General features: G+C 41.4%; 1 protein-coding gene and 1 pseudogene across 1 annotated transcript; both read right to left on the reverse strand.

Annotated features, from left to right (window-relative positions):
• Nucleotides 1–18,538: 18,538 nt before the first annotated feature.
• On the reverse strand, nucleotides 18,539–50,797 carry LOC139444574 (galactoside alpha-(1,2)-fucosyltransferase 2-like). Its single transcript, XM_071225457.1, has 5 exons — nucleotides 50,780–50,797; nucleotides 32,516–32,562; nucleotides 32,344–32,477; nucleotides 23,565–24,157; nucleotides 18,539–19,200 (listed from the first exon to the last, which is right to left on the reverse strand). The coding sequence occupies exons 1-5, from the start codon at nucleotides 50,795–50,797 to the stop codon at nucleotides 18,727–18,729; spliced, it is 1,266 nt and encodes a 421-aa protein (XP_071081558.1). The 3' UTR covers nucleotides 18,539–18,726.
• Nucleotides 50,798–53,094: 2,297 nt separating this feature from the next.
• Nucleotides 53,095–55,182, reverse strand: LOC139444575 (putative nuclease HARBI1; annotated as a pseudogene).
• Between the last annotated feature and the right edge of the window lie 16,907 nt (nucleotides 55,183–72,089).

Raw genomic sequence — 72,089 nt, forward strand, 5'->3', positions numbered from 1 at the left:
GTGGAAGGCACAATAAAAGAAACAGTGTTTTTAAATGGACCGCATAAGGAAAACCAAGTCAAGATAACACATAACTGGGCCTGTCAGGCAGAACTTGGTAAAATCCACTATTAGTACCAATGAGAGGAAAAAATAATTGATAACAAGTCCTACATAGATAACACAACAAATGTCTTTCTTAAACATGCTTTGGCAGCAAATATCAATCTTTCTGGTCAAAATGTTGGCTGGGTTAAACGAAAACAACTTTTGAAATTACAAACACAAATAAATGTAATGAATCCACTGTAAATAAACTTCACTCCAAATGTAAAAATATGTTCACACAATCATTAAGGGATTCCCATATATCCAACAGCAAGTTAAGAACATACAGGTTGGTAAAGTCATTTATAAATATTGAGAATTATCTTACCTAGTGTGAAAACAAAGCTCATAGGTCACATTTCTCAAAACTTCGTTTATGTAATCACAAACTAAAAATTGAAACTGGTGGATATACAAAAACACCAACCCCTCTGTGAAACATGTCTCACACGATGAACAACATTACGCACTGTCTTGTATAAAGTACAACCAACAAAGAGAATCACAAATAATCCTAAATCATGAAAAAGAATCCTGTACACACTCTTAAAAAGAACCATTCTTAAGGATTTTTAACAACAGTTATCCAGAAACAAATTCCAAGATCTGTTATCATATCAACAATTATAAACAAATTATTTGTATGTACAACATTACAAATAGTTTTGCTCAATTCTCATATTTGCACTTATTGTGCATATATATTGTAGTTTGTGATATTGCCACTGTTTCCTCGTGGAATGTTGCGCAATACATATTTCATCTAAAACATCTTTGTTGTATGATAGTTTGTTACAGTTGTGTACGGGGGCATGGTCGGCCAAAGTCGCCTTATGCGCTGCAATTCGCTATGCAGAGTGGTGTCCCTTGGGCACGCCAGAACCCTATGACAGTGTGTTCGAATCCCGGTTCGCTCCGATTATGTAGTCAGCACCATACCCCTGCTCGTGAGCGTCACCGAAATGGTAAACGTCTGAGATCTGCATCACATCGGGCTTTGCTTCCATCCAGCTGACACGCCGTGATATAAGAGAAACACTATTCAAAGAAGCAAATAACATATACGGGTGTATAATCTCAGACGGAAGTTTAAAAAACGGTCGAAACAATAAACCATGCAGAACTGTAAACCGCCGCATGAAACGGTATGAATCATATATGTGAAACTAATTACAAGTTTCTCATATCAAACCCGTTGTTTTACATGTGTTGTTTATTGAACAAAGTCATACTTTATTGAAGCCTGGTATTTAATCGTGTTGAACAATAAGTCCAACAGCAGTGTGAAGGGAGAAAGATTGAGTGCGCGTTACATGCTTGACCTGAATCCCTCTCTGGAACCTTTTTTCCGGCTGCCTGCATAACATACGATACATTGCAAAGGACGTGCACAATAAAGCTATTCGGGTAGGGGATAAGCACTCACGCTCAGTGACATAAGATACGATGTACACCATTGCAAGGTCAGTGCATGAAAAAACTACCCAACACCTCACCTGTGGACAACCCAACACCTCACCTGCCTCCTGGACAACCCTACACCTCACCTGTGGACAACCCTACACCTCACCTGCCTCCTGGACAACCCTACACCTCACCTGCCTCCTGGACAACCCTACACCTCACCTGCCTCCTGGACAACCCAACACCTCACCTGCCTCCTGGACAACCCTACACCTCACCTGTGGACAACCCTACACCTCACCTGCCTCCTGGACAACCCTACACCTCACCTGTGGACAACCCTACACCTCACCTGTGCACAACCCTACACCTCACCTGCCTCCTGGACAACCCTACACCTCACCTGCCTCCTGGACAACCCTACACCTCACCTGTGGACAACCCTACACCTCACCTGCCTCCTGGACAACCCTACACCTCATCTCCCTCCTGGACAACCCTACACCTCACCTGCCTCCTGGACAACCCTACACCTCATCTCCCTCCTGGACAACCCTACACCTCAGCTGCCTCCTGGACAACCCTACACCTCACCTGCCTCCTGGACAACCCTACACCTCACCTGCCTCCTGGACAACCCTACACCTCATCTCCCTCCTGGACAACCCTACACCTCAGCTGCCTCCTGGACAACCCTACACCTCACCTGCCTCCTGGACAACCCTACACCTCACCTGCCTCCTGGACAACCCTATACCTCACCTGCCTCCTGGACAACCCTACACCTCACCTGCCTCCTGGACAACCCTACACCTCACCTGCCTCCTGGACAACCCAACACCTCACCTGCCTCCTGGACAACCCTACACCTCACCTGCCTCCTGGACAACCCTACACCTCACCTGCCTCCTGGACAACCCTACACCTCACCTGCCTCCTGGACAACCCTACACCTCACCTGTGGACAACCCTACACCTCACCTGCCTCCTGGACAACCCTACACCTCACCTGTGGACAACCCTACACCTCACCTGCCTCCTGGACAACCCAACACCTCACCTGTGCACAACCCTACACCTCACCTGTGGACAACCCTACACCTCACCTGCCTCCTGGACAACCCTACACCTCACCTGTGCACAACCCAACACCTCACCTGCCTCCTGGACAACCCTACACCTCACCTGTGGACAACCCTACACCTCACCTGTGGACAACCCAAGATCTCACCTGCCTCCTGGACAGTCCTACACCTCACCTGTGCACAACCCTACACCTCACCTGTGGACAACCCTACACCTCACCTGTGGACAACCCAACACCTCACCTGTGGACAACCCTACACCTCACCTGCCTCCTGGAGAATATGAAATGGAATTGTGGTATGTTGGAGAATATAGAATGATATTGTAGTGTATCAGCTGTCTATGGTTGATGATACAGACCGATTTGCTATGTACATCTTGCGTTTGTCTTTATTTGTTACATTCTTTGCTCCAAGGGTAGAGGTAGAGACTCTCGCTAAGCAGAGATTCCAATGGTCGTGGGCTCGTATCCCTGATTCGTCCCGATTATAATTCTTTGGTTGTAACAATACCCGTACTCGTGGACTTGAACAAAGTGGCAAACCCTGCGGCCTGTGTCATTTAAGGCCTTCATCCGACATGATGTTGACACGTCATGGTATAACTAAATTACTGTTGAAAACGTCCTGAACCAACTCATTGTTTTCATATTGCTGCCTGTAACTATAAGTATAAAACGATTATCGCCGAAACAGATTGGGCGTAAAAGGCAAATGGCAGAAGAAAATATATGATTGGATGCCTGATAAGCAGGGATGACACCAGGAATTCGCCCTATACAGCTGTGACATACGGGACGTATGTAGTAATGGTGATCTTGGATCAAGTAGATCTAGAAATACATCACTGTTATCGCTGTTATTGGTACACAGCTTGTGTATATGGCACACACCCAAGCTATTAAGCAAGTGATTTATAAGAGGACGTCAACAGAACTGTGACTATTGAGTAACATAATTTATCATTTAACTATGATATCAATGTTGCCAAATGGATATTACAGGTCACAGGTGGATGGTACCGAGTTTGAAACTGACTGTCATGAAGGCAGAATTTCTAAAATTCCACAAGCCTAGAGATGCCCATGGTAGATTTGTGGCTGTTGAGGACTGCATGATCGATGGCGTGGCCAAAGACAATCAAAACAAAAACACAGCCAAGAAAACTTTGTATGATTTGAAACTGTCTGATAACTTTCTAAAAGTCCAAAATGAAATTCCCCCAAACGAACTAGACACACTTCCCTGCAAGTTTTATATTAGTGTTCGAAACACAAATGGGGAAAATTATGAAAACAGTCTCATGGAGTTACAGAGCAGCATCGAGAGATCACTAAAACGCCATCCTTAGAATTTTCACGACCAAGGGAGGTATTAAAGGGAAGGAAAACTGAACTAAAGAAAGAAGGGCGTGGCAACTTGCCCAGGAGCGCCGACCCGATTGGTGATGAAGAGTTCGAGTCCCTGTGGCAGTCCGGTTCCATTGGATTCAATATTCCAATGAGCATAATAAACTGTCTATGACTCTACAACACAATCAATTTGGGGTTAAAAGGTGTCAATGATCAATCACTTCTGGATGTGTTCGGGGGACATCACCTTGCATGTTAATGGAGACGATCAAGAATATCTTGAACTGACCGTGAGACAAGATCAGAATAGGTCTGGTGAGAATCCTCGTGATTGCCGCAACGTCAGGCCCAAAAAGTGGTCTAATGTTGCTGATCCCTCTCGGTGCCCTGTGCAGGTGTAGAAGTTGTATGCCGCCCACGCGTCCACTCGAATTCTGTCGAGATGACGATCCCTTTTACATTGGTGATCAGTGGTTTATCCGTATTGGGAAAACAAACTTTCCCCTCTCATGAAAAACATGTGCGATGCCGCCAGTCTCCAAACATCGAAACGACTCACAAATCACTCTGCGTGTTAACACCTTGCGCAAAAATGGCAATAATGTTCCACCAAATCAAATAATGCGGATAACTGGTAAAAAAACCCCCATCCATTCGATGAACAATTACAGCCACTTGCTATATATATTCTGCACTATGTCCCTCATTCAGTCTTGCTTGACAACGGTATAAGGATCTATACCGAAACGTCGCTTTTTACAGTATTAAAGAAGTTGTTATACATAAAAATTGTGTCTATCTTGTAATTACAGCCATATATATCCTGACCAGCATAAGCAAATATCATACATTATTTCACGAAACACTCCATCCAACACTGTGACATCCCAGCTTGTTGATGAAACTCCCGTCATGCAGAGCGGCCCGTCGAGTAATGTCCAACTCGCCAGTAGACAACAATCAACGGTCTCAAATATTAAAGGTTTCTGGTGGTGTCAACACTATGTTTGCTGGCAACATTACTGGTGGAAACATAACGATTAATCTCGTTAAACCTCAAAGCCCGGTTCCAGTCAAAACACGCCCAATTGTCATTGAAAGTGATAGTGGCACCGACTGAAGCATACTCTGATCTCTCATCCCGCGAGACATTCTTCAAGTACGAGCGCGGTTTAATTCGAAAGCTAAAAAAATATCTGTGAAATCATACCGGAGATATAACACAATGATACAGAATCGTTGTTGTTATCGGTATTAAAGTTTCGATTATTTTGCGAACTCTGCTTAAGTATTTTGTTTAAAATAATCCGAGGAACAATTTTTTCTCAGACAAAGGTTGGTTGGTTGGTTGGTTGATTGGTTTGTTGTTTAACGCCGCACTCAGCAATATTCCAGCTATATGACGGCGGTCTGTAAATAATCGAGTCTGGACCAGACAATCAAGTGATTGATATCATGAGTATCGATCCACGCAATTTGGATAGATGACATGCATCAACCAAGTCAGCGAGGCTGACCACCTGATCCCCAATTCTATTCTACCCATAGGAATATTCCGTGAAGGAGTTAACAGGTTGTTTATTTTGGTTCACAGTAACTTCACACGGCAATGGAAAACATGTATCACTACGAACGATCTATACACGTGTAAGATTTCGACAAGATTCTGATGTTAACAAGAGAGATTAATAAATTATCATACAGTCAATCAATATATAAAATATGACGATACTACTACAAGACATAAGAAATAGTTGTCGAAATGCGCATGTGAATAGAGAATTAATTTATAATTCCTGTGAATCAAAGCAGTCAGTAAACTGAAAAAGTAGTATTAATCCTACCACTACATCAGTATATGCTAGTACATACATGTATACATGTAGATTTGTACAAGACATGAGACACAATGCTAGTTGGTCATAAATCAAATATTCACGTCAAAAAGAACATTTAATGACAGCATTATTACAGCAGAAATATATTTTATAAACTGGTGTTTACTTGAATCTATCAAACATTTCATGTACCTGCAATCCCAAAAAAAAAATGCAAAACAAAATCTAAAGAAACACAATTTTGTTAAACAGTTCAACAATATTTGCTTTAAGTGCAATCTGTAATTAACCTCACAAGTAACAATGTGAAATGAATGACTTCTTAAATGAAACGTAATTATCAGCAAAGTGTCACTCTTTCAGGAATACGGGACTTATCAAAACTATGAATGCAAGACGCTTACTTACTACTTGCTTGGGGGCACGGGTGGCCCAGTCGTCTAAGGTGCCGCGATTCGCTGTGCAGAGTTGCGTCCCTTGGGCACACCAGAAATCTATGATTTCAGGTTTGTCAGCACCATACCCGTGCTCGTGGGTTTCACCGAAGTGGTAAACGTCTGAGACCTGCATCACTTCGGGCTTTCCTCCCACATTAAGCTGACACACTATAACTGGAATACTGTTAAAAGCGGCGTTAAACCCAACTCACTCACTCACTACGACTTACTTACTATTGGAGATTTAACGTGCGCTTTCCGACATTATGCGTATTTCGCACACGTGCCCGCCAGGTCATTTAGTGAGATTGCCAAGGAGAGTGTGTCAGAGAGGTGAGGCAACCTGGGGGCCTTGGGGTTGCTTATTTTCAATTTTGAAAAGTTTGGAATTTGGAAACTTAGTGGTGTAAGGTAGGGGGACTATGGGAGGGTGTGGATATGTGGTTTCTGGGTTTGTGTTTTGTTAGTTTTGATTAGTGGTGGTTTAATTTTTGTAGGTGATTATATGCGGCCTAGTGGTTCAGTTTTAATAAGGAACATGCCTGATGCTTTGAAGGTTTGTGTATCGGTTAGCGGATTTAAGAAGAGCTGCTACTGTTATTTCAGTGTTGCCACTGTAAGTTCAGAGTTGCTACTGTTAGTTCAGTGTTGCAGTCTAGTTTGGTTTGGAGTGTTGTTTGTTGTGCGTGCAGTGTAGTTCGGCGTGTTCTGGTGTTTCTAGTTGGTTGCAGTGTGGGCATGTACCTGTTTTGTGTTTCTTTATTTTATGTAGAAATGAGTTAAGTCTTGACTCACCTGTTTGCAGTTTAATTATTGCCATGTCAATATGTTTGGATTTATGATGAGTCTTTACTTTTTTGAGTGGCTTTTGGGGCATATGTTTTAGTTTGCAGTTTGAATTTTGGTAGTTATTTTGCCACTTTTGGAAATTTTCCCCTTAATGATGCTCTTTATTTCGTCTTTGGACATTTCTAAGTGAAGGCTTTCTCCTGATAGTTTTAGGGCTGCCTTGTCAGCGTGTTGATTTTCCGAACACTCCGACGTGGGCGGGGATCCATAAGAATTCTATTTGTTTGCCTAGTTTACTTAGTTGGTTTGTCCTTTTTATATTTGGTGTATTAGTTCAGGGGATTTTTTAAGTCCACTTAACGAGTCCGTTAAATGCTTTTTTTTACATTTCTTAGACTTATGTTGTTTTTCAGGATTTGATTGATTTTGGTGTTTGACCGGGTTGAGGTCCAGACATTTATAGTTAATAGTTGACGGCGTAAGTCCAGGGTGATTTCGCCTGTCAGGGCCTGTGGTGCCGTAAGTGGTGTACCATGCTGTGAGCTGCGTGGGATTATTTTCAAGGCTTGATTTTGGATCGTATTTAGCTTATCGTTCAGTGTTTTGTTTAAAGTATTGTATATTGCGCATCCGTAGTCGAGTTTTGATCTAATAAGAGATGTATAGAGGGTAGTAGGGTCTCCTTGGAGGCCCCCCAATGGGAACATACCAGGCAGAGGGGTGTGTTTAAATCCTTTGTGCATCTAGTTACCAAGTATTTAAATCGAGCATCCGATCCTGTACACAACACTGGGCGTAACGTTCATGACGGCACCTCCACACCCTCGCCCTACCATCAGCAAATCGAAGATTTAATCGGGATTCATCACTGACTTGATTCCAATTCATCTGAGTCCATCGTAAGTGTCGCTGTGCCCACAATTGACGTTGACGTCTGTGTAATTGAGTCAGAATCGGCCCGCAGTATGGCCGTCGTGCTTGAAGGTGAGCAGTTCTCAGACGGTTTCATACAGATTGTGCACTCAGTCTACCCCTAAACAGTTCATTCCTGGTTTATGTAGCCGTCAAAAATCGGTTTCGGGGGTGACGTAAGACAATCTGATCCTCTGCATGTAACGTCACACGTGGTCGACCTGGCCGAGGGCGATCAGCGGTGGTACCCGTTTGCTATAGACGCGTCTGTAAAATTAATCCTAAACAGTCCGTCGACTAAAACCCATCGTCCTTGCCACTTCAGCAACGGACGTTCCCGTCTGCAACATGCCGATGGCACGTTCACGTTGCACATTTGAAAGGCATGGCATGACAAATGGCCGTAAAGACTTTTGTTTTCTTGTGTTTTTCTTTTTTTGTTAATGACTGCTAACATGTATGGCTGAAAACACGTGCGGTATTATGGCAACGTGACCAGTTGCATGTGAAAAAAACACTTTTGCCACTATAGTGTTGTGCACATGATTTTGATCGGTTACCCTGCACAAAAACGGGTGTTATCTGAAGACAAAACGTGGCCATTACTGTTTAAATACACAATAAGGGCCCACAATGATAACTGGTCAAAATGTTAAAATTTTAGGATTGTGAAGTGTTTAATTTGGTTCAGTATAATTTAAGAAGAACGTGTATGGTCGGATTCAGGGTTTAGATGGGAAACTTAGGGTACGATGTGAGCGAAGGAAATCTTTAAGAGTTGGAAACTGAGATTGAAAATAAGAAGAAGACAGACTTTTTACAACAAAATATATAATGGCGTGAATTAAGTAGAGAAATGTTTTTTTTAAAATTATACTATTTTTATTCAAGAAGACAAGAAGTTTATTGTATGAAAGGCCTCCGGCCTATATACAAACACATACAATGTATACATACTTTCAACATATGTGCATTCTAGGAGACATTTGTATTTACAAGTTCTTGACGAATATTGAGTGCTTGATGGAGAAATTGAGCTAGGCTGTAGATTACATCAGAAGATTGATTAGACATAAGTGATATAAGGGATATGGTACATTGCTGTTTAAGGTATTTAGCGGGTATAAAACGTTTTCGGATATCTTGATAAAACTCACAGATAAAAAGTACATGAAATTCGTCCTCAACACCCATATCACATAATGGACACAAACGCATAGATTTTAACGTATTTTGTCTTCTTCCGGTATTTACTCTAATATCACTCAGTCCCATACGATAACGTGTGAATGTTGAACGTAGATTTAAATTACAAAGAACACTTAAATATTTTTCAGGCTCCAGTAAGGATTTGAATGATCTATACACATCATATCTGCTACTTGCGTTTAAAGTAGACATCCATGTTGGTACAATTCTTTCTTTGAACATATTTACAAACATACAGGTCTTACCAACTCCTTGATAAATCCAAGCATAGCCAATGCCATTTGAGAACAAAAGTACCCGAATATTTGATGCCCAAGTGTTGTAACCCAGATTATCAGAGTTGTATAACATATTGTAAGCTTTCCTTGGCAGTCGCTGTTTGTGCACAGTAAGTATTTTTAGCCAATATCTGATACAACGAATATATGAATTAACGTACAAAGGATATCTACCGCACTCTCTGTAAACAATATTATCAGGGGAGTTGACTCCAATCGTTAAAAACAAATTACGAGCAAGAAGATGTACTTTTTCGATTGTATTAAAATGTTTAAAACCCCATAATTCAGAGCCATACAAAAGTATTGGTTGTATCTGTGTGTCAAACAATTTAAAGAATATACATGGTGATAAAGGCTGGAGTTTAGATAGAGTTGACAATAACATGACCATGGCTTTTTTACCCCTTACAGATAAATCCTTAACAAGATTACCCATACTTAAAGTGTTGGTAAACAGAACACCTTATTTACTAACAACTTTAACTCTCGAACCCTTATATAACCATTTTTCTACTGAAGCTAATTGGCCACCTCTTCTAAAAACGACTATGTTTGTCTTTTCTAAGTTTACATTTAACTTCCAATCATTAGTGTAATCAGTCAAAATGTTTAATTGGTTCTGAAGACCCGAGACTGAGTGTGATATAAGAATAACATCATCAGCAAACAATAATAAGAACAATTCTAAAATATCCGGACATAATTGGACGCCGTGTTTGCCACTATTCATTATTTCTATACACAATTCGTTAATAAAGAATGAAAATAGAATGGGACCTAATACGCATCCTTGTTTCAAGCCAAGCGGACAATCAAATAAAGTCAGTGAAATCACCTTTACAGCGCACACACGCCCTGACATTAGAGTACATACTTTTAAGAATCAGGTAGATTTTACCCCGTAATCCAGCTCTTCTAAGGTACACCCACAGTTTATGACGATTCACAGAATCAAAAGTCTTCCGGAAATCAACAGAAGCTACATAGAGTTTTCTCCCACGTTTCATCCAATATTTTTCTATAATTGCATTTAATGTAAAAATATGATCTGTAGTCGAATAGTGTTTTCTAAACCCGACCTGATATTCTGGAATTCTATCCCTCATATTGGCCCATAACGTTAGTCTGTTGTTCAATATACTCGAAAATACTTTCCCCAAAATACTGTTTAATGTTATACCTCTATAATTATCTGCATTGCTAGCATCTCCTTTCTTATGAATAGGTACAGCAATGCCCTTCGACCACGAACTTGGAAATACGCCTGAACGAAAAATCATATTAAACAATTCTGTAAGATAGGACAAAATTATCTCCCTTGATGATTGCAGCATTTCAGCAAGAATATTATCCAGTCCCGGGGATTTACGTTTTTTAAGTGACTGAATTGCTGTCAGTATCTCATGACGTTGAATATCAGATTCAAGGATTTCCCGATCTATTTCAGAAAAGAAATCATCTTCATTTATAGACCATATATGTCATATATTAATTCAGTCAGATTAAGACAGCTCTTAAGATTATCCAAGTAACGTGATTCGTGAAAATCATTCCAAACATACTTGACCAGAGGCTGGTTACTACACTGGTCAAGACTGTTACTTGTTGGTTTCATGTGACAAGATAATTCAAGAGGAAAATGGTCAGAGACGGGGTTTTCCCCAATACATAATGAGGAAATATGATGGAAGAAATCAACTGAACAAATGAAATAATCTTTAACGCTACTTCCCTGGTGGCTTACAAATGTAAATTCTCCGTGCAAATCCCCATTCACTCGCCCATTAACAATGCACACATTGAAAACATTGCAAACGTTCAATGAAAGTTGACCAAATCTATTTACAACCGAGTCTACTGACGTCCTATCTGAAATAGGGACACTTTCCTCTGGAAAGGGATCACCTCTATTATTAATACTATCTGAATCATAGTCACTGATCCTGAAGTTATTTTTGTTTCCACATCGGGAATTGAGGTCACCACACCGAAGAACATGACAATTAGCAATATCTGATACATGATCTATAAGAACAGACTCTAACTGATCAAGAGCACAAACAGAGTCCTTATGTCGGTAGTATGTTGACCCTTCAGGTGGTATGTAAGCACAAATCAATAAAATATCACATGTGCTGTCCAGTATACTTCGTGAGAGTCTAAAACACAACATGTTGTCAACATTAACAGCTATTGGATGACATAGTCTTAGTAGTTCATGTTTTATACCGACACATACCCCGCCACAAGAACGTCCGGAGCTGGATAAACTAATTGCACTTGAATAAAATATGTTATACCCTGTGATCCAAAATTCAGGTATTCTATCGACAACAAAAGTTTCAGTGAGACAGAATATATCAAAGGTCCGTAGATATGATAGGAAATCCTCATCAGAGTACTTGCTATAAAGACCGTTTACATTCCACGATAATATGCGGAACAAAGATAATACCGCATCGTCGTCACTGCATGGATTCACAGAAGCGTCCGTACAATCACCGGTGTAGTTGCTATTTGATCCATCTGAAATTTGGAACATCCTGACGGGCAACGGAAGGACGCGTATCAGGAACCGTCACGAGTTTCCCCTGCTTGTAATAGCCGCGGACACCAGTTCCCTCCAGTTCTTTGAGTCGTCTGCGTTGTCTTATCGTCAGGTAGCTTGCGATATTGAATCCTGCTTCTTTAAATGATGGTCTTGATTTCAATGTGTAGACTTTAACAATGGATTCCTGGAATTTCGCGATAAGAGGTCTGGGTCTAGTAGAGTCTTGACGTTTAGTCCCAAGTCTGTGTGCGTGGTTGATATCACACTTTTGCTACGTCTTTGTTTTCACATGTTTGTTCAAGAGAGAGATAATAATATCTTTCGATTTTCCAGACATTTCATTTTCAACCTCTGGAATGCCGTGAAAGATCACATTGTCACGTCTACTGTATGCTTCTAGTTTGTCAAGTTCATCCTCAACATCACTGTACCTGTTCTGAATAACGTCTACTTTTTCTGTCAAAGCATCGATATCGTCATACATTATTCCACTATTCTTCTTAAGTAGGTCAACATCTGTCTCTGTCGCAGTTACCCGACCTTCTAGATGCAAATATTTGTCGTTGAGTGTTCTAATTTCAGATGTCAGTTCTGCCATTTCATTACTTAATTCAGTTTTCACATGACGGAGTTCGGACAGGATGGATTCACGTACCTGGTCGAGTGTTGTCAGCCCCGGGTTCATCTCGATGTCGCCTGAACAATTGAGTGAGTGAGTATGGTTTTACGCCGCTTTTAGCAATATTCCAGCAATATCACGGGGGAGGACACCAGAAATGGGCTTCTCACATTGTACCCATGTCGAGAATCGAACCCGGGTCTTCGGCGTGACGAGCGAACGCTTTAACCACTAGGCTACCCGACCGCCCCCCTGAAGAATTGAGCACACTGGTCACAACTTCCGCCGGCGGGTGACTACTTCCCAGTGTGAATGCATCCAATGCACGGACTTGTTGGGTGGAGCGTGATGTTACACGGCACTCAATCTGGTTACGTCATCATCACAACAGGCTTCGCAAAATAAGTTCTCAGCACTGAATAATCTTGAAAATTCAAACTTTTCTTGCAGAATTTGCATAAGAGCAATCACTGGATTGTCTGGTCCAGACTCGAGTATTGTACAGACCGCCGTCATATAGCTAAATATTGCTGAGTGCGGCGTTAAACAAACAAACAAACAAACAAACGAGTGTGCACCTCCCTCCTTTAACCGCTCCCTTTCGATTGATAAACACTTGATGCGCACGTAAAATCCCGTCTGTTACTCGCGTGTCCTTCCAACAATCTACTGGCACAATCTATCAACAATGATCTGCTCAGTCATGTTCAGTTTGGCATGTAATAAATTCACGTTTACTGCAAGCTTGATCGCAAGTTCAAAATATGTTCATTTTTTATTTATGTGAAAATGTTAATATATGTATATTGTTCGAACCAAATTCTAAAACATGACAAAAGTAAAAAAACAAACAAATGCTTATGGAAAACTACATGTATGTATCAGTCCATGTTTGCCAAGAGCGGCTTTAACACCCATTGAGGATAGGTCTGGGGAGGTGTTCATTAAAAAAATAAGATTATTCTTTAAGTCGGTTTTTATTTTTACACTTAAGTTCTTTTAGGTGTTAATCTGCGTATGCATCGGCGTGAGAACATCAAGGGTAATCGTCGTGGAAAACTCACTAAAGGTATGTTGTTGTTCACCGGGACAGTGTGTGTGTGTGTAGATGTGTTGTGTTGGAAGAAAGAACTGTCTGACAAGCACGATGGCGTCATTTGTGCTGTGGAACTTTTTTTATGGCAGTTTTCTGCACCAGTGGGATCCACGCACTCTGGCATCAATGGCAGAAGCGTGTGGAGGTCGGGGATTACGTCATCAAATAAATATCAACCAACTCCGTCTACTCATCCCCCAGTTCACCCCTCATAGCTGAGGTACAGCCACGCCTGGGATGCCGGTGCAACGGTGGCTCCAACATTTTGAAAAGGGAGGGGTCCAATCTCATTAAATCAGATCTTAGTTCTAGCTATCGTTAAGCAAAGATCTAAGAACATCCAATTACGGATCACGTCAGAACGACATTTCATCCGATCAATCAAAGCGTTGCTTTCCAGATCATGAAAGTGACAGTCGGAATGTGTTTTCTAATCATGCAACCTCGAAAACGTTAACACAGGGTATTCTGAATGACAGTTACGACCCGTATGACTGATTCCGTCAACATTCTCTTTCGCTTCCGTGGGATAAACATTTGAACGGAATCGAGGAGGCGTTGCACACTACGTGGGAAGTACTGCCATACAATCGCAACCATATATAAGACATTCAGAATTATTCGTTTGTTTACTTTTGAAAATTTTAATCGAGACTGTGTCAACATATCTTTCAAGCGTAGTCTAAAATGGAAGTCGCCAGGTTGAAATGAGTGCCGTAAAGCTCGAGAAAGCTGCTTACCGGCTTACCACTTTACCGTTTTTCCACTTTACATTTCCATTTACCCATCTTACCCTTTACCACTTCACCCCTTTACCGCTGAACCATCTTACCCCTTTACAATCTTATTACTCTACCATCTTACACCTGTACCAGCTTAACCCTTTACCGTTTTTCCACTTTACATTTCCACTTTACATTTACATTTAACCATCTTACCCATTAACCACTTCACCATCTTACCCCTTTACAATTTTATTACTCTACTATCTTATACGTGTACCATCTTACCACTTTACCATTTTTCCACTTTACATTTCCACTTTACCATCTTGCCCCTTTACTAGTTTACCATCTTTTTCCACTTTCGTAGTATGACAAATCAACATAGTACCATCTGACCACTTCACCACCTCAACAATCTTACCACTTCAACTTCGTACCATTTCACCATTTTACGTTATAATCTTTACCATCTTACAACTTTACCATCTTACCCCCTTACCATCTTTCTCCTTTACCATCCTACAACTTGATCATCTTATTTCTTTTCCATCTTACTCCTTTACCATCTTACAACTTCACAATCTTACCACTTTACTATCTTACCCCTTTAACATATGAACACTTAACCATCTTTCCCCTTCACCACATTTCCACTTTATCATCTTACACCTTTACTATCTTACCCCTCCATCATCTTACCACTTTACCGCCTCCGTGGTCTAATGGTAGAGCGTCCGTCCGGAGAGCGGAAAGTCCGGGGTTCGATTCCCAGCCGCGTCATACCAAAAGACGTTAAAAGATGGTACTTGTTGTTACCCTGTTTGGCGCTCGGCATTAAGGGGCTAAAACAAGGACTGGTCGGCTCGGAGTCAGTATACTGTGTCTGAGTGGGGTATTCATGTTAAACTGCGGCATGGCATCTCAGTGTGCTAGCACTATAAATCGGCATCAGTCCGGACTAGTACAAGCAGCCACACACACACACATACACGTGCATGCACGTCGCTTTATAAGTGCAATAATCTTGGACGCGACGTTAAACCCCATTTCACCTCACATCTTACCACTTTACCATCTTACCCTTTACCACTTCAACATGTTACCATTTCACCATTTTACCCCTTTACAATATTTTCAACTTTACCATCTTACCACTTCACATCTTACTTCACCATCTTACCCCTCAACCATCTTAACCCTTCTACTATCTTACCCCTTTACCACCTTTCCATCTTACACCTGTATCATCTGACCATTTTTCCACTTTACATTTCCATTTACCCACCTTACCCTTTACCACTTCACCCCTTTACCGCTGAACCATCTTACCCCTTTACAATCTTATTACTCTACCATCTTACACCTGTATCGGTTTACCTCTTTACCGTTTTTTCACTTTACATTTACATTTAACCATCTTACCCATTACCACTTCACCATCTTACCCCTTTACAATTTTATTACTCTGCTATCTTATACGTGTACCATCTTACCACTTTACCATTTTTCCACTTTACCACCTTGCCCCTTTACTAGTTTACCATCTTTTTCCACTTTCGTAGTATGACAAATCAACATAGTACCATCTGACCACTTCACCGCCTTAACAATCTTACCACTTCAACTTCGTACCATTTCACCATCTTACGTTACAATCTTTACCATCTTACAACTTTACCATCTTACCCCTTTACCATCTTTCTCCTTTACCATCCTACAACTTGATCATCTTATTTCTTTTTCATCTTACTCCTTTACCATCTTACAACTTCACAATCTTACCACTTTACTATCTTACCCCTTTAACATATGAACACTTTATCATCTTTCCCCTTCACCACATTTCCACTTTATCATCTTACACCTTTACCATCTTACCCCTCCATCATCTTACCACTTTACCGCCTCCGTGGTCTAATGGTAGAGCGTCCGCCCGGAGAGCGGAAAGTCCGGGGTTCGATTCCCAGCCGCGTCATACCAAAAGACGTTAAAAGATGGTACTTGTTGTTACCCTGTCTGGCGCTCGGCATTAAGGGGCTAAAACAAGGACTGGTCGGCTCGGAGTCAGTATACTGTGTCTGAGTGGGGTATTCATGTTAAACTGCGGCATGGCATCTCAGTGTGCTAGCACTATAAATCGGCATCAGTCCGGACTAGTACAAGCAGCCACACACACACACACACATACACGTGCATGCACGTCGCTATATAAGTGCAATAATCTTGGACACGATGTTAAACCCCATTTCACCTCACATCTTACCACTTTACCATCTTACCCTTTACCACTTCAACATGTTACCATTTCACCCCTTTACAATATTTTCAACTTTACCATCTTACCACTTCACATCTTACTTCACCATCTTATCCCTTCTACTATCTTACCCCTTTACCACCTTTCCATCTTACCCCTGTATCATCTGACCATTTTTCCACTTTACATTTCCATTTACCCATCTTACCCTTTACCACTTCACCCTTTTACCGCTGAACCACCTTACCCCTTTACAATCTTATTACTCTACCATCTTACACCTGTACCGGCTTACCACTTTACCGTTTTTCCACTTTACATTTACATTTAACCATCTTACCCTTTACCACTTCACCCCTTTACCGCTGAACCATCTTACCCCTTTACAATCTTATTACTCTACCATCTTACACCTGTACTGGCTTACCACTTTACCGTTTTTCCACTTTACATTTACATTTACCCATCTTTCCCTTTACCACTTCACCCCTTTACCGCTGAACTATCTTACCCCTTTAAAATCTTATTACTCTACCATCTTACACATGTACCAGCTTACCACTTTACATTTCCACTTAACATTTACATTTAACCATCTTACCCTTTACCACTTCACCATCTTACCCCTTTACAATTTTATTACTCTACTATGTTATACGTGTACCATCTTACCAATTTACCGTTTTTCCACTTTACATTTCCACTTTACAATTACATTTAACCATCTTACCCATTACCACTTCACCATCTTACCCCTTTACAATTTTATTACTCTACTAACTTATACGTGTACCATCTTACCACTTTACCATTTTTCCACTTTACATTTCCACTTTACATTTACATTTAACCATCTTACCCATTACCACTTCAACATCTTACCCCTTTACAATTTTATTACTCTACTAACTTATACGTGTACCATCTTACCACTTTACCATTTTTCCACTTTACATTTCCACTTTACATTTCCACTATACCATCTTGCCCTTTTACTAGTTTACCATCTTTTTCCACTTTCGTAGCATGACAAATCAACATAGTACCATCTTTCCACTTTACCATCTTACCCCTTTACAATCTTACCACGTTACTGGGGTGTGTTACAAATTTTCGTAGCATGGCAAAGGAACATAGACAAATTTCTGTACAATCCCATTGCTATTATTTTACAAACTTCTGATATTAAGGAATATCCAAATAAACGAACCAAAAAATAACAATAAAAATTCAGCCTGTTTATTTACCCGAAACTATATGTACAATATTCACAAACTTCTGTTCCATCAGACTTTTGACACGTGCAGGTTGCACAATGAAATACAAACAATGCTTACAAACCTTCAGTTATTGTACAATATAACTTGACCCTGTACGGGCACTATTGTATAAGCAGTACAATTGTGTGAGAGTATTCCACGACACGTTTAACACTGCCCCAATCATTTACAAGATCTTCACAAGAAAAACGTGCTTTCCGCGAAGTAGGGTGTGTTTTAAGGACGAAACCCCCCTGATTACATACATTGGACATACACATAGAAAGTGATATTCCTCTTTAATACAACATTTTCTACACAGTCTTTGTTCTCTTAAAATACCAACAAATCTACCTGTTTCAACAAATAAATCATGTCAGCTACAACGAAATCGAAAACGGGCTACTCTATAAGTTCGTAAATGTACATTCTGCTGTCATAGTAGCCTTAACTATAGTGTTTATTGCTTCTATCTTTCATTGCTGTTCCACAGGCTGGTGCATCCCATTGATCAACTACCAGCTGACATCTACCAACCTCACACATCCCACCACAATCAACCAACTATAAACTACCAACTGGTTGATATCATGAGCATCGATCCACGCAATTTGGATACGATGACATGCATCAACCAAGTCAGCGAGCCTGACCATCCGATTCCGATTTCGCATGGGACACTGAATACCTTTTCTACCCCGGATCTTCACCTAAAACACTGCAATACAATTTACCAACCTCACACACTGCACCATAATCACCAACTATCACACACACATACCCCACACACTCAAACACACACGTATACGTGCACGTTGTGGTTACTCACTCCATTCCTATCCACCCAGGATAGAAAAAATCCGAGTAATCCTTTGAAAAATGCTCCCTTAAACTACTTCCGTTTCTGGCCGGATGTTTGTAGTAGATTGTCTCCCCTCCAGCCAGGAACGAGGCCCACCAGCCGAATGTTCCCACGGACATTATGGAATGATTGCAGTGAGCTAATATAGCTAGATCTACTTCGAATGAGTTATCTTTCATAAACATGACGTCACTTCCGTTAATGTTCTCCTTACACCACGTGACGTCGTCCGAGCACACCAGGAACAAGGTTCTGTTGTATTTGTTCCTGTAATACGTCATTGCTGCGGAGAAGTACTGCGGGGAGGCAACCGTGTATCCGTAATCAACAAATTGCTTGTTCTTGGTGATATCCCCTTTACGCACGTGCACGCCCACAATCGTCACGTTGTCATGGTCACTGTCCCTTTGTTGGTTAACAAATGCTTCGCTACTGCCCTGAAACAGGAATACATCCTTTGACTCGTTGTTACTTATTCATAGTTGTGCGAGGTAGTGAACCTCAGCGCAAACAACAGTTTTGGACTAAATATATTGGGATTGCCAGAAGTCCGGCTGAGGAAAGTCAGGCGGCGCTAGCGGGTAATACTAAAAACGGATTTCAGACTATTAACGCGAAAGGTTCGTATCTGTGCAAATATAGATGGGTGTGTGTGATTGTGTGTGTGTGTAAGCGCGCGTGCGTGTGCAGTGGTGCACTTATAGTATAATCCTCCAAACCAAGGCTACAAAAATGGTGTACGTAAGTGGGGCTTATTGAAAGAATATTCAATGTTTTTTTCAGTTTTGCTTTTTAAATGATTTTGCTTTGGACAAACACGCTGATCACTCCATTTAACGCCGCCACCAACTCACCCATCCAACAGACCCCACCCATTATCTTAAGGCATTATATGTATAGGGAGAGTGTTAATCAAGAATTTGATGTAAAGACAGATGGTAGAGATATTTGTTTAATGGTCAGTCGTGAACAATTAAAAAAATACATATATTAAAGATCATTATTATACATTTTCTTACCACATTTAGCAGTGTCATGTGCATTTGTTTCCATGGAAACTTCAACAATAATTGTTTGAGATGTCCCAGGGTGAAGTATCATGTTGTATGCGTACTCATTACATGGAATATATACATTTTTAAAAGTAATCCCATATATGATATACAACGGACAGATGTATCAGAGAAGGTAATTTTTAATTATTAATGTCCACAGAAGGATTTTAATTAACGGTGGTAACCATAATTTGTTCTGTGTTCAATGGGATTGAGGTCGGGAGACCTTGACGGCCAGTTCATGACGTTGACTCCCGCATTCTGAAGGAAATTCCTTGTGAAAATTGCTGTGTGGGGTCTGGCATTGTCGTGTTGGAAGGGAGAAGTTCTGGTGCCAGTACCTGGTGGCGGTAAGCAGCAGCGTTGAGGTTGTCACGGATGACAAGAAGCCTGGAACGTGCATTGCCACAGAAAGCACCCCACACCATGACACTTCCGCCTCGAAATCTGTCAACTTCCTGTACACAACACTGGGCGTAACGTTCATGACGGCGCCTCCACACCCTCGCCCTACCATCAGCAAATCGAAGATTAAATCGGGATTCATCACTGAAGACGACTTGATTCCAACTATCTGAGTCCATCGTTAGTGTCCCTGTGCCCACAATTGACGTTGACGTCTGTGTAATTGAGTCAGAATCGGCCCGCAGTATGGCCGTCGTGCTTGAAGGTGAGCAGTTCTCAGACGGTTTCGAACATTTTGAACACTCAGTCTACCCCTAAACAGTTCATTTCCGGTTGATGTAGCCGTCAAAAATCGGTTACGGGGGTGACGTAAGACAATCTGACGATCCTCTGCATGTGACGTCACACGTGGTCGACCTGGCCGAGGGCGATCAGCCGTGGTACCCGTTTGCTGTAGACGCGTCTGTAAATCATAAACAGTCCGCCGACTAATACCCATCGTCCTTGCCACTTCAGCTACAGACGTTCCCGTCTGCAACATGCCGATGGCACGTTCACGTTGCACATTTGAAAGGCGTGGCATGACAAATGGCCGTAAAGACTTTTGTTTCCTTGTGTTTTACTTTTTTTTGTGTTAATGATGGCTAACAAGTATGGCTGAAAACACGTGCGGTATTATGGAGACGTGACCAGTTGCACGTGAAAAACCACTTTTGCCACTAAAGTACTGTGCACATGATTTTGATCGAGTTACCTGCACACAAACGGGTGTTATCTGAAGACAATACGTGGCCTTTACTGTTTAAATACACAATGACGGCCCACAATGATAACTGGTCAAAATGTTAACATTTTAGGATTGTGACGTTTTTAATTTGGTTCAGTATATATAGTTTGATTTGTTTTCTATTTAATCAGCAGTATATGTTTTCGGAACTTTATACACACAGATCGTTAGAGTATTTAAAAATCAACAGATTGTTTTCAGATACGGGTTGCTGGAACCGTAAATTTAAACATCGAAAAAGGTGCAGCCTGAGGATAAAAATACTCGACAACAGAATTATACAATTCCTATTGTTTTACATGTCCCCTTGATCAGGGTTGAGCCAACAGCGTTAATAACAATAGAATCTTACATGGGAATATCGCATTTTAGAAAGAAACAAACATCTCAATAAAAGCGCGTCAATAGGACAACGTAACAATTTGTAAAACATCGCATTGTTGCGATGTCACGCTTTGGTTAATCTGGTCTGTTTGGGTTTCGTAAGGGCAAAATCGGATTCCATAGATTTCTCTTTCTTTGTTCTTTAACGCCGCACTCAGCAATATTCCGAACAGTGGTCTGTTAATAAAGAAGTAATAGAAGCAGTCCACAATCGCCACCACAAGCCATCAATCAACATAGATCAAGGTTATTTGATCCCATCCACCTACTATGTACTCATTAAGCAATAACCACCACGCCGATGTAAACTTATCTTGTTTCATAGGCTTCATGTCTCTTCGGGTTCCACCTATGTGTTCATAGTCCATCATGTTGTTGCAGTATTATCCTTCTGCTGTCATTACTTTACCTACTCATGTTGCAACTGTATGCAACTGTAGCAATTGTGGACCGACTGCCTTGACTGATCGTGTCATGAAATCTGTTTCCTCTTGGCCAGAACAAATCAGAGGATTGGCCATCAACTTAAGTATTGTCCCTCCTAAAAAAACTCGATCATTTACAGACTACCGTCATATAGTTGAGACCAGAGAAGATTCCGGGGTAGAATAGGTCTTCAGCAACCCATGCTTGCTGTAAAAGGTGACTATGCTTGTGGTAAAAGGCGACTAACGGGATCGGGTGGTCAGACGCGCTGACTTGGTTGATGCGTGTCATCGATCCCAATTGCATGGATCGATGCTCATGATATTAATTACTGGATTGTCTGGTCCAGACTCGATTATATACTGACCGCCGTCATATAGCTGGAATATTGCTGACTGCGGCGTTAAACAACCAACCAACCAACCATATAGTTGAGTGCGGCGTTAAACAACTAACAAACAGAAATAATTTATGAATTTATGAATATTTGGTACGTGGTTACTTAAATGATGATCTCAGCATCGGTCATGTAGAATAACAGGGTCAGGACTGCAGGGGTTCACTGTGCCAGCGTCATGTGATATGATGTTTTCTCCTAACATATACTTTGACGTTTACATGTATTTGTTTGCTCATTACATAGACACCTACATATCATCAAAGTGGAAGTAGGTGTCCATGGAATGAGCAAATAAATACATGCAAGCGTCAAAGTTCATGATGTCAATCACTGGATTGTCTGGTCCAGATTCGATGTTTTACAGACCGCCGTCACATAGCTGAGTGCGGTGTTAAACAACACACCAAAAAAACAGACAAACAACATCAAAGGAGAAGGTTTTGGCCACATTGTGGAACACAGAACTAGACAATACTCAAAAGCTCGTCTTGTTACAATTCAAGTGTACAGGTGCTTGGTTGGACTGACGACCCATAGACGTAAATTGTAAAGCTCCTATTTGTGTGTGTTCTTTATAAAAGAACGACGAACCATGTGGGATATTTTCTTTTGGGACTGTCTTTGGGACCCAATTAGCATCACACAACTTCATTGACATCCCTCAACCCAACTGACATCACAGTGCCCAATTGACATCTCACTAAAGTCGGACTTATGCTAAAATGAGGGTAGGGTACATTTATTGAGTAGAACTCGTGTCTTCCTCCCCCTCTACTGGTTCCTTATACAAAGCTACAAAGTAGAAATAAATCAGATATAGGTGTCGTCTGTTTTGTATAAGATCGTTTTGTTTGTTTGTTTTGTTGTTTAACGCCGCACTCGGCAATATTCCAGCTATATGGTGGCGGTCTGTGAATAATCGAGTCTGGACCAGACAAAATAGTTATTGAGATCATGAGCATCGATCTACTCAACTGGTATACAATGACATGCACCCGATCCCATTACAGCTGCCTTTTTATTATCAAAACAAGAGGCAAAATACATAAATAAACTAAACAAAATGTAAAATTCGTGAAGAGTTTTCTATTCATTTCGATACACACAAAACATTAAGCAGCCAGTATATATTCCGAAATGTTCAAGTATTCCGTGGCCATGTAACATCAAGTCACTGCGAGACCTAGCCCTTTACACAGAATATAAAGCATGGTCGCAGTTACTGCGAGAGATACTCTCGCACACTACTGATATCATATGTGATGGAACTTAACGTTAATCTGCCTTCCACAAACAGTTTTATGTAGCACATGTATCTCTTAAAGAAACATTTTGTCACATTACCTTGATTATACTGATGGCTTTCTGACGCACATTGTCTTTGAACTTGAACTGTTGGCGTATCTCCTCTGCAACATGTCGGAAGTACATCCATGATTGAAAATACCAGCCAGGCCGATAATTTGTATTTTCATTCAAGTTCAGCAAATCCTTATTAAACTGGCAATGCCGACCCTCGTTGACAAATTTGGCGGTGTTGCATATACAAAGGTCATTGACAACGTTGGCCTTAACCCGGAAGTACTTCAAGAGAGGGTTATCGTTTTGGATCACCACCGACTTGTTGACCTTTGAGGCCATTCCGTACACCGAGGCGTATGCAAACATGAAGTTTCCCAGTCCGCCTTGCACGTGAGAACATATATATCGCTTCTCTCTCTCAAAGATTTCTTTAAAGTCATCGCGGCAAGGTTTAGGTGTTGTTGATGTTGTGGAAAATGGAATCTGTTTCAATGCCTGTTCCAGCTGTATCTCTAATTCCGCTACCCGCCTCTTGTATTCCTGAACATTGTTTGATTGCGTTCTTGACCTTGATGAAAACTTCAAGGTGAAGGCCACCAGGATCATTCCCAGGCAAATGACCGTTACAGTGACACCTAGATCAAACACAGAAGAACATCAGTGTACGGTGTCGACCATTTGCTATTCAAAGGTTGTTTAAAGAAATATCGTTCCCAAAGCATACTGGAAATAATAAATATTTTCTCAAGGTTCACGACAATATATCTTTCTAAAACTAATGTGGGACAACACACTTGTTTCGCTACTCCTTGCTCCAACATAACAGTCAGTCCTAGGGGTATCGTGATAATCTAGCTCCGTTTGAAGCTGATCCTGAAAGGTTCTTACAACTATTTACCAATGAATGCAAAGACTATCCCATCAGTGGAAAGGAAATGATCTCCGTGTTCATCATGGTGGACTATCTTCCAAAAGACAATACACGTACGCGTTATGCTGCAGTTTTGATGCAATTACAGTAAACAATTCAGAAATGTGTCAAACTGAGAAAGTGTGTGTTCTTTCATAAGGGCAATGCGCCAGTGCACGAATCAGTCGTAGCCATGGCTGCAATCCACGAGTATGGCTTTGAACTCATTAAACACCCATCATATTCTCCGACTTCCAAAACAGAGGAAAAGCTCCATCCTGAATCTATTTCGAATCAAACGATGAGGTCTTGGCAACAGTGGAAAACCTCATGGACACCCAAGAGGACTTCTATGAATGGGAGCCAGTGCCTCCAACATCCTCTAATGTCTTTAGCTCTATGTGAACCTCAGAACATATAAATAGGCCGGCAGAGCTCCAGGTAACTTTTTGAGCAATTGAGTTTTTACTCGACATATCTATATTTATTGGGTTATTACATTTTTTAGTGGGTAACCAATATTTGTTCACTCATCTGTACATCACTCTTTTGGGTTTTTCCCAAAATGAGGAAACATTGTGAGATTTAAAAAAAAGGAAGTAAAGTTTTGGATGTAATATAATGCTTCTAAATGTAGGCTTGACTCGGAAAGTAAATTAGCTTGTAAATGTGTTTCGTAAATTAGCTTCGTTGTTCGCATGCCGAAAAAGCTTAATTGGGTATTCACGCGTGATGTTTTCAAACAATTGAGTTTTCTATGTAATGCATGCGTTTCTGTACGCAAGTTAATTGAAACAAATTGGGTTTTGAATAATTTTGGAGGGTATTTTACGCAAAAACGCAGCTTATCTGTAGCTGTGAGACCCTCGTAAATACTCCTACATTGCGACGGCAGACAATCTAAAGCCTGTTCACGCTTCATGATCCGCAAGGCTGTTGGCTTATTAGTATCAGAGTTGTTACTGAATAAAGAATCTAGTTATCTGTTTAGGGGGACGCCGTACGAGATGCCATGACGTCATAATGGTTGATGTTAATTGGCAGTATATTTTATTGTTTAACAGTGATTCTAACTGTGTTGCGTGGTTTTAGTTGAGAGTCGGTAGACGCTCATTGCGTTGTGTTTTGACAGTGAACAGTCGTCGGGAAGTTACTATATGTAGATGCCAGTATGATGCGTCAATTTCCGGTCCGGTTTCCCGCAGACGGTGATGGTATGTTATGTAAATGTTACGGGGATTTCTATTTGCATCGAGATTAGATATTTTTCAGCTTCAACTGCAAAAAGATTTCTTAAATCTGAAACAATACACCTTGCATGGAATTTTTTGGGGAAGCATCAAGGCACGTCCTGGGCTTAGTGACCCCTGTTATTAGGGCGAAAAGGTAGTTTGTTTGTTTGTGTGCTGTTTAACGCCGCACTCACCAATATTCCACAAATATGACGGAGGTCTGGCAATAACCGAGTCGGGACCAGACAATCCAGTGATTATCATCATGCGCATCGATCCTCGCAAGTGGGATACGATGACACGCATCAAGCAAGTCAGCGAGTCTGACCACCCGATCTCGTTAGTCGCATCTTACGGCAAGCATAGTCGCCTTTTACAGTAAGCATGGGTTGTTGAAGACCTAATCTAACCCGGATCTTCTCGAGGGGAGACAAGCATGGGTTGCTGAAGACCTATTCTAACACGGTTCTTCACAGGGGAGACAAGCATGGGTTGCTGAAGACCTATTCTAACCCGGTTCTTCACAGGGGAGACAAGCAAGGGTTGCTAAAGACCTATTCTAACCCGGATCTTCACGGGTCCCACCATATATATATATATACTGATCATGTGGTCAAATGTAAAGCATGCTGTCTGTCATTCTCCAGCGGTTCGGGTGTGAATGAACAGTTCATTGTATCCGAACTTTTGTTGGTTAGCATGCTGCACGTGCAGCTCGTCAGTTTAGTCCACCGATAATATCTTTGTGACTTGTGGTGTACAAGCCCGTTAACCTTGACACAAACACATAAGTCATGTCAGTTATTGTCGGGCCCACACCGCCACACAAAAATGTTCTTATGCTGTCTTGATTACCTTATTTTCCAAGTTACAAAATCATCAACGCACCCGAGTGCATTCTTCGAGGGGTGTCAAATGATACGTGCTGTTTCTAAATCGAACATAATCTCGCAGATTAGCGAACGACGTATCTGTTCAAACTACACGATGTTTTTTTTGTCTTCAGAAGACAAGTTGTTGACGCGTAGGAACAAAGAACTCAGTTCACCTCAGGACGCTCTGATATCACCTCACAGCTTGGTTCTGTCTGTCCGCAGTAACCCCACATAACAGGTGCGTGTTATCAGCAGAGGGCAGGCGTGTGCAGTCTGAAGTAAAAATGTCAGACTTCTTTATCTATAACTTTGTTTTGCAGATACTTTTTTCAAAGTTTTAAAGTCATTTCTGTCATGAATTGGGCTGTGGCAGCAATACAAACACATATTCCTGTACAGTTTCGGTGTCAAACCAGAAAATAGTCTGTAAAAAAAGTTAGTAAAACACGTTATCTATACTTGAGTAACAATTTAATGCTTTATTTGTACAAATTGCAGTAGTTTCGGGTGTTCAGTCCGTCTGGTCTTTGTCTACCGCTCTGGTAAATGTAAAAGTGGAACGGCTCCCAGGCCAAAAGCTATGAATATACAATGCCTATTTGGAAAGTGGTCAAATGTAGCAAATGTTATATTTGGTGTCACACTTTTTTTGTACAGGATTTTTGAAGGTTGTTAAATCTTTGGCAGATATGGGGTATGATTGGGGTGTTAACCACAGGACAAAAGGCGTCTGAACGTGTAGCTGATAGAGGCTGATAATCGAATCACAATCCATGAGTACTGTTTTTGTCAAAGTCTTTCTTGTGGGCGTTTGGGGAGATGCATTGTTTGCATAGATAGAGCGTCTTAATAACAACTTAATGCTCTCATTTCTTTTTCAACTTCATCAAGAAAAATGAACGATTCTTGACAAAATATAACATTACTTCCCGCGATCTGTTTGTTTTGTTTACTGATGCACTCTGGAGATAATCGAATCTACCCGATCCCGTTAGTCGCCTATTTATCATGGCACGCATGGGTTGCTGAAGACCTATTGTAACCCGGATCTTCAAGGGTATTCTTTTACAATGTTTGTGCTATACTAAAGTATGTTTTTACATATAACTTTGATGGCATTGATGACATGGTGTTTTAATTCCATAACTTGTTCTCTGTTCAGACGATATGGCTGAAATATTGCCGATGTGACTATAAATCTTAACTCACTAACTCACTCTCTGTTCAGATGAACATTCTTATTATGGTGATTAATTGATCGTATACGACACAAGCCCCGCCATTCTTTTATCTGGAGGAGAGGGTAGTCCTTTAGTTGACGCGGACTGCTATTTAAAAAACTGCAACGAATCACTTGCAATCTATTGTTCACCATATGATTACTGCAAACCGGCTTTATGTATTACATTCATGGGGTTTGGTTTGGTTTGCTGATGATGTATCTTTAATTGAAGGGACCTTGTCCGAATAACATGTAAATTTCATTGTTTGTCAGACAATTTGAAAAATCAGCAATGTCCCTTAGCGGATATTAATGCACTTAGAGGGGGCAATTTGCAGCTTATAGAAGATGAATATCACTTCCTTCTTGTTTGTCCTTTTAATGCAGTTACCCACAACAAGTTGATTAAAACAGTCTTCTCTATCTATGTAGCGGCAATAAAATTTCCGAGTACCGTGATGGGATTCGAACCACGGACCTTCTGGTCAGAAGTCGGACGCCTTGTCCATATGATCAAAGAGGTTAACCCCGTCAGCAAGCTGACGAGGTAAGGATGTCATCTTGGGACGACTCCACGCCCTGCTACATCTACCTCACGAAACAAAAAAATGTCAGTTAATATCTTCGCAAGATGTCAAACATATTGAATGGTTGCGAATGTATTTAAAAAGAAACCTACCTATCTAGTAACATATGTATATAAATAATATTGCTACGTTCTATTTGAAATGATGTTGCTGCGCACATCGCTATTTGTCACATTGCATTTAGTACCATGGGCCACGAGGCCGGAAATTCTAATTTATAATAACATTTGTCATTTGTCACTTGACTGCAGAAGGGCCAGCGTACTAATCCTATAGTCCTTAGTGTTAGAGTCCCCTCTTAGACTTGCTTGTGCCCCGTAAAGTTTATAATTGATGAGACATTCCACAGCGTGGGACATTTGATATATGAGGTACTTTTCACGTTACTGTTATTGAAGTCAAATTCGCAACAACATGCAATATACATGTATTTTGCGTGAAACTAATCCACATGTATTCACAAATCATTATCTAGAAGTCTCCTTATTTACAGAACTGGAATGGGGCACAGGTGGCCCAGTCGTCTAAGGCGCTGCGATTCGCTGTGCAAAGTTGCGTCCCTTGGGCACGCCAGAAACCTATGATTGTGGTTCGAATCCCGGTTCGCCCCGATTATGTTTCTAGGTTTCACTGAAGTGGTAAACGTCTGAGACCTGCACCATTTCGGGCTTTCCTCCAACATTAAGCTAACAAGCCGTGATATAACTGGAATAGTGTTAAAAGCGGCGTTAAACCCAACTCATTCACGCATCACACGCATTTTCGTACTTTTGGATTATAGGCAGGAATACGAAATTTTGTTAAATATGTACCAAATCTGTTCCTACCAAAGGTGATGTAAGATACAATACTGGAGCAAGCATGTACTTAGAGGAAGTATTAAGAGACAGAAATAATGAAGTATCCATTTTCTTATCCAACTGTTTCATATTGATACACTCTCGGACACTCCAAACATTGGCATGGACGGTCTGAAACAACATAGTTCTAACATGAAAAAACCAATATGTACGGCCGTGATCATCATGTAACAAACGTGGGAATACCTTTGTGGGTGCAATTGAATCATTGTCCAGAGACTGACCGCAACTGAAGCCACGTCATACAAACTTTCCATGAGTTTTACTCGCCTCTAGTTCTATAACAAGCATAAACAGTAACGTAACATACAACCTTTCCAAATACCACTCGAAGTTGTAAAAATAGCTGTTCTGCACACTTGCACGTGCAATTAATAATGCTTTGTATTAAATGAAACATTTATACATGAAGGCCTTTGTAACAAAATATATTTGAAATTCTGTCCATCAACTAAGTCAAAAGCATATTTAAAATCCTCGAAGGCAGTATAAAAGGTGTTTTTGTAAGTACTTATGACAGGGGGAATATAGCACAAAAATAGTGTCTGTTGTTAAGTGATTTTCTCCGAAGCCTGTTTGAGATTCTGATAACATCTCGTTCAATTGAGTCAATATTCATAATCTTTTTTCAACAATAGATATAAATATTTTCCCTATAACGTTTAATAGATATATACCCCTATAATTATTCGGAATTGTGGTGTCGCCAGATTTGTATATGGGTATAATTTAACCAATTTTTGACCATTCATCCCGGATGATTTGCCAGTTTTGAGATTTGATAGAGCTTTGCGAAATTCACTGTCTGTCATCTATCTGACTGCATATCCACTATTACATTGATCACACTTCAACAATTGTGATTACGGACTTTTCCAAAATGTCTTAAGTAAGAGCCGAGCTGGCGTTGTCAATAGCATTTGGGTTAAATAATTCTTTGTTTCCTAAAATGTCTTTTGGATCCAATGTAAAGACTAAGAATTTGAACATTCCCTGATTTCAGAAGGAGATGTAAGTATATATATTTGAACCCATTTAATTTTCTGCATTCTTTGTCAACATATGGGTTATTTCTTTGAAAATGCGTTATCATGTCTTTTTTTCAGAAGTCTTTCAAAATGCAATCCAGCAAAATGGATTAACTTCGTTAATTTCTCCTCGCTATCAAGCCATGCGTTGCCACTACTTGATATTACACACCTTTGAATGTGTTATTGACCGTCTGTACTATCAAGCCTATGTATTGGCATTATTTAACACTAGTCATCTTTGTATCTGTTATTGACCAACTTTACTTCAAGCCTATGTATTTTGTAATGTTTAATACTACTCAACGTTGAATGTGCTACTGATCAACGGTAATATCAAGCTATTTATGTTCACTATTTAACTTCCCAACGTTGTATGTGTTAACTGTGACTAACTGTACTATCAAGGCTGTGTGTTTGGACTTTAAACGGAAGTAAAAAAGTGAACTTTATACTTTATTTGTCTAGCGCAAACAAGTGACATATTTACCATACTAACGCCTATGAGATCTCCATTATATGTTCTTATTATTTCCTTTTTCGGTCACAAAAGTGATTCGTAATGGCTATGTGCGTTGCTATAAATTGTTGAATCCAGTTTCAACTAATGCGAAATTTAGTGTGACGATTCAAAGACTGCTCGACCACGCCCGCCGTGTGTGTGACAGATGTAGGCCCATCATGACGTAGTACAGGTTGATGTGCCTTCCGTGTTCCCCGAGCCAAGTGGCGGATGAACCTACAACCATGTTATCATTTACCCCAATTTGAGATTAAGACCGATTTTGTTTGTGGCCATGATTGACGTCAATATTAATATACGATATACGCTATATGCGACGGGGGGATGTCCGTATTCCGTTTGCTAACTTCCCACTAAAGTTAAATATAAAAATGTAAAAAAAATAACTGGTACTAAAACATCTGACACACAATATTGGGGATTATTCTTAACCTGACATTTTCATTAATACAAGATATGTTTCATGTTTTCTGTAATCATTTTGTTTCAAAACAAGGGGAGTCATTTGGGCCCAGTAGGGAAGTTAGCTGAGCCTAGAGGGAGAGTTTTCAGCCTGGCTAGGGGAGTCATGTGAGCCTAGAGGGAGAGTTGCTATCTTGGCAAGGGGAGTCATGTGAGCCTAGAGGGAGTGTTTTAAGCCTGGCTAGGGGAGTCATGTGAGCCTAGAGGGAAAGTTGTTATCCTGGCAAGGGGAGTCATGTGAGCCTAGAGGGAGAGTTGTTATCCTGGCAAGGGGAGTCATGTGAGCCTAGAGGGAGAGTTGCTATCCTGGCAAGGGGAGTCATGTGAGCCTAGAGGGAGAGTTGTTATCCTGACAAGGGGAGTCATGTGAGCCTAGAGGGAGAGTTGTTATCCTGGCAAGGGGAGTCATGTGAGCCTAGAGGGAGAGTTGCTATCCTGGCAAGGGGAGTCATGTGAGCCTAGAGGGAAAGTTGTTATCCTGGCAAGGGGAGTCATGTGAGCCTAGAGGGAGAGTTGCTATCCTGGCAAGGGGAGTCATGTGAGCCTAGAGGGAGAGTTGTTATCCTGGCAAGGGGAGTCATGTGAGCCTAGAGGGAGAGTTGTTATCCTGGCAAGGGGAGTCATGTGAGCCTAGAGGGAGAGTTGTTATCCTGGCAAGGGGAGTCATGTGAGCCTAGAGGGAGAGTTGTTATCCTGGCAAGGGGAGTCATGTGAGCCTAGAGGGAGAGTTGTTATCCTGGCAAGGGGAGTCATGTGAGCCTAGAGGGAGAGTTGTTATCCTGGCAAGGGGAGTCATGTGAGCCTAGAGGGAGAGTTGTTATCCTGGCAAGGGGAGTCATGTGAGCCTAGTCACTAGAGTCAAATTTAGGGGGAGTCGGTTAAGCCTACTACACCGGTTTAAGGACTTTTATCAATCATCATATCAAGCATCATTTGCACAATACAATTCAAGTAATTTTACATGCAAGGTAAGGTTAAGATGTCGTAAGGGCGATACATATTATAATAAACAGTCGCAATCTAAGTTGTACCAAAACAGTTCTGGTGTCTAAGCGGAATACAGTCAATCGTACACAATACTGCAGTTAGGAAAGTTACATATTAGGTTAGGTGTCTACTCACGTCGATAGTGTCTGGATCTCAAACAATCTGCCAGAAACATAGTCCTTGCAATGGAGATGGAGCCTATCTGTAACACTGGAGCCTCTCCGTTGTTCTGTAACTGGTCTCCCTGACTGGAGTCTTTCTGTAGTAATGTAGCCGGGTGCTTGTACTTGAGTCTTTCTGTAGTAATGTAGCCGGCCGCTTGTACCTTTTCGGGTATCTAGCAGTAGAGCCTTCCTGTAACAGTGGAGTCGATCTCAAGTCATGGAGCCTGTCTGTATTAGGAGTTATGTCCTCAATCTATGAAGACACGCCCTACTCCACCAGTAGCTTTCAACACACTAGATGCTGAACATTTGACGGCCAACACCCTCACAGACTACAAAGCTCAATACGCGGGTTTGTTATCTTGTCGGTCTGTAGTTCAGATGTCGATGTGGGTGTTCAGATGTGGGTGTATGTGTTCAGATGTCGGTGTGTGCATTCAGATGTGGGTGTGGGTGTTAAGATGTGGGTGTGTATGTCCAGATGTCAGTATGTGCGTCAGATGTGGGTGTGTATGTTCAGATGTGGGTGTGTGAGTTCACATTTTGATGTGTGTTCAGATGTCAATGTGTATTTTCAGAGGTCGGTGTGTACGTTCAGATGTTAATCTATATGATCAGAGGTCGGTGTCTGTGTGCATGTGTGTGTTTTCAGATGTCTGTGTGCGTGTTCAGATGTTGGTACACTACTGCCTAGAAGTTCATTCCCCTTACACGCATGGGCAACGCGTTACGCAACCAGTGTGCATCGGGTTGGTCACGCGTGTGATACCCGTGTGCAACGCGTTGCACACGGGTGTGCACCCCGTCCGCCACTCGTGTGCAACGCGTGACACACTCATTAGAGGGGGAACAAACTTTTGATCAAAGGAGGAATTCTGATTGGCAAGCGGTGGATGTTTCGACTCAAACCGTAATAAACGCGAGAATGCGAGATCGCGACACCTGACCAATGTTGGTATCTCGCGATCTCGCGTTCTTGTGCTTTTGTGTCAATTGCCTTTTCAGTCATATGCAACTATTTTCAAAAACGCGAGAACGTGAGATTGCGACCCTTGACCAATGTCGCGATATCGCGTTCTCGTGCTTTTTCTGCCAATTACCTTGACAGTGACCTAGTGGCTCAGTCCTCTGAGGCGTCGCAATTCGCTGTGTACGTAAAGTTGCGTCCCTTGGGCGTGCCAGAAACCTATGATGGTGTGTTTCGTCCCATTTAAAGCTGACAAGCCAGGGAATAACTAAAATATAAATACTGTTCAAAGCGGTGTTGAGCCAAACTCACTCACTTATTCAGAGCCATGCCGGTCCCTCAGGCTGGATATTGGGTATACTTACTCAGTATAAAGATGTTATTGTTTTCTTGTCGAACTATTTAAAGGGGCACTGATCTAACGCAATTCCCCGGGACTGGTTGTTGCCTTTGTTATTGTTTTATCCCAGTGAGTACCCGGATGTATAGCAGAAATCTAAACTAGTTCGCGACCTCTGCTGCGCAATTCGTAAGCGCATCAGTCACTTTTATTGGTAGTAATAAGGGCGTATGGTCACATTGATCAACAAAATGAAATACATTTTTCGAGATAATAAGGAAATGTAGGTATCTTTGTGGGTAGCACCGGTACTGGTGACGAAGTTTTGATATGTCACTTGCTTGGTAATTTTGCGATTTTCGTTTACACTATTTTGACTTGAAACACAAAGTAAATATTTCACCTGAGCACTGCTTTTTTTTAAAGTGTGTATATTTGTTTACTGTCAAAATGTGTAACTTTTTCAAATTTATTAAAAGTCTAAATATTCAGTTATTTTACAAAGTGACTGAAAAAAACATTTCCATCTGTATTATTATGATAACGAATTCCAAACATTTTGATGTTTAATGTCATCACCAAGAGACTGAAAATGTTACGTTGAAAAGTACATGTCTATGTTGTTAGGCTTCTAATCCTACATAATAATCTGTTGTGATGTTTGTAGGCCCTTTTGATCACCTTAATCAATCTGGACAGATTTTTTAGTCAATATGACTGAAATATTTACACATTTTATAAATTGCCTGAGAGAATCACATTTTACAAATTGACGGTAATATATACATGCTTACAAAGGAAAAGACCTGTGAAAACAATGTCTATCGCGCATTGAAGAATTTCTCAACCAAGACGTAGAGAAACAAGAACGAATCGGTTAAAATGAAGGAAATCAAAATGCAAATACCATAATTGCAACCTACCAAATTTCTGTGTATAAATTTTAGGAGCTTCCTTGTTCGAAGAATGTATCCGTGAATATCCACACAAAGGAACAATATCCCACTCGTCTGCAGCTGTACAAAGAAACTTATTCGATGTCGCGTGTCTCTGTAAAAATCAAATATTTTAAAAGATCTATATCGTTTCGGGATATTATAACCCGTGTTCGTTTCTCAACTGATCACTTGGATTGTTTCAGGTGTTTCACATAGGTGTCAAGTCTCAAGGGTCGGCTGAGAAAGCCCACGTGACAACTATTTTCATAACGTCCACGGTTCCTAAAAAATCCATTGAGTGATAGATAACAATGATCAATCAATCAACGTATTATCAGTTAACCCTTTGAACAAAGTATGTTGTTTTTACATCGGCACTTCACGCCATGACATGAGTGTATTCCCTTTGTTTTAGTAAACCTAGACATGTAAACACTCACTTTTGACATATCCACTGTGCAAGATAACAGTGATTAATCAATCAACATATTTTCTGTTAATCCTTTGATGACTAGGAACGATCCGTTTATTTACAAAAAAAGTAAATCAAGTGATCATTCACCTCTTGCTGGTCTGCCACGTGCATATTACATAAGACACATTTCACCTCACTTCAAACCTGGATTTAGATTGATTAAATTACCCCAGACACAATAAATGCAAAATGGGAACCTTTGTCAGGTAATCTAAGTGGTACTACCACTAATTGTACCTGTAATAAATTCATTAACTGAGCATCAAGTGAATGACGACAAATACACAAGTATAGGGTTATACGAGAAAACGTGGATGACAACAAGGGAGTAGTAATCGTATTATCGACGCAATCCGAAATTGCTTTCACTGCATAGATACTTTTTTTAGTATTAAACTATGACCATCTGGGGTATTTCCAAATGACGACATCCGATGAGCTCCGCCGTTCTTTTTGTCTGTTTGTTTAGGCTGAAGAAATTAATCAACATGCGCCCTTTGTCGAAATCTTTATAGATCACAGTTAACCAATCAGTGTTTATGCAAAAATTCGTAAAACAAATATTGCCTTCAGCCTCCAAGTTTATTCAGCTGTCTTTGCAGACGGTAGCCCAGTCTCTGGTCACGCTCAGTTGCGTTGCGTATCATCCGGGTACTCAAGGGGGAAAAAACAATAACAAAGGCAACAACCAGTCCGGGGAATTGCGTTAGATCAGTGCCCCTTTAAGGCATCTGTGTACAATTGCTGTCGAAGGATGCGATTCACATGCAACATGCGTGTTCAGTGGGGCTACGTGCACGGAGTAGGAACACACATATTTCTATTTCTAGGAAGTTTGAGGCAATAGAATAATGTAAGGCGGGATGTTTTGTAGTCAGGTGGGAAAGGATGATAATCTATTAATTAATTTTGAATGGCCTAAAGTAGCGACTATGGTGTCGTGTAAAAACATCGGACAATCTCATTTTAGCCGAATGCTACAAATTGGTCTTGGAGAATTTTGTTTAGATGAATAATAATGTGATTATTTCTGTAACTGTTACAGCAATACTGCTGATGTGGCTTTAAGCAATATTTACTCTATCACTGACAGTGATATATATTGTTTCCAGGTTCCTCACACTTTAATGTTTTCACTATCCATGAACATTCATGTACACAATTTCTTTTGTTAAATTATGTTTAGCATGTTGAGGGTTTTAATTTAAAGTACATAGAAAACAGCACCAAAGGGAGAGGAGTCTACTCTACTCTACATGGGTCTTTGTGTATGTAAATTACATGATAGCATTTTCAAGCTCAAGTCATACATTTTCTAAATGCTACTTGGAGAAAGAAGAGAACGATAGAAGCATGACCACTGTGCAGGACTACTAATGTGCGCATGCGCCTTGACCTTCTGATATCACGCATGCACACGGACAGCGTCTAAAACACTAGAACACGAGAATGCGACATTTGGACATGATGCAAAATCTGGTGGGGTTACTAAATCTGACTATTGTTTCCTGAATAAAATATTATTGACTTCAGATATACCTCTTATCTTTTGGTGTCATGTGACACCAGATGTTGTTATCAACCAATACTCCTGTAAAGAAATATGAAACATCAATGCTTGAGAATGCTAGTGAATAACCAATTTCGATTTGCCAACAAAACAAATTCCTGACAACGTTGACAATAGCGGTAAGAATATATTCATGGATCAGTGATGACCCAGTTGTTTCCAAAAAGAAGCTGTTGCCTCAGATGAATAGATGAAGTTATGCCAGCTGGGACCACGTCAATACATCATGTATGACTTTGCTGCAGGCTTCAATCCAGGGTTGGAGTACACAAAAACTATTCAGAGACAATCAATTCAATTCATTAATCAGTGTAACTACCAGTGCAAATGAAGAATGTTTATTATAATATGTCATTATTATTTTCCCAAAGATCAAAGATTAAAGCAGTTATCAAGATTTATTTTCCATATCTTTAGAAATACTTAATCGTTACATTGAAACTGCCATCATGATGTATTATGATTATGATTATGATTATGATGATGATTATTATTATTATTATTGATGTACATATGGTTCGCACCATATGAATATATATCAAGTTTCCTTTTGCAAGAACATATGCATGCTGTTGTGTTTTTTCAAGGTAATCTTCGTTCTCTCATTGATAACAATATTAAAAGAACAAGTATTATAAAATATGATACGGGAATATATTACACACGTTATTTACGCATCCGGTTGCTCATAATACAATGCTAGTAAACAATATTTTTGTTCCAGGGAGTGAATACCAATTAGACCAAGCCAGCTCAACATCTCATTCACTTATAAAAGACAACTTCATCATAAACATAGTCATCATCGGAGTATTAACAGTTTTTATGTGTGACGCCACATTCCCCGCTATAGTGCAAGTATCCATGATAGAAAACGTATGATGTCTGGAAACGTAAGATCCGACGATTGTGTTATGAATAATAATAAAGGCATGTTTGATGCTGAACGCTCTGAACGAAAACAGGACAATCCGCCATTGTAGTCCGGCAACACAATGTTTTCGTAGTATTTTTAAAAAATAATCTTTGATAATATTTTGTAGATGATTTTTGCAAGGACTACCGTTTTACGAAACGCGATTTTCCGCGTTTCCGCCGATATTTCACATTATAACAATGTATATCTACAATGAAACCGACAGCTCAGAACAAACCAAATTCAACATTTTTAAGTAGTGATATCATAACTTGTTTGATAGGCATTACTTAGAAGTTGACGGATGACAAGATAGACACAATTTTTATGGATAACAACTTCTTTAATACTGTAAAAAGGCGACGTTTCGGTTTGGATCCTTATACCGTTGTCAAGCAAGACTGAATGAGGGACATAGTGCAGAATATATATAGCAAGTGGATGATTAACAATAGAGGATTAACAGCAACAACAAGGGCATACTTACTTACTTACTTACTTACTTTGGAGATTTAACATGCGCTTTCCGACTGATGCGTATTTCGCACACGGGCCCGGCCAGGCCATTTAATGTGTTTCCGAAAGGGGCGAGGGTGGTCTGTGCAACCCAAGAGGGGGCTTTAGGGGTTGCTTATAAAGAATTTGGGAATTTTGAGATTTGGAATAGATGCCGATGGGGTTGGGGAGGAGAACTAAGGGAGCTGGGTATGGTGGATGATTGTTTGTTTATGTGATTTTGATTTGGTAGGTTATTATGGTTTTAGATGCGTTTTATTAGTTCCGTTTTGATTAAGAATACGCCTAAGGCCTTGAAGTTTTCTAGTTTATTTTGTGGGTTTAGTATTTCTTCTAGAGTGAGAGCCTTGTTTAGATTGAGGGTGGTTTGTAATGCGGTTCGATGTGTTAGGTAGTGTGTGCAGTGGATGAGTGCGTGTTCTGGGGTTTCTGGTTGTTTGCAGTGTGGGCAGTTACCTGTAGTGTGTTTTTTAAATTTTTTTAGGTGGTTATTTAGGTTGGTGTGTCCTGTTTGGAGTTTAGTGATTACTCTGTCGATTTTTTTTGATGGATGGAGAATTTTTGGTTTGGTTAGTGGTTTGCTGAGCACTCTTTTGATTTGGCTATTTGAGTTTAGATATAGGTTATGCCATTTTTTGTGATTTTTTGTTTGTTTACACTTTTAATTTCTGATTTTGAGATGGGTAAGTTTAAGCTTATTTCTGGGATTTTGAGGGATAGTTTAGCTGCTTTATCGGCGTTTTCATTACCGTATATTCCTACGTGGGCGGGTATCCACAAGAAGGTTATTTGTTTGCCTGCCTTAGTTAGGTCGTTGGAGCTTTTAAGTATTTGATTTATTAATTTAGGTCGGTTTTTGGTATTTTTGTTTTGTAGGGCTTGTAGTCCACTTAGGGAGTCAGTAAGTATTAGGATTTTTTGGTGGTTTTTGGATTCTTGATTGTGGAGTGCTGAGGCCATGCCCATTAGTTCTGCCGTGAATATTGATTGGTTATTTGGGAGTCGGAAGGATTGTGTGGTTTTAGTTGGTTGTGTGGTATGGACTCCGAAACCCGTGTGTTTGGAGGTCGGATCTGAGGATCCGTCCGTGTAAATGTGACACCAATTTGGCCAATTTTTGTGTATGTATGCTAGTGTGGTAGTTTTAGCTATGTTTGGGTCGGTTTGTTTATTTATTTGGCTAGCTAGTGTTGTGTCTATTTTGGGTATTTTAAGTTTAGGGGTGAAGATATTTGATTGTTTGCAGTTTTGTTTAAGATTTTTAATTTGGTTTTCATTTAGGTAGTTTGTTATTCTTTGGGATATTGGGGTAAGTAAGGGGTGTTTACGAGCTAGAGCTTGGTTTTTTAGGGCTGATGTTTTGGTTTATTAAGTTTTGGATGAGAGGGTTTGATTGGGACGCGGCCCAGAAATTTAAGCTTAGCTGTTCCCTGCGTAGACTTAGTGGCATTTCTCCTGTTAAGGCCTGAAGTGAGGTGTAGGAGGTGCCATGTTGGGTGCGTGTAATGAGTTTGAGAGCCTGATATTGTATTGAGTCAAGTTTTTTAGATAGAGAGTTGTTTAGGGTGTTGTATATGGCGCAGCCGTAGTCTAGTTTTGATCTAATTAGGGATATGTAGAGAGAGAGGAGAGTATCTTTGGAGGCTCCCCAGTTAGAGCCAGTTAGGCATCTTAGGGTGTTTAGGTCTTTATTGCATTTAGTTGTTAGGTTTTGGATGTGAGCATCCCAGGTGAGATGTTCATCGAAAATAAGTCCTAAGAATTTGGTTTGTTTTTTAAATTTGATTGTTTGATTGTTTAGCTGGAGGATTGGGGAGGCGGGTTTCATGTTTTTATATTTGAATACTATTCCTGTTGTTTTTTCTGAGTTAAGGGAGAAGCCCCATTTGTCAGCCCATTGTTGTATTTTATTAAGAGATTTTTGGAGTAGATTTTTGGCCATTTTCATGCTTTTAGTGCGGATCCAGATGGCTCCATCATCCGCGAATTTTGATGTGTTTACTTTAGGGGATAGACCCTCGAATAGATCGTTTATCATTATATTGAAGAGGGTGGGGCTGAGGATACTGCCCTGTGGAGTGCCATTTTCTAGGGGACATTGGTCCGATAGAGTTTGGTCTATACCCACGGTTATTTTACGATTGTTTAGGAAGTCCTGGATGTAGTTTATTATCTGACCTTTGAGTCCTATTTTTTTAAGTTTTTGTATTAGCCCATCGTGCCATACCATGTCGAAAGCTTTAGAGAAGTCTAAGACGGTGCCTGTGGTATATTGTTTATTTAGTTGTCCTGTCTTAATATCTTGTGCTAGTCGGGCGAGGTTATCTAGGGTTGAGCGGTCAGGAGTGAAACCGCTTAGGGCATACAAGAGTGGGATAACATAGGTAGGTGTGACAACAAAGGGATTATGCTGTCACAACACGATGGACAGAAAACACATAGCTAGAAGCCAATGAGGGCATGAAGCCAATAAACAGGTGATTATTGGTTGATGAGTTCATGGTAGGCGGATGGGATGAAATAGCCTTTATCTCTGTTGATTGATGGCTTGTGGCGGCGAATATGGACTGCTTCTGTTAGTTTTCTTTTGGTGAAGTCATGGAGGTTGTTGGCGAGGATTTGGACGTTGTCCCAGTTGATGATGTGATTGGGACAGTTGATGATATGGTCCGAGATGGCTGATTTGCTGTCGGATTTGATGGTGGAGGTTTTATGCTCTTTGATTCTGGTGTTGATTGGGCGGGATGTTTCACCTACGTAAGATTGCCCACAGTTGCAGTCAATTTTGTAGACTACACATCTAAGCCCCAAGAGGCTAAAGGTGTACATACATATGTTATCCCACTCTTGTATGCCCCTGTTGTTACTGTTAATCCTCTATTGTTAATCATCCACTTGCTATATATATTCTTCACTGTGTCCCTCATTCAGTCTTGCTTGACAACGGTATAAGGACCTATACCGAAACGTCGCCTTTTTACAGTATTAAAGAAGTTGTTATCCATAAAAATTGTGTCTATATAGTGATATCATAGTTTTCATCCTCTGTGCAATCCACTCTGTTGGCATATGAGCACGAGCATGTTACAAAACACATCGCGGCCTCCCCGTAAAACGAATCTAAGCTCAAACACTTTCAATACAGAAGTTACCGCCAATGCAATCGCCCCCGACAGCTAATCCTCTCTGTGCATTTGACCATAAAGTCTACTCACATACCAAGCACCGCGCCAGGAAAAGTACCAGACGCCTCAACCGCCCACCCGTCAATATCATTGCAAGGACAGTATGTACTCCGCTAACAGTGTGGAGTACTAATTAAACATTCCAGTAATGTTACCCGCCACTATATCAGTTTTTTGTAACTTGCTGATACTATTTTGCACATACAAAACAATTATAGAGCAATACATAGCAATTATCCTCCTTTACCAACATCTACAAAGAAACACAGTGCTTAACTTAAAACACTTCAATTTGCACATATATAATAATTATACACAAATACATAATAATTAGGAAAGTTACATATTAGGTTAGGTGTCTACTCACGTCGATAGTGTCTGGATCTCAAACAATCTGCCAGAAACATAGTCCTTGCAATGGAAATGGAGCCTATCTGTAACACTGGAGCCTCTCCGTTGTTCTGTAACTGGTCTCCCTGACTGGAGTCTTTCTGTAGTAATGTAGCCGGGTGCTTGTACTTGAGTCTTTCTGTAGTAATGTAGCCGGCCGCTTGTACCTTTTCAGGTATCTAGCAGTAGAGCCTTCCTGTAACAGTGGAGTCGATCTCAAGTCATGGAGCCTGTCTGTATTAGGAGTTATGTCCTCAATCTATGAAGACACGCCCTACTCCACCAGTAGCTTTCAACACACTAGATGCTAAACATTTGACGGCCAACACCCTCACAGACTACAAAGCTCAATACGCGGGTTTGTTATCTTGTCGGTCTGTAGTTCAGATGTCGATGTGGGTGTTCAGATGTGGGTGTATGTGTTCAGATGTCGGTGTGTGCATTCAGATGTGGGTGTGGGTGTTAAGATGTGGGTGTGTATGTCCAGATGTCAGTATGTGCGTCAGATGTGGGTGTGTATGTTCAGATGTGGGTGTGTGAGTTCACATTTTGATGTGTGTTCAGATGTCAATGTGTATTTTCAGAGGTCGGTGTGTACGTTCAGATGTTAATCTATATGATCAGAGGTCGGTGTGTGTGTGTATGTGTGTGTTTTCAGATGTCTGTGTGCGTGTTCAGATGTTGGTACATGTATGTCTGTTCAGATGTCAATGTGTATGTTCAGAGGTCGGTGTGTGTTCAGAGGTCGGTGTGTGTTCAGATGTCAATGCGTGTGTTCAGATGTCAATGCGTGTGTTCAGATGTCGGTGTGCATATTGAGATGTTTGTTTGTTTGTTTTTTAACGCCGCACTCAGCAATATTCCAGCCATATGACGGCGGTTTGTAAATAATCTAGTCTACACCAGGCCATCCAGTGATTGACAATGTGAGCACTGATCCACGCAATTAGGATCGATGACATGCATCAACCAAGTCAGAGAGCATGTCCACCCGATCCCGTTAGTCGCCTCTTACGACAAGCATGCTTTGCTGAAGACCTATTCTATCCAGGATATTCACGGGCCGTATGTTGAGATGTTAATCTTGTGTTTGTGTTCATATGTCTGTGTGTACGTGAGTGTGTGTGTCTGCGTGCGTGCGTGCGTGTTCAGAGGTCGGTGTGTATGTTGAGATGTCAGTGTGTGTTCAGATGTCAAAGTGTGTCTTCAGATGTTGATGCGTATGTTCAGATGTCAGTGTGTGTTCAGATGTCAATGTGTGTCTTCAGATGTTGATGCGTATGTTCAGATGTCAGTGTGTGTGTTCAGATGACAATGTGTGTGTATGTTCAGATGTTGATGTGTATGTTCACATATCAGTGTGTGTTCAGATGTCAATGTGTGTGTGTGTGTGTGTGTGCGTGTGCGTGCGTGCGTGCGTGTGTATGTGTGTGTGCGCGCGTGGTGTCAGTGCGTGGTGTGAGTGAGTGTGTGTGCACTTTCATTCAGTCGGGGTTATGTCTCCTGGGCAGTGCTGGTGCTGGATATATAATTAGTGTGCGATTCAATTGTTGTGGTATTGATTCAATTGTTGGTGCCTGTGTTTCGTTGACTGGATGCAACTATTCATGTACCGTGCTGTTGTTGTTGTGTGTCCTACTGTTTTTCTCGGTGGACAACGTCGACACACACTGGCTCAAGCTGGCGCAGGGATATAATTTCCTCTCCATCTGAGCCACTTTAGAATAATACAAAAGCACGTATTAGTTCGTCTCTTGTTCTTACACAGCACAAGTAGGTTATTGTTATTACTAATCAAACAAATAGGCCTCCAGTTTATGTGAATTGTGAGACAAAGAGATGTACATTAGGACGGTACACAGGGAACGACTCGTTTCAATAACAATACCCTGTCGAGCTGGAGTTATTGAACATTGAGTAGCCAACTCGAGTGATATTAAATTGATGTACATCTACTCAATAAAGAGAGTATCTATGACCACATGTAGTACAACCCCACCCCCCCCACCCCCCCTCCCTCCCACTCTCTCGTCAAGGCAGAACGTTAAAGCAACGTTACGTTATTCACCATCGTCAGTTTGGGGCTTAAAGTGTAATGGTATGGGTGGCATCACAACACATGGCTTGCGGTATCGCTCAAGGTCATGTTCGGTCCATTGTTGAAATGCAAGGACCTAGCAGCAGTATAATACCTACTAACATATTGCACGTGTTGTAACATACCTTTTTGAGGCAGCATAAGATTGCTGTACTGCAATGATCGGCTGCGTCGCCATATATGTCCCCCATAGAACATGTCTGGGATGAGATGGATGGACGGCTACGACAGGATCAGAAACACCCATAATGCTAGCTCAGTAGGCCCAACCTTTGATTGACATTTGGAACCACATCCCCTGGGCTTTTTTCAATGGTCCGGTGTTTTCAAAGCGCCGCTGCTGCCTCGTCTGTATCAACGCAATTGGTAGTAACACCCGATATGGACATTGTCAATTGTGGTGGCACATCACCCCTAGTTTATGGATCGTCGCTCTGTCTCCTATTAATAGGTTTTGGTTTTGTCAATGAATTTGTTTCGGTAAAATATCAATCAGATGAATGACCAAACATTATGTTGTCAAAAAAATGTTTACACCACTTAGTATATATATCCCATCAACGAAGAAAACTTGTAGAGAGAGGTACATGTACGGATTCGGCTTGTCGTTGGGCTCTAGTTTGAGGACATCCCACATCATCATGTTATTCTGAACGTTTTAAGCAGGAAATTGCGACCTTCATTTAAAATATGGAATATGATCAAGCCTAAAATTCGACAAATATGTCATTTGGCTCACATTACACGAACGCACGAAAAGATAAAAAAGAAGAAGTAATACGTATACATGATGCAGAACATGCAAGCTCACTTATTTCTTGGGCAGATTTAAAACTAACAGATCGTAGCGCTGAGGCTGATAAAAGACATGTACTAGTAACATCTAGGGGCATCTATATAGAAATGCGTCGTCACTTCATCGTGTTTCAGAAATCGGACAGTTTCAATGGAAATTGCAATTGTTTGGAAGGCCTCCACAAAATCTCAAAAATGTGTAACGTATGTCCCCAAACAATAATAAATACGTCTATTGGAGGAAACATATATTGAACCAAATCGATATTATATTTATTCGTTATCTTGATGAGCCATGGACAGCCAATTGTCGGTATTCATTTCTTGGAAACCTTTACCCTTGGGATATACCCACAGCTCCGTTTAGGAGGCGACTATAAGTGGATAGTTGGTATTAGTGACCACTGTCTATCAAATATGATACTATAGTTGAAACTGTCTGTCATACACGACACGATAGTTACCACTGTCTGTCAAACACGACACTATAGTTACCACTGTATGCCATACACGACACGATAGTTACCACTGTCTGTCACACACGACACTATAGTTACCATTGTCTGTCACACATGCCACTATAGTTACCACTGTCTGTCATACACGAAACGATAGTTACCACTGTCTTTCATACACGACACTATAGTTACCACTGTCTTTCATACACGACACTATAGTTACCACTGTATGTCATACACGACACGATAGTTACCACTGTCTGTCACACAGGGCACTATAGTTACCACTGTCTGTCACACATGCCACTATAGTTACCACTGTCTGTCATACACGAAACGATAGTTACCACTGTCTGTCACACACAACACTATATTTACCACTGTCTGTCATACACGACACTATAGATACCACTGTCTGTCATACACGACACTATAGTTACCACTGTCTTTCATACACGACACTATAGTTACCACTGTCTGTCACACCCGACACTATAGTTGCCACTGTCTGCCACACACGGCACTATAGTTACCACTGTCTGTCACACATGCCACTATAGTTACCACTGTCTGTCATACACGAAACGATAGTTACCACTGTCTGTCAAACACAACACTATAGTTACCACTGTCTGTCATACACGACACGATAGTTACCACTGTCTGTCATACACGAAACGATAGTTATCACTGTCTGTCATACACGACACTATAGGTAACACTGTCTGTCACACACGACACTATAGTTACCACTGTCTGTCATACACGACACTATAGATACCACTGTCTGTCATACAAGACACGATAGTTACCACTGCCTGTCACACATGCCATTATAGTTACCACTGTCTGTCATACACGACACGATAGTTACCACTGTCTGTCATACAAGACACGATAGTTACCACTGTCTGTCATACACGACACTATAGTTACCACTGTCTGTCGCACACGACACTATAGTTACCACTGTCTGTCATACATGCCACTATAGTTACCACTGTCTATCATACACGACACTATAGTTACCACTGTCTGTCACACACGACACGATAGTTACCACGGTCTGTCATACACGACACTATAGTTACCACTGTCTATCACACACGACACGATAGTTACCACTGTCTGTAACACACGACACGATAGTTACCACTGTCTGTCACACAAGACACGATAGTTACCACTGTCTGTCATACACGACACGATAGTTACCACTGTTTGTCATACACGACACGATAGTTACCACTGTCTGTTACACACGACACTATAGTTACCTCTGTCTGTCACACACGACACTATAGTTACCTCTGAGTGTCATACACGACACGATAGTAACCACTGTCTGTCATACACAACCCGATAGTTACCACTGTCTGTCACACATGACGCTATAGTTACCACTGTCTTTCATACATGACATGACAGTTCTCACTGTCTGCCATACACGACACGATAGTTACCACTGTCTGTCACAGATGCAACTATAGTTACCACTGTCTGTTACACCGACACTATAGTTACCATTGTCTGTCATACACGAAACGATAGTTACCACTGTCTGTCCTACAAGACACGATAGTTACCATTGTCTGTCAAACATGCCACTATAGTTACCACTGTCTGTCATACACGAAACGATAGTTACCACTGTCTGTCATACACGACACTATAGTTACCACTGTCTTTCATACACGACACTATAGTTACCACTGTCTGTCACACCCGACACTATAGTTACCACTGTCTGTCACACACGGCACTATAGTTACCACTGTCTGTCACACATGCCACTGTAGTTACCACTGTCTGTCATACACGAAACGATAGTTACCACTGTCTGTCATACACGACACTATAGTTACCACTGTCTTTCATACACGACACTATAGTTACCACTGTCTGTCACACCCGACACTATAGTTACCACTGTCTGCCACACACGGCACTATAGTTACCACTGTCTGTCACACATGCCACTATAGTTACCACTGTCTGTCATACACGAAACGATAGTTACCACTGTCTGTCACACTCAACACTATAGTTACCACTGTCTGTCATACACGACACGATAGTTACCACTGTCTGTCATACACGAAACGATAGTTACCACTGTCTGTCATACACGACACGATACTTACCACTGTCTGTCACACACGACACGATAGTTACCACTGTCTGTCACACACGACACGATAGTTACCACTGTCTGTCATACACGACACTATAGTTACCATTGTCTGTCATACACGAATCTATAGTTACCACTGTCTGTCATACACGACACTATAGTTACCACTGTCTGTCTTACACAACACGATAGTTACCACTGTCTGTCATACATGCCACTATAGTTACCACTGTCTGTCATACATGCCACTATAGTTACCACTGTCTGTCATACACGACACGATAGTTACCACTGTCTGTTACACACGACACTATATTTACCATTGTCTGTCATACATGCCACTATAGTTACCACTGTCTGTCATACATGCCCCTATAGTTACCACTGTCTGTCACACATGACCCTATAGTTACCACTGTCTGTCATACATGCCACTATAGTTACCACTGTCTGTCATACACGACACGATAGTTACCACTGTCTGTCATACACGACGCTATGGTTACCATTGTCTGTCTTACACGACACGATAGTTACCATTGTCTGTCATACACTGTACGTTAGTTTGCACTGTCTGTCATACACGGCACAATAGTAACCATTGTCCGTCATACACGTCACTATAGTTACCATTGTCTGTCATACACTGTAAGTTAGTTTCCACTCTCTGTCATACACGGCACAATAGTAACCATTGTCTGTCATACACGACACTATAGTTACCATTGCCTGCCATACACTGTACGTTAGTTTGCACTGTCTGTCATACACGGCACAATAGTAACCATTGTCTGTCATACACGACACTATAGTTACCATTGTCTGTCATACACGACACTATAGTAACCATTGTCTGTCTTTCACGACACTTTAGTTACCATTAATGGTCTTTAGTCGCAGGGCACGCATCTGGTACTGGGAACGTGCCCTATCCCCATCTGAGCATAGTCACGCCGGTTGATGGTCGATAGTTGCAGCAAATGTTGCTCCACATGGGCAGAGAGCACCTTGTAACCACTATAGTAGCAGTTGATTTCACCTCATCCATATAACCGAATCCTGTTAGAAGTTGGACAGTATGACATCAATTTAACAAAGAAATACGGTACAGGAACAAACACCCAGCTGGAGATTATTACATTTGTTACAGCAGTTCTGATTGTAACTACATTGTCTTCTGAAATGTGATCAACTATCATCGGCCCAAAGAAAATCTTAAGATTCATTAAGTTTAGATTTTAAAGATGTTCTAACATGTGTGTGGTCAAGGGGATGTTAGTTATAATATATTAAAAAAATCTTTAAAAATTGGCAATATTACCCATTTCATTCATATTCCGCTTTGAAATGTGATTGACTATCATCAGCCAAAAGGAAATGCTGTAGATTGTACAGGCGTTATTCCACTTGTGGTCAAGGAGATATATATGTGTAATAATATAGTTACATTTATCAAATCATGTTCTGAAGGTTTATTGATTTAGAGGTGTTATGCCATTTTTAGATTTGTGTAAAACATAGTGCATATTTTCTTTAACATAAAAATCAACACCATTTGCCTCAAAAAGGAAATTGAAGAGTTATCTTCCCTTTTATTTTAAAGGCATTATAGCATTCTTGGCTAGGTGGTATGCATAATAAAATGTTAGATATATTTGATAAATAGCAATATTGTCCTATAGCACTGACACTTTGCGTCCTAGTTTGGACTATAAACATATATGTCATACAAACTATGTCATCAGTCAAATGATCTCACTGGACCAGATAATCTAGTGATTGAGATCATCCAGGGGGTTAACGCTGCTTTGAATAGTATTCCAGTCATATCACAGCAGGGCAGCTTAATGTGGGAGGAAAGCCCGAAGTGTTTACTACTTTGGTGACACCCGAGAACACGGGTATGATGTTACAGCACTGATCACCGCGAACAGGGATTCGAACCCACGGCCACAGGTTTCTGGTGTGTTCAAGTGACACAACTCTGCACAGCGAATTATAGTCTGGTCATTCTGTTATTTAACCTCAAGAAAATTGCAACAGAATATTTTACGACTGTTTCCTTTTAATTGAATGTATTTGAGTTTGTATTAAAAAGTCTACCAAAATCAACCTTCGGGAAAATGGTTAATTCCCGCATCAAAAAAGATAAAAACCAACGAGGAGAATATGGCATCTACGGGTCGCTGTACATCAAGAAGAGCTCGCAAAGGGAGATAATTCGTAGTGATCCTGCTAGTGCCTTGGAAAATATTCAGAAAAAACAACGATAACGGAGCCGTATTATTTTATGGTAAGTTGACAAATACACATTTATGTAAAATTGTAATTAATAATGATGAAAATAATAGCAGTTGGCTTCAAATATACTTCTAACATGCCCATCAACCATAAATTGTATAGCGTCGTCTGCTATGTAACTACGGCCGCACCAGCAGAGAACATGTGTGTTAAACACGACCGATAACCATATTCCTTTCCAACATTGTTACAATTATTAGAAACATAATTATGTGAAAAATTATATCGAAAAGTGGACCCTCCTTGTTAAAATAAAAAATGTATGGAAGCCCATGAGTGACATGATGTTGACATGATGTATAATCATTTGCGTAATGCGTACGTAATTTGCAATTCATTAAATTCATTACGTTTTACAACCAATATTGACAATATTGATATCGGAACAAGTTACCTATTTTTAAAACACCCGATATTGATATTTCTCGTCTTGTGTGCATTTGTTTTACTGTTTAAAGGCACAAAATTAACACTTTTAACCGGCTTGTAATTTTTTTTTTGTCTGAGAAATTGGTGAAAAACGGAACCAGGAAAATTCAGCAAATGCAGATGTAATTACTTGAAATATATAGCAATTTAAACAACTTTACTCTCTTTTGGCACGATGCTGTAAGACATTTTTCTTCTTTCAGAATTACGGCTACCATTCTGGAACGGCATGATCTCAGACAACAGCGCCAGTGGATTCTGTCTCCGTTTCTTGACTTGAAACTAAATTTGTAGCAGGAGTAGACCAAATACTGTCCCCAAAGATTGTTTGGAGTACAGCGAGGCACTTGTGTGTTTATTCGCCGAAGGCCCGGGTTTGATTCCCCATATGGGTGCAATGCGTGAAGCCCATTTCTGGTGTCCCTCGGGGCAATCTCATTAAAATCAAATCTTTGTAATTGCTACCGCCAAACAAAGATCTGAGGACATCCCATTAGGGATGTCCTCAGATCTTTGTTTAGCGGTAGCGAGAACTAAGATCTGATTTTAATGAGATTGCTCTCGGGGGCACGGGTGGCCCAATCGTCTAAGGCGCCGCGATTCGCTGTGCAGAGTTGCGTCCCTTGGGCACCCCAGAAACCTATGATTGTGGGTTCGAATCCCGGTTCGCCCCGATTACGTTTCTAGGTTTGTCAGCACCATACCCGTGCTCGTGGGTTTCATCGAAGACCTGCATCACTTCGGGCTTTCCTTCCACATTAAGCTGACACACCGTGATATAACTGGAATAATGTCAAAAGCATCGTCAAACCCAACTCACTCACTCAGGTGTCCCCCGCCTTGATATAACTGGAATATTGCTAAAAGCGGCGTAAAACCATATTCACTCACTCACCACTTGAGCGTTTGCCATATTGCTATGCTATGCAAAATTCTATGATTATCTTGTAGATTCGCTCACTAAAATGAATTAATCTATAGTCAGTATAGCCTGTGTTCACTCAGCGTATCAGCGACAGTAATAGATAAACGGCTGAGTTTCGCCGGGGCCCCTTTCACCAGAATAGACTACAGTCGGCTAACTACCCATGCGTTACCAAGTTCCAGTTCTTTATGTTATTAACATATTTATTTCCATAAAGTGGAGGGATTGGCAAACAAGCAAATTTTGCTTATCTGAATGCCTCTCCCAAACATGATACACATACAAATTACAAGAATGTATTAAAGTGATATGAGAAATAGCATACATGATATAATTGACATTAAAGATGATTATTGTTCTGTAAGTGTTTTATTACTGGATTATCTTTCAAAACTACAGCTACGTTATATCATTTACATCTAGCACAACAACATCACAGTATCATATATACTTGCCGTAAAAGGCGACTGTGCTTGTCGTTAAAGGCGACTACTAACGGGATCGGGTGGTCAGACTCGCTGACTTGGTTGATGCATGTCATCGATCCCAATTGCGTGGATCGCTGCTCATGATGTCAGTCACTGGATTGTCTGGTCCAGACTCGATTATTTACTGGCCGCCGTCATACAGCTGCAATATTGCTGAGTGCGGCATTATACCATAACAAAAAAATTAACTTCTGAAATATGCAACCAATATACTTTCTTAAACGAATGAGCGTTCAACTATCAGTAGTTGTGAATAAGCATCGGAGTTTATAAAAGTTGGGATTTATACGACAATAGTTTGGTAATAATTTTCTTTCAAATCTAAAACAAGTATACTGGAACATATGATATTCATTTCCCCTTGTACGCGAGTAACAATTCGGGCAGAGTCTTAATCAAAGGAACATTCTGCCACGACCCATTTCTACGGACAAAATAGTATTACTTGTACGAAATTGTAAAACTTGTTTTGAAGGACACTTGACCTATCAAAATCATCCATTGTCTTTGGAATTATATAAACGTCAAAACTTGCATCCAAATAACATAAAATAGCAAATATTTCAGTCGGAGGCTTGGAGGCTAGCTCATTGTTACCTCAGACTGTCACTGGCTACAATTATTAATGGCTATGTATGACTGTCCCCCCCCCCCCCCCCCCCCCCACACACACACACACACAACACACAACACACACACAATTAGGTGATTTCTTCCACAATTAGTACATTAAGTTCTTAAAATGATATATGAAGTGTGATTATCTTACATTTGAATATTATATGTATGACTTCATTCCAATATTTGAAAATCTATGGCAACATTTAACTTCTCGGCCACTCTTCATATATGTCCTCAGTTTGACCTTGAACTATTATAATGAATTAAATTGCCCCTGTGATATTTTTTATAAAGTAAATAAAAGTTGTATACCCAGATTGTTCTTTAATTTAGTTATATTAGAAAGAAAACTATAATAAATTTGAGTCTCTTCCTTCCTACAAATATCCAAGAATACGAAAATACGAATTATATGGGCCTATATCTTGTGACCTTCAGAAAGGTCATTCCCATGAGTTGATTTTGGTAGACTTCTTTTCCCTGAAAGCTGACATGCTACCAAATAACATAAAGTATTAATTAATTCTGTTGCAATTTTCTTGAGGTTGGCCATTTATTTCGACCAAAATTACCAGACTAATACTCGGATGCGTCCATATTACGATTAATGTGGAAAAGTAGGAAACTTATAATACCAGCACTTTTATCGACGGCTGGGCGGTGCATAGATCTTTTGGATTTGGTGACTTTAGATACTGATGGAAAGACAATCAACTCGAGTTGCATTTCATACAATTTGGTTACACTGTGTGAAGAAATAAAGACGTTGTAACACTTTTGATACAATGTATACGTTTTTGAAACAGCGACGTCATCACAGTGTGGCACTGAGCGGTATGCAGACTGACTGACGTCCAGACACAATGAGGGTTAACGCCACACTCAGCAATAAAATCTGTCTGTCATAAAATGTTTCTTACAAGAAGATAAATGTATTTTCATATACCGGGTAAGTAAACTGGGAAAATGCATTGCAATTGAACCCTTGAGCATTTTTAATGATCCTTGAGATTCACAAATTATATATAATATTTAACAATTATAGTAACAATATTAAATTCATTAACCAGTTGTAATAAATTGTTTGAGAATTATTTTTGAAGAAAGGTAAACCTTATCAACTGATTCTTATACTCTTATTTGTTACGATTGCGTGTTCACGAATGTAGGAGAATATTACCGATTGTAGGATGTCTGTGAGCCAGGATTTGGTCTCAGGTACGGCGTAAGCAGCCAGTTTCTGCAGGGGTAGCCACTATCTCCAAGTAGGTGACATCCGGTTGGCACGATGTGTCGTTAAAATAAAATATGAAGCCCGCTTTCGGTGAGTATTCTCGAGTCGTGTGTCGAGCCTGGCCACTTCGCAACAAGGTCAATTATCATATTGTTTGGATCGAATACAAGCTATGTGTTTATACTGTGGTACTGTTTACGATTTACATATGAGGGTTCGTCGACAGATGGTGCAATAATCTGCACATGCGATCCATCAATCACTCCAACAACGCCAGGGAAGTGAGCGATGTTGTAAAACGCCGCTTGATTCCGACGAATGCAACCCTGTGTTGTCGGAAAGTGAATGAACTGGGATGCTATCTCGTCGTCAGACAAAGCTGACACTGTCTGCTCTATCGCCCGACTGACTGACGATTGGGAAAGACCCAAGTCATCCCCGTTGCATAATTGCATTTTGCCTGTAGCGAAATAACGTAGCGTTGCTACAACCTTTTCAGTTCCTGCCATGGCATGAGAACGAGAGGTGCTAGGACATATTTTATCAGCAATTAACCCAGTCACATATTCAATACCACTTTTGTTTAACCTGTATCTTCTGATTAGTTCTTTGTCAGAATATATTTGCAGTACATCTCGTCTAGCGGTGGTTTGTACAATACCTATGGCAGCCACATTGGATGTCTTAAGAAAATTCTTAAGGACTTAAGTAAGCTCATGAGGTATCTTAAACTTAATCAAAGAACTAAGCACTGAGAAGCTCTGTGAATATGACTTAAGAAATTTCTTAAAACTTAAGTTGGTTGTTAGGGAAACTAAGATTTCTTTGTGGATTTAAGAATTCTTAAGGCTTAAGAAAATTCTAAGAAGCTTTGTGAATACCGCCCCAGGCACCATGAGGGATAAGCATCGATCAACGCAAATAAGATACGGTGACGTGCCGTTTAATAAATCACCGAGCCTGACCACCCATCCTTTTTGTCTCCTGTGATGACAAGCATACGGTGACACAGAAATCACAGGCAAAATGTAAAGGTTAAGGCATAAACACTCACGTTGTCAGTTTCATCTCAGGAAATTCATCATTTCTCAGAAATTTCAACCTTCTAACACATGATGCAGACGACCATTTTGAGCATGTTGTTAAGGGGGGACAACTCTTACTGTTCCTTAGACCAGCAAATAATATTGTTAATGAATTCACAGCTTCGGGTAACAAGTTCGATTCTCCATTAGGTAAGTGGTTTTAAAAATCTAATTTATATGTTTGGTTAGTATTTTGTAGCTTTTCTAAACATTAAAATTATATCCAATTTTTTAATTTAGCTTCCAGGTTTTTAAAATGTATCTTCCAAGATGTATATTTTACAGTTCAACTTCGTGTCAGCAGTCCCACTTATGTCATAAGGCATAATTAGCTGCATTTATAATTGTCACCGGATGGGGGATTTTTTTCTAGAAAGACTCACGAAGTCCCTGTTATACTGAATAAAAACCCCACAACATGTGCCTCTTATTGTAGGAATATAATAATGTTCCCTTTTTTTGCAGACGGTGTCTTGCGTCCAGTAAGAACTCGGCGTGGCAGGCCTGAAAAGCAGACACCTGGACAACATCGTCACATTACATCATCTGTGTCCTGGTGCCCTGTGAAGGGCGTTACGCTAACAGCTCAGCATTGGCAGCAAAGATTAGGACGGGCTAGGCAGCACCAAGGAAGGGCTCTCTGGCAATGTAGTTACACCATGTTAAAGACGAATCAAGGTATTGGCGACGTAGCGGCGATCGGTGTGCAGGGCAACAACTCTAGACCATGATCCCTTAGGGAGCTGTTGTGTCATGGTATGGGGCGGTATCACACATGACAGGCGAACTGAATATTGCGAAGGAACATTTGACTGGCCAGCGAAGTGTTGAAATTTTGCGTGGTTTCGTAGCTATTTTGCCCTCTCTCCAGATGGATTCCGTCTCGGCGGATAATACAGCATGGTTATTTTCTTGCTTCGATAATTTATATTTTACAGTAGCCATCTTGTAGAACAAGACTGTTTGTCCCAACTTAGCTGTTACTTTTAACATGTTACATGTAACGAGTATCCATGGTTACTTACCTACAGTCGTTCAGACTTTTGTGTGAAAGGGACCTGTTCCGTGTCTTTACCATTGATACTGACAACCTTCATATCAACATTATGGCGAATCAGGTTGCGTTTAAGCACACATTTATTCACTTAAACTAGTATTGTCAGACCCGAATAGTTTCGCTAATTACTGATGTAGAAATATGTTTTGCGCAAATGCGCGAATTCATCTAGGTTTTCTAATACCTTAACATAACATACCGATATCTCGGCAGAGAGGTGATCGAACCGCGATCCTGATTGTATCGACGGTGTGCCCAAATCAGATTTTGATATCAGCAGTTATGTTATCGCAGCTGTGACAAAAGCACCTGTTGAAAGCATAGCTGGACTCTTCAAAACAATTAAGGTTGTTGAAATGACAGGAGAGAAATATGGTTCCGAGAATTCCAGAACGATTTGTTAAAGAATAATCATTACCATCTCCCCGTGGCAAGGAGGGTTAATTAACTATCAAAGTTAAGGTTCCACCCTTGCCGAACCAGGCTGGAATTCTGGAGTTACATATTGGCTGGACTAACGAGTCTATGTATAGTCCAATCAAAATCGCAACGAACGCCATGGATTTCAACGTGCAGATTTCGGTCGACTGCAGGATTTTAAATGCATGTGTACCGGCAACTGGACGTCGACAGATATCTTGCAATTTTTTTCATGTTTTTAGGCAAGGTGCTCAATTGATTTGATTCACTTCGCGGGCCTGGAAATTCCAGCCTAGTTCGGCAAGGGTGGAAACTGGACTTTTATAGTCAGTTAACTCCCTTGTCTCGGTAAGATGAATCATTACCAACTGGCCCCTGTGTGGTATTGTCACTTCTGGTGACTTGACTGACGATCAGCTTGGAAGTATGCTATGTTTCTTGTTGTGTTTCGTTGATGTACAGGGCGCAAGGCAATCCTCAATCTCAGCCGTACCAAAGACTTATGATACCAGAATCATTTTGAACATTTTTTATAGTGTTTGCAAAGAGTATCTTTGACAAAGATGACACTACTACATTTATGCTTTCTACATCAAAGCAATATGTGTTTCTGCACCATTCACAGACAAGCGACGGACAGACTCGCTGTAATGGGTCTTGTGCCTCGGTAAAACAGTCAATTAAACAATTCTAATGCTTTCAGTATAGGTCCAATTCACTCCCCTCAACTGGTCTCAGATCACTCCTCTCTACTGTACCCAAAACACTCACTCCAGGCTCAGATCACTCCTCTCTACTGGACCCAAAACACTCACTCCAGGCTCAGATCACTCACCTTCACTGGACCCAAAACACTCACTCCAGGCTCAGATCACTCCCCTCCACTTGACCCAAAACACTCACTCCAGGCTCAGATCACTCACCTCCACTGGACCCAAAACACTCACTCCATGCTCAGATCACTCACCTCCACTGGACCCAAAACACTCACTCCAGGCTCAGATTACTCCCCTCCACTTGACCCAAAACACTCACTCCAGGCTCAGATCACTCACCTCCACTGGACCCAAAACACTCACTCCAGGCTCAGATCACTCACCTCCACTGGACCCAAAACACTCACTCCAGGCTCAGATCACTCCCCTCCACTTGACCCAAAACACTCACTCCAGGCTCAGATCACTCACCTCCACTGGACCCAAAACACTCACTCCAGGCTCAGATTACTCACCTCCACTGTACCCAAAACACTCACCCCAGGCTCAGATCACTCCCCTCCACTGTACCCAAAACACTCACTCCAGGCTCAGATCACTCACCTCCACTGGACCCAAAACACTCACTCCAGGCTCAGATCACTCACCTCCACTGGACCCAAAACACTCACTCCAGGCTCAGATCACTCACCTTCACTGGACCCAAAACACTCACCCCAGGCTCAGATCACTCCCCTCCACTGGACCCAAAACACTCACTCCAGGCTCAGATCACTCACCTCCACTGGACCCAAAACACTCACTCCATGCTCAGATCACTCACCTCCACTGGACCAAAAACACTCACTCCAGGCTCAGATCACTCCCCTCCACTGGACCCAAAACACTCACTCCATGCTCAGATCTCTCCTCTCCACTGGACCCAAAACACTCACTCCAGGCTCAAATCTCTCCTCTCCACTGGACCCAAAACACTCACTCCAGGCTCAGATCACTCCTCCTTACTGGACCCAAAACACTCACTCCAGGCTCAGATCACTCACCTCCACTGTACTCAAAACACTCACTCCAGGCTCAGATCACTCCTCTCTACTAGACCCAAAACACTCACTCCAGGCTCAGATCACTCCTCTCTACTAGACCCAAAACACTCACTCCATGCTCAGATCTCTCCTCTCCACTGTACCCAAAACACTCACTCCATGCTCAGATCTCTACCCTCCACTGGACCCAAAACACTCACTCCAGGCTCAGATCTCTCCTCTCCACTGTACCCAAAACACTCACTCCATGCTCAGATCTCTCCTCTCCACTGGACCCAAAACACTCACTCCAGGCTCAAATCTCTCCTCTCCACTGGACCCAAAACACTCACTCCAGGCTCAGATCACTCCTCCTTACTGGACCCAAAACACTCACTCCAGGCTCAGATCACACACCTCCACTGTACTCAAAACACTCACTCCAGGCTCAGATCACTCCTCTCTACTAGACCCAAAACACTCACTCCAGGCTCAGATCACTCCCTCTTTGGCTCAGATCAACCACCTATATATGTTCTGTGTTCTACTTCCCCTGATCAGTTTTGGCAAACAGTTCCAAAGGTTTCAGATGTTCATGTGACCTTCTTCGTACTTAGTGAATCGTCCCATTGTTAATATGTGTGTGCAGAAGGTAGGCTTGGATGACGTAATCTATATAAACATTACTGTTAAGTTAACGTGTGACATCAGTCGCCCGTTACAATTCTGTAAAGATGTTTTTCTTAGGTCAGGTCTCTCAAAAGTCATCTTGATACCACTTTACAAAGCAGACACAATTTATGGATAATAATTTCTTTAATTTCTGTAAAATATACTCTTTAAATAAAGTAGAGGATCAAGTATAAATACCAAGTATTAGAACAAAGATAAACATTGACGGCAAACATCCTATGCAAGAACTTTTATGTCTGTAAACCAACCGTGACCTAGAGATTGCACGTGTCGCACGTTAAGGCGCCACATGTGCGTAGGTGTCATTCCTGATATTCACACTTCCAAGGAAGGTCGATTAAACTCTGTGGATCTTTATTGCTGTCTATCTCATAGATTCTGCTTATCATACGGTTGTGATTTACTTGATTTGATTCATTTGTGTATTACCTGGCGCTGCGGCGTCTGCTGACAGCGTGCAGTGGCCAACACTTTTAGTGATTTACAGCATGTGAGTAGCAGACAATGGAACAGGTACCAGCAAACATGCTGACGATCGAACCCGTTCAGGGCGTCCAAGGTCAACGACAAGAGTACAGGATCGACTGATCCGAAACCAGGCTCCACACAATCGAGCTCAAACGACGAATCAAATTGCTGCAAACTTTCATCAAGCTACTGGAGCACGAGTTACGGGTCAGGTATCGTCTCCATGCAGCTCATCGCCATGCTCGACGGCCTCGTGGTGTGCCGCCCCTTTTATATCGTCGACTGCTAACAGACGCTAATGGTGTACACAACGTTCAAACTTGGGTAACCGTCGTTGGTCACGTGTCATGGTCACGAAGTCCCGATTCATATTGAACTTCCCTGATAGGCGTGTGGTCGTATCTGGTGACGTCGACATGAACGTCGAGCCAATGTCAGCCTGATACCTCGGGTTTGGCGGTGGAATTGTTACATATAAGTATGCCTGATTATCTCCAACTCGAGATACAAATACACAGCGCTATCTCGAGATAATGGGTTTCGATTGAATTATTTTTTTTACCGATCTTGTACAAGCCGAGGCCTATGTTCGGTTGTTGTTTTACGCCGCAGTCTGTAGAAGTCTGGCAATATGACAGCGGTCTGTAAATAATCCAATCAGGAAAACACTGACTCATATTAAACAGTTTTTATTTCACATCGACCATGGCCTGAAGAAAACACACAATGTGTGTGTGTGTGTGTGTGTTCGTGAATATGTGTTCGTGTGTGTGTGTGTGTGTGTGTGTGTGTGTGTGTGTGTGTGTGTGTGTGTGTGTGTGTGTGTGTGTGTGTGTGTGTGTGTGTGTGTTCGTGAATATGTGTTCGTGTATGTGTGTATGTGTGTGTGTATGTGTGGAGGGGGAACTGTAAACCAAGTGAGGCTGTTGAAATGGTATTCACAACTCCATGTCATTCAGTTCAGGTAAAAAGGTGAAAGAGAGCTTACTAGTGTAGCGTATTGCTCTTATATAGCGATGTGCATACAGGGAGAGAGGGAGAGTTGTTATCCTGGCATGTCATGTTGAGTTATGTGAGCCTAGGCCCATATGCCACTAGCGACAAATTTAGGGGGAGTCGTTTGAGCCTACTACACCGGTTTAAAGACATCATTTGCACAATACAGTTCAAGTATTTTACATGCAAGGTAAGGTTATGATGTCGTAAGGGCGATATATATAATAAACAGTCGCAATCTGAGTTGTACCAAAACAGTTCTGGTGTCTGAGCGGAATACAGTCAATCGTACACAATACTGCAGTTAGGAAAGTTACATATTAGGTTAGGTGTCTACTCACGTCGATAGAGTCTGAACATGGTCCAGCAATTGAGATGGAGCCTATCTGTAACACTGGAGCCTCTCCGTTGTTCTGTAACTGGTCTCCCTGACTGGAGCCTTTCTGTAGTAATGTAGCCGGATGCCTGTGCTGGAGTCTTTCTGTAGTAATGTAGCCGGCCGCTTGTACCTTTTCGGGTATCCACGAGTAGCTCGCAACACACTAGATGCTGAACATTTGACGGCCAACACCCTCACAGACTACAAAGATCAATACGCGGATTTGTTATCTTGTCGGTCTGTAGTTCAGATGTCGATGTGGGTGTTCAGGTGTGGGTGTGTGTGTTCAGATGTGGGTGTGTGTGTTCAGATGTGTGTGTTCAGATGTGTGTGTTCAGATGTGGGTGTATGTGTTCAGATGTGGGTGTGTGTGTTCAGATGTGGGTGTGTATGTTCAGATGTGTGTGTGTGTGTGTTCAGATGTGGGTGTATGTGTTCAGATGTCGATGTGTATGTTCAGATGTGCGTGTGTATGTTCAGATGTGGGTGTTTGTGTTCAGATGTGGGTGTTCAGATGTGGGTGTATGTGTTCATATGTCGGTGTGTGCATTCAGATGTGGGTGTTTGTGTTCAGATGTGGGTGTTCAGATGTGGGTGTTCAGATGTGGGTGTATGTGTTCAGATGTCGGTGTGTGCATTCAGATGTGGGTGTGGGTGTTAAGATGTGGGTGTGTATGTTCAGATGTGGGTGTTTGTGTTCAGATGTGGGTGTTCAGATGTGGGTGTTCAGATGTGGGTGTGGGTATTCAGATGTGGGTGTTCAGATGTGGGTGTGTGAGTTCACATTTTGGTGTGTGTTCAGATGTCAGTGTGTATTTTCAGAGGTCGATGTGTACGTTCAGATGTTAATATATATGATCAGAGGTCGGTGTGTGTGTGTGTGTGTGTGTGTGTGTGTGTGTGTGTGTGTGTGTGTGTGTGTGTGTGTGTGTGTGTGTGTGTGTGTGTGTGTGTGTGTGTGTGTGTGTGTGTGTGTGTGTGTGTGTACAGCCAGTTACAGGACATGGACACTGGACATGGCGGCACAGGAGACTGCCGACAAGATCAGTGTCTTATCTATCTTGGAGTTCTGCAGGACCTGTGTTGACGGAGTTCCGCAGGACCAGTGTTGACGGAGTTCCGTAGGACCAGTTTTGAGGATGTCAAGCCACAGCATGTCTCGATACATGTATAAAGTCTCACACTGACACAGGGCGTGTGTTAGAAGGTCGTCGTGGTGTAGACAATACAGAAAGCAGTTTCCTTGAACATTGCCGGGTCTCCCTCCATAGGGCATACAAATGGACACTGTTTCTTCACGGCTTGATGGGGTTTTGCTATGAACCAGGCTGGGTGAGGCTTTCTGTTCAGCTGGATGTTCCTGAAATGTTTAAGGTCATGATTTAATTATACAGCTTTAGTATATTCAGCTAATGTCAGTGCAGATCCATAGCCGATGTCACACACACAGTGAAGAAGGAAAGCATTGTGTGAGAGTCACGGCAGTGTCTTTACATACCCCTGAACGACGTCCCAACAATCTCCACTCTGGCGGATGCAAACAAAGCTACACTCTTTCCATATCCAATAAAAATCTCTGCATGAAGCAGAGTTAACTCATCCGACATAATATTTAAAGATTTTTTTTCTGTATTCAACATTCACGAACTGCTATCATCTCACCACAATATTTCCCACCTTCAACAATTGTACAATGCGAGCAATCTCGTTTACCTTTCGGGGTCAGTGGGAAAGGTTTCCCATCAAAGGCGTTTATTTAATATAAGTAAACATCATACTTGATTTGAATGAAAGGCGTCGTCATATTTTGTGCGGTTAACACGACAGTTTGATGTACATCATGATAACAACCATCAAGTGTTTACCGCCTGACGTAAAGCTGTATGTTCGACATGTTGTGTACTGAGTGAATGTTGCTTACCGCCACAGTCAGCAGGATCCTAGCAATCATGGCGGCCTGTACGTGATCGAATCCGGACAGGACAAACCATGGGATGATAGTCCCATACTTTTTCATTCTCCAGATGAGGGGTCAGGGAGCAACGCTGTGGATCTGAGAGTTGGCCAGTAAATAGCCTGTAAAGTTAAGTAGATGATACTTTACACTACCTGTTATTGTCTACGGGGGACGGGGGGTGGCCCAGTCGTCTAAGGCGCCGCAATTCGCTGTGCAGAGTTGCGTCCCTTGGACACGCCAGAAACCTATGACTGTGGGTTCGAATCCCGGTTCACCAGGATTATGTTTTAGGTTTGTCAGCACCATGCATGTGCTCGTGGGTTTCACCGAAGTGGTAAAAGTCTTAGACCTGCATCACTTCGGGCTTTTCTCCCACATTAAGCTGACAAGCCGTGATATAACTGGAATACTGTTACTGGCATACCCTAACTCACTCACTCACTGTTATTGTCTACATCATCCTTCGGACATACAAGGTTAGGTTGGTTACATTATGTTTGAGACGTGGATCTGTTGGCATGGATACATAGAGGATATTTCATGTGTCGAGTGAAATATCATGTTTCTCTCATCGAGTGACGGGATGAGAGAAACATGATATTTCATCCTATTTATTATATACTTTGTCTGTTGATATCTACCGGAAAATTAAATAATTTCATTACAAATATAAAAACTTGAAACGTATAATCTCCCACCTAACACACAGGGAAATTCCACCACCCCTTGCATTTGCAACTTAAAAAGTAGTTTCGTGATTGCAAAGCCTTAAACAATATGGATAAAAGTATAAAAAATAGTAGGGGTCACGAACATTCTTTATCATACATTTAAATATGACTATATACAAAAACAACTTTAACAAAAAATATCCTTGAAAACTAGGAAGTGGAAGCGAAAGAATACACGCTGGTCAAGTAACAAAAATGGCGCTTTTCGAAACGAACCGTCTCGATTGACGAGTTCAATGAGAAATTTATAGTTTATTTCGAGAATAACAAACGGCAAGAAGTGAAATTAACTCCATAAATGACCATCTGTCATTATTTTGCCATGTCAATGTGGAACTAACGTGAAGAGGACGTCAACAGTTTGTGTACGGGCAAGACACTTACAATAAAGGGAGACAATTTGAGGGAGATAACTCTTGTATGACAATAGTTCCATCAAAATGTCTGTCGGGTAACCTAGTGGTTAAAGCGTTCGCTCGTCACGCCGAAGAAACGGGTTCGATTCCAGACATGGGTACTGGTGTCCCCCGCCGTGATATTGCTGGAATATTGCTAAAAGCGGCGTAAAACCACACTCATTCACTCACTCCGTCAAAGTGTTATGTTCACTGCAGTGAAAATATCACCTTTCCCAACTTTAGAAAACTCAGTCTTTCATACTAGAATATATGATAAGTAATTGCCTCTTTCCATTTCAGGGGGCACGGGTGGCCCAGTCGTCTAAGGTGCGGCAATTTGCTGTGCAGAGTTGCGTTCCTTGGGCACGCCTGAAACCTATGATTGTGGGTTCGCCCCATTTATATTTCTAGGTTTGTCATACCCGTGCACGTGGGTTTCACGTCCAATACCTGCATTACTTCGGGCTTTCCTCCCACACTGACCTGGCACGCCGTGATATAACTGGAATACTGTTAAAAGCGGCGTTAAACACAACTCACTCACTCTTTCCATTTCAACCTGACACGCCCTGATATAACTGAGAGACTGTTCAAAGCGGCGTTAAACTCTACAACTTACACAGTATAAGAATAGCAGATTCGGTCGTGTTTACAAAGATCAGTTCAATAAATCCAACTGTTTTTTTAGCTCTAGCAAAGACCTGGTATGTTATGGCATTTAATCGCAGTACATCTCCGCGCCACGTCCACCTGTATGGAGGGACAGTGATATTGTACGAGCAACGGGCTATGCTTATACATGAATCCCAATAATGTGTACTCATGTAGAAACATGATAACACACACTATGTTAACGACTGCAGTTTTTATCATTCCTTAGGTTATTGGCCAAAATTGCTATAGGCATATATAAGTAGAGGTCGCTGCCGTGCATCACTTGTTCCCTGACCTATAATGTCATATGCAGAGGAAGGAAGTGTGAGCAATGGGAGGAGAGAATTGGTTTAAAGGTCAAATTGGTTGTTGTTCATGCGTTATCTGTGGAAGGCACAATAAAAGAAACAGTGTTTTTAAATGGACCGCATAAGGAAAACCAAGTCAAGATAACACATAACTGGGCCTGTCAGGCAGAACTTGGTAAAATCCACTATTAGTACCAATGAGAGGAAAAAATAATTGATAACAAGTCCTACATAGATAACACAACAAATGTCTTTCTTAAACATGCTTTGGCAGCAAATATCAATCTTTCTGGTCAAAATGTTGGCTGGGTTAAACGAAAACAACTTTTGAAATTACAAACACAAATAAATGTAATGAATCCACTGTAAATAAACTTCACTCCAAATGTAAAAATATGTTCACACAATCATTAAGGGATTCCCATATATCCAACAGCAAGTTAAGAACATACAGGTTGGTAAAGTCATTTATAAATATTGAGAATTATCTTACCTATTGTGAAAACAAAGCTCATAGGTCACATTTCTCAAAACTTCGTTTATGTAATCACAAACTAAAAATTGAAACTGGTGGATATACAAAAACACCAACCCCTCTGTGAAACATGTCTCACACGATGAACAACATTACGCACTGTCTTGTATAAAGTACAACCAACAAAGAGAATCACAAATAATCCTAAATCATGAAAAAGAATCCTGTACACACTCTTAAAAAGAACCATTCTTAAGGATTTTTAACAACAGTTATCCAGAAACAAATTCCAAGATCTGTTATCATATCAACAATTATAAACAAATTATTTGTATGTACAACATTACAAATAGTTTTGCTCAATTCTCATATTTGCACTTATTGTGCATATATATTGTAGTTTGTGATATTGCCACTGTTTCCTCGTGGAATGTTGCGCAATACATATCTCATCTTCAACATCTTTGGTGTATGATAGTTTGTTACAGTTGTGTACGGGGGCACGGTCGGCCAAAGTCGCCTTATGCGCTGCAATTCGCTATGCAGAGTGGTGTCCCTTGGGCACGCCAGAACCCTATGACAGTGTGTTCGAATCCCGGTTCGCTCCGATTATGTAGTCAGCACCATACCCCTGCTCGTGAGCGTCACCGAAATGGTAAACGTCTGAGATCTGCATCACATCGGGCTTTGCTTCCATCCAGCTGACACGCCGTGATATAAGAGAAACACTATTCAAAGAAGCAAATAACATATACGGGTGTATAATCTCAGACGGAAGTTTAAAAAACGGTCGAAACAATAAACCATGCAGAACTGTAAACCGCCGCATGAAACGGTATGAATCATATATGTGAAACTAATTACAAGTTTCTCATATCAAACCCGTTGTTTTACATGTGTTGTTTATTGAACAAAGTCATACTTTATTGAAGCCTGGTATTTAATCGTGTTGAACAATAAGTCCAACAGCAGTGTGAAGGGAGAAAGATTGAGTGCGCGTTACATGCTTGACCTGAATCCCTCTCTGGAACCTTTTTTCCGGCTGCCTGCATAACATACGATACATTGCAAAGGACGTGCACAATAAAGCTATTCGGGTAGGGGATAAGCACTCACGCTCAGTGACATAAGATACGACGTACACCATTGCAAGGTCAGTGCATGAAAAAACTACCCAACACCTCACCTGTGGACAACCCAACACCTCACCTGCCTCCTGGACAACCCTACACCTCACCTGTGGACAACCCTACACCTCACCTGCCTCCTGGACAACCCTACACCTCACCTGCCTCCTGGACAACCCTACACCTCACCTGCCTCCTGGACAACCCAACACCTCACCTGCCTCCTGGACAACCCTACACCTCACCTGTGGACAACCCTACACCTCACCTGCCTCCTGGACAACCCTACACCTCACCTGTGGACAACCCTACACCTCACCTGTGGACAACCCTACACCTCACCTGCCTCCTGGACAACCCTACACCTCACCTGCCTCCTGGACAACCCTACACCTCACCTGTGGACAACCCTACACCTCACCTGCCTCCTGGACAACCCTACACCTCATCTCCCTCCTGGACAACCCTACACCTCACCTGCCTCCTGGACAACCCTACACCTCATCTCCCTCCTGGACAACCCTACACCTCAGCTGCCTCCTGGACAACCCTACACCTCACCTGCCTCCTGGACAACCCTACACCTCACCTGCCTCCTGGACAACCCTACACCTCATCTCCCTCCTGGACAACCCTACACCTCAGCTGCCTCCTGGACAACCCTACACCTCAGCTGCCTCCTGGACAACCCTACACCTCACCTGCCTCCTGGACAACCCTATACCTCACCTGCCTCCTGGACAACCCTACACCTCACCTGCCTCCTGGACAACCCTACACCTCACCTGCCTCCTGGACAACCCAACACCTCACCTGCCTCCTGGACAACCCTACACCTCACCTGCCTCCTGGACAACCCTACACCTCACCTGCCTCCTGGACAACCCTACACCTCACCTGCCTCCTGGACAACCCTACACCTCACCTGTGGACAACCCTACACCTCACCTGCCTCCTGGACAACCCTACACCTCACCTGTGGACAACCCTACACCTCACCTGCCTCCTGGACAACCCAACACCTCACCTGTGCACAACCCTACACCTCACCTGTGGACAACCCTACACCTCACCTGCCTCCTGGACAACCCTACACCTCACCTGTGCACAACCCAACACCTCACCTGCCTCCTGGACAACCCTACACCTCACCTGTGGACAACCCTACACCTCACCTGTGGACAACCCAAGATCTCACCTGCCTCCTGGACAGTCCTACACCTCACCTGTGCACAACCCTACACCTCACCTGTGGACAACCCTACACCTCACCTGTGGACAACCCAACACCTCACCTGTGGACAACCCTACACCTCACCTGCCTCCTGGAGAATATGAAATGGAATTGTGGTATGTTGGAGAATATAGAATGATATTGTAGTGTATCAGCTGTCTATGGTTGATGATACAGACCGATTTGCTATGTACATCTTGCGTTTGTCTTTATTTGTTACATTCTTTGCTCCAAGGGTAGAGGTAGAGACTCTCGCTAAGCAGAGATTCCAATGGTCGTGGGCTCGTATCCCTGATTCGTCCCGATTATAATTCTTTGGTTGTAACAATACCCGTACTCGTGGACTTGAACAAAGTGGCAAACCCTGCGGCCTGTGTCATTTAAGGCCTTCATCCGACATGATGTTGACACGTCATGGTATAACTAAATTACTGTTGAAAACGTCCTGAACCAACTCATTGTTTTCATATTGCTGCCTGTAACTATAAGTATAAAACGATTATCGCCGAAACAGATTGGGCGTAAAAGGCAAATGGCAGAAGAAAATATATGATTGGATGCCTGATAAGCAGGGATGACACCAGGAATTCGCCCTATACAGCTGTGACATACGGGACGTATGTAGTAATGGTGATCTTGGATCAAGTAGATCTAGAAATACATCACTGTTATCGCTGTTATTGGTACACAGCTTGTGTATATGGCACACACCCAAGCTATTAAGCAAGTGATTTATAAGAGGACGTCAACAGAACTGTGACTATTGAGTAACATAATTTATCATTTAACTATGATATCAATGTTGCCAAATGGATATTACAGGTCACAGGTGGATGGTACCGAGTTTGAAACTGACTGTCATGAAGGCAGAATTTCTAAAATTCCACAAGCCTAGAGATGCCCATGGTAGATTTGTGGCTGTTGAGGACTGCATGATCGATGGCGTGGCCAAAGACAATCAAAACAAAAACACAGCCAAGAAAACTTTGTATGATTTGAAACTGTCTGATAACTTTCTAAAAGTCCAAAATGAAATTCCCCCAAACGAACTAGACACACTTCCCTGCAAGTTTTATATTAGTGTTCGAAACACAAATGGGGAAAATTATGAAAACAGTCTCATGGAGTTACAGAGCAGCATCGAGAGATCACTAAAACGCCATCCTTAGAATTTTCACGACCAAGGGAGGTATTAAAGGGAAGGAAAACTGAACTAAAGAAAGAAGGGCGTGGCAACTTGCCCAGGAGCGCCGACCCGATTGGTGATGAAGAGTTCGAGTCCCTGTGGCAGTCCGGTTCCATTGGATTCAATATTCCAATGAGCATAATAAACTGTCTATGACTCTACAACACAATCAATTTGGGGTTAAAAGGTGTCAATGATCAATCACTTCTGGATGTGTTCGGGGGACATCACCTTGCATGTTAATGGAGACGATCAAGAATATCTTGAACTGACCGTGAGACAAGATCAGAATAGGTCTGGTGAGAATCCTCGTGATTGCCGCAACGTCAGGCCCAAAAAGTGGTCTAATGTTGCTGATCCCTCTCGGTGCCCTGTGCAGGTGTAGAAGTTGTATGCCGCCCACGCGTCCACTCGAATTCTGTCGAGATGACGATCCCTTTTACATTGGTGATCAGTGGTTTATCCGTATTGGGAAAACAAACTTTCCCCTCTCATGAAAAACATGTGCGATGCCGCCAGTCTCCAAACATCGAAACGACTCACAAATCACTCTGCGTGTTAACACCTTGCGCAAAAATGGCAATAATGTTCCACCAAATCAAATAATGCGGATAACTGGTAAAAAAAACCCCATCCATTCGATGAACAATTACAGCCACTTGCTATATATATTCTGCACTATGTCCCTCATTCAGTCTTGCTTGACAACGGTATAAGGATCTATACCGAAACGTCGCTTTTTACAGTATTAAAGAAGTTGTTATACATAAAAATTGTGTCTATCTTGTAATTACAGCCATATATATCCTGACCAGCATAAGCAAATATCATACATTATTTCACGAAACACTCCATCCAACACTGTGACATCCCAGCTTGTTGATGAAACTCCCGTCATGCAGAGCGGCCCGTCGAGTAATGTCCAACTCGCCAGTAGACAACAATCAACGGTCTCAAATATTAAAGGTTTCTGGTGGTGTCAACACTATGTTTGCTGGCAACATTACTGGTGGAAACATAACGATTAATCTCGTTAAACCTCAAAGCCCGGTTCCAGTCAAAACACGCCCAATTGTCATTGAAAGTGATAGTGGCACCGACTGAAGCATACTCTGATCTCTCATCCCGCGAGACATTCTTTAAGTACGAGCGCGGTTTAATTCGAAAGCTAAAAAAATATCTGTGAAATCATACCGGAGATATAACACAATGATACAGAATCGTTGTTGTTATCGGTATTAAAGTTTCGATTATTTTGCGAACTCTGCTTAAGTATTTTGTTTAAAATAATCCGAGGAACAATTTTTTCTCAGACAAAGGTTGGTTGGTTGGTTGATTGGTTTGTTGTTTAACGCCGCACTCAGCAATATTCCAGCTATATGACGGCGGTCTGTAAATAATCGAGTCTGGACCAGACAATCAAGTGATTGATATCATGAGTATCGATCCACGCAATTTGGATAGATGACATGCATCAACCAAGTCAGCGAGGCTGACCACCTGATCCCCAATTCTATTCTACCCATAGGAATATTCCGTGAAGGAGTTAACAGGTTGTTTATTTTGGTTCACAGTAACTTCACACGGCAATGGAAAACATGTATCACTACGAACGATCTATACACGTGTAAGATTTCGACAAGATTCTGATGTTAACAAGAGAGATTAATAAATTATCATACAGTCAATCAATATATAAAATATGACGATACTACTACAAGACATAAGAAATAGTTGTCGAAATGCGCATGTGAATAGAGAATTAATTTATAATTCCTGTGAATCAAAGCAGTCAGTAAACTGAAAAAGTAGTATTAATCCTACCACTACATCAGTATATGCTAGTACATACATGTATACATGTAGATTTGTACAAGACATGAGACACAATGCTAGTTGGTCATAAATCAAATATTCACGTCAAAAAGAACATTTAATGACAGCATTATTACAGCAGAAATATATTTTATAAACTGGTGTTTACTTGAATCTATCAAACATTTCATGTACCTGCAATCCCAAAAAAAAAATGCAAAACAAAATCTAAAGAAACACAATTTTGTTAAACAGTTCAACAATATTTGCTTTAAGTGCAATCTGTAATTAACCTCACAAGTAACAATGTGAAATGAATGACTTCTTAAATGAAACGTAATTATCAGCAAAGTGTCACTCTTTCAGGAATACGGGACTTATCAAAACTATGAATGCAAGACGCTTACTTACTACTTGCTTGGGGGCACGGGTGGCCCAGTCGTCTAAGGTGCCGCGATTCGCTGTGCAGAGTTGCGTCCCTTGGGCACACCAGAAATCTATGATTTCAGGTTTGTCAGCACCATACCCGTGCTCGTGGGTTTCACCGAAGTGGTAAACGTCTGAGACCTGCATCACTTCGGGCTTTCCTCCCACATTAAGCTGACACACTATAACTGGAATACTGTTAAAAGCGGCGTTAAACCCAACTCACTCACTCACTACGACTTACTTACTATTGGAGATTTAACGTGCGCTTTCCGACATTATGCGTATTTCGCACACGTGCCCGCCAGGTCATTTAGTGAGATTGCCAAGGAGAGTGTGTCAGAGAGGTGAGGCAACCTGGGGGCCTTGGGGTTGCTTATTTTCAATTTTGAAAAGTTTGGAATTTGGAAACTTAGTGGTGTAAGGTAGGGGGACTATGGGAGGGTGTGGATATGTGGTTTCTGGGTTTGTGTTTTGTTAGTTTTGATTAGTGGTGGTTTAATTTTTGTAGGTGATTATATGCGGCCTAGTGGTTCAGTTTTAATAAGGAACATGCCTGATGCTTTGAAGGTTTGTGTATCGGTTAGCGGATTTAAGAAGAGCTGCTACTGTTATTTCAGTGTTGCCACTGTAAGTTCAGAGTTGCTACTGTTAGTTCAGTGTTGCAGTCTAGTTTGGTTTGGAGTGTTGTTTGTTGTGCGTGCAGTGTAGTTCGGCGTGTTCTGGTGTTTCTAGTTGGTTGCAGTGTGGGCATGTACCTGTTTTGTGTTTCTTTATTTTATGTAGAAATGAGTTAAGTCTTGACTCACCTGTTTGCAGTTTAATTATTGCCATGTCAATATGTTTGGATTTATGATGAGTCTTTACTTTTTTGAGTGGCTTTTGGGGCATATGTTTTAGTTTGCAGTTTGAATTTTGGTAGTTATTTTGCCACTTTTGGAAATTTTCCCCTTAATGATGCTCTTTATTTCGTCTTTGGACATTTCTAAGTGAAGGCTTTCTCCTGATAGTTTTAGGGCTGCCTTGTCAGCGTGTTAATTTCCGAACACTCCGACGTGGGCGGGGATCCATAAGAATTCTATTTGTTTGCCTAGTTTACTTAGTTGGTTTGTCCTTTTTATATTTGGTGTATTAGTTCAGGGGATTTTTTAAGTCCACTTAACGAGTCCGTTAAATGCTTTTTTTTACATTTCTTAGACTTATGTTGTTTTTCAGGATTTGATTGATTTTGGTGTTTGACCGGGTTGAGGTCCAGACATTTATAGTTAATAGTTGACGGCGTAAGTCCAGGGTGATTTCGCCTGTCAGGGCCTGTGGTGCCGTAAGTGGTGTACCATGCTGTGAGCTGCGTGGGATTATTTTCAAGGCTTGATTTTGGATCGTATTTAGCTTATCGTTCAGTGTTTTGTTTAAAGTATTGTATATTGCGCACCCGTAGTCGAGTTTTGATCTAATAAGAGATGTATAGAGGGTAGTAGGGTCTCCTTGGAGGCCCCCCAATGGGAACATACCAGGCAGAGGGGTGTGTTTAAATCCTTTGTGCATCTAGTTACCAAGTATTTAAATCGAGCATCCGATCCTGTACACAACACTGGGCGTAACGTTCATGACGGCACCTCCACACCCTCGCCCTACCATCAGCAAATCGAAGATTTAATCGGGATTCATCACTGACTTGATTCCAATTCATCTGAGTCCATCGTAAGTGTCGCTGTGCCCACAATTGACGTTGACGTCTGTGTAATTGAGTCAGAATCGGCCCGCAGTATGGCCGTCGTGCTTGAAGGTGA

This window comes from Haliotis cracherodii, unplaced genomic scaffold, assembly GCF_022045235.1.
Source record: "Haliotis cracherodii isolate W230 unplaced genomic scaffold, xgHalCrac1.p SCAF_56, whole genome shotgun sequence".
NCBI classification, from domain to species: Eukaryota; Metazoa; Mollusca; class Gastropoda; order Lepetellida; family Haliotidae; genus Haliotis; species Haliotis cracherodii.

What these genes read in the sequence shown, in the direction of transcription:
- LOC139444574 (XM_071225457.1), bottom strand. An exon ending in AGGTACAAGCGGCCGGCTAC is followed by an intron (nt 32,478 to 32,515) that starts ATTACTACAGAA and finishes GCACCCGGCTAC; the next exon opens with ATTACTACAGAAAGACTCCA. An exon ending in AAGCCATCAGTATAATCAAG is followed by an intron (nt 19,201 to 23,564) that starts GTAATGTGACAA and finishes TTCCTGTTTCAG; the next exon opens with GGCAGTAGCGAAGCATTTGT.